This window comes from Helianthus annuus, chromosome 13 (assembly GCF_002127325.2).
Source record: "Helianthus annuus cultivar XRQ/B chromosome 13, HanXRQr2.0-SUNRISE, whole genome shotgun sequence".
NCBI classification, from domain to species: domain Eukaryota; kingdom Viridiplantae; phylum Streptophyta; class Magnoliopsida; order Asterales; family Asteraceae; genus Helianthus; species Helianthus annuus.
In genome coordinates this window covers 31,662,582-31,734,670 of record NC_035445.2, presented here as the reverse complement: position 1 = coordinate 31,734,670, position 72,089 = coordinate 31,662,582, and the positions used below count along the sequence as shown (strand labels likewise).

Sequence of the window (72,089 nt, the reverse complement as noted above, 5' to 3'; positions counted from 1 at the left end):
TCAATCATTCCATCAGTGAAGGCAGCCTCTCTTCTCTTTAGAAGCTCTCTCTCTCTCTCTCTCGTTCTAAGCACCTTCATTTGCTCTAAATCTCTCGGTTAGTATGATCAACACTATTTTGATTGATGTTTCTTCATTGTTTATCACTAGTTTATTGATATTGGTGTTTATAGGGTTATGTTTATGCTCTAGGTTTGCTAGAAGTCATGATCTGATATTGTTTTGATTTCATGAATGATGTATGATAACTAGGTTGTGTGTTAACAAGGTTTTTGATGACTTGCTGGTGATAACAAACTGATTACATAATCTGGAAGTTGTTTATGTTGATGAATCAATAACTAGGGTTTTGTATGGTTAAAGGATGTCGATGATTCTTTGTGATGATTTGGATTACTGGATCTGATTGTATGATATTCATGATGTGTATTGATGAACTTGATAAACTAGTGTTGCATGATATGGTGTTTTGACGATTTCACGTGATATAGTATTCATAGATCTGTTTTGGATGTTGTTAATGATTAGTTAATGATTTAAGAGTTCATATGAATAAATGTTAAGTTTTGTGAATTCTGAATATGTGGTATTGATGCAACACATGGGGATTAGGGTTTTGATCGTGTAAACGTGGGTGGTTATGGGTTTGAACAGAAAGACAGCACCGTAGGCTACGGTTGGGAAACCATAGCTTACGGCGGGGTCTAACTGGCACACCGCACACCCACAGGTCGCACACGCTTGTGCCGCACACTCTTGTACCATACACCCATCTGCTGCACATTGTATACCCTTACACTGCACACCGCACACTCGTGTGCCATGCTGACCCGCACACCCCTAAATGGTACACCACTTGTTGCACAAAGTACAACCATTTATGCATGGTCGCACACTAGGTTATGGCCGCACACTCAGACTAGACCACACACCTGAGTTGGGCCGCACACTCACACTCACACCTTTGGGCTTTTTATTATGGATCCATGTATGACCTTGCATGATATACGTGCTACGTGATAACTTTGCTTGCATGCAACCTGTTAGATACGTGTAGAGAATATGTCAATTATTTGTTTACACAGTTCTAATAATAATGGTAACCATAATAGGACGTGGTTGACCATACTAGCTCGAGTAATTTAATATGCCGAGCTAAGCAAAGGTGAGTTCACACATTTACTAAAATCATGTTTTCCCGGTGGTTGGGAACCTCACTTTCCCTGGTTTGGGATTGCCTAGTATTCCTGGTTTGGAATACTGTTAAATGCTATTTATATTGCATGTCTTTAGTTGGCTAAACGAACTCTATCTGAAAGTCCCCACACATTATACCGATTAATCATTGGGCCCTGGCGAACGGGGCATTAGTTGATAGCGCTATTAAGTTTGACAAAGCTCACACTGTGCCGAGGAGGACGGACATGAAATTTTGCTTGGGCAACTGGTCAATGATGATAGACATTGACATGGGGCACAAACAACTTAAACAGTCAATTTTAGGTACCACACAGTTTAGTAGCTTAACGATGGGGTAGCTCCCCATGACATGTTTTATAAACTAAGTAATTTAACAACCTGTTTTTGAAACAACATTGAAAACCATGAACTTGCCAACTTTATGTTGACACACTTGTGCATGCTTTACAGGTCATTAGGTACAGCGCAGGAGCTTGCTTTGGGGGAGTGTCGTTGTTGCGAAGAACTGTTATTGGGTTTTTATGAAACAATTATGGTTTTAAACTATTGTTTGGAATTTAAACATTTTGCTTCCGCTGATAAGCTTAGACATTGTTTTTGAACTTTGGAATACTTGGTCACTGATCATATTGATGGTGATATGTTTTCTTTATTTTAATTAATTGTTCAATATGATTGGTGGCATGATCCTGGTCAGTCACACGGCTCGCGGTAATACTCCGCACGTGGATTTGAGGGTGTGACATGTTTAGTCAAACATGTTTCAACAACAGTAAAACCAATACATGTATCTAATGTCAAACACGAGTTCATTCAAATACATGTATTCACTTAACATTATCTAACAGATTATCTAAAACTAAAAATATTCAAATGATTAAAACTAATACATGTTCATTCAAATGACTAAAACCATAAACTGTCAAATACTAGTTCACCCAATAGAAATAGGTTATCTGAACAAACAGATTTCCAAACGAAAACTTACAATTCAAGCTCAAACATCATTCTCAAAAACATGTATTCACTTAAATGCACAGATAAGTTATCTAGGAGATTACCCTAGATCAAACGTCATTCTCAAATATGTCATTCATCATCATTTATAAATATCATAAGTCATACAACATTCATACATATAAACCACATGGATTACCCTTGATCATGAACAACTAAAACCCAAAACTTGACCACCCCAAGTAACCCAACTAACTGTTGTAACTAACACTGATCATCGACGACTAAAACCCAAAAATGACCAGACCAAACAAACCAAAAACAACAGTTACGGTTAACCTATTAAGTATGCGTCATATATGTATAGGAAAGGACCTTGAAGCCTTCACAGGCGATGGGCAAAACAGAGCTCAACCCGTGACACACTCGCTTAGAGGCGGAAGCGCGAAGTGTGATCGTAATTGATTCTCATTGCATACGAGTTAGAAAACATTGTATATTATTAAAATAAACTCCAATGCCATTCATAAATTTCAAACATCAACAAGAGTTAACCAGAGTGTTTACATCACTTCATAATAAAATAAGTTTTAAAAGTCTACATTATAAATCAAGTTCTTAAAAGATAAAGGATTTGTTCCTTATGTCCCCACAAGGAGGCGGGATATGATGAACAATCCAATAAAAGAGGCTTGAAGTTAGGACTCTTGACATCTTGAAGTAAAATCCCGCAAAGCTTTTCACTAATTTCCTGAAATACATGTAAGTTCGAAAAATCGTCAACAAAGTTGGTGTGAGTTCGTGCAGTTGTTTTGTAATAAGTCGTGCACTTGTAAAACGTAAGATGTATTTCTATAAAAAATGGTATGTAGCTTGTAAAAATAAGATAAGATGTAAATAAGATGTAATACGTAAGGAAATCGAGATCGCTAATGTTTTGCAAGAACATTAACATGTGTGACGACATAGGAAGCATCCATATCTAGGTGATTTTTACGTCGATTTCCCTTCGACTGTGACACAAAAGCACTCTTCCGTGTGGATCAATGTGGACCAAGAGTGAGGCTGCCAATACCCGATAGATCTAACCTTTTGTTCCTTGGTCTAAACTTAGATTAATGGTGCTTACGTATCCCCTATTCGCACATGATCTATTGTATCATTCCTTAGTTTAACATACCATTTGTACATGTATTTTCCCCAAAGTTTAGAGACTGGAAAACGTTTAAAAGTGGGGACATGAACTCACTATTTTGTGTCTTCGTGCGTCCTAACTTCACCGATGATCACCTTGGGTCGCAACGTAACCTATCAGTGTTCTAAATATGTTAATCACCTAAACTTGTGATTTACTATGTACAAGTTATCCATCTTGTTTTATGTATTCGTTTTGTTTTAGATGTATATTTTTTTGAGTTGTTAATATATATTTTACAAAATATATATATATATATATATATATATATAATTTTGTATACTTGTGAGTTGTGTTAACGGATCTAGTTCTTATTGCGGCTTCGTGCCTCGCACGAGTAAGGTGTGCATGTCCGAGACATGTGTGGGTCGTGCCCATTATTGTCGGGTCTCACCCGTTCGTCACGTTATCGTTAATTTAAATTGTATTTTCTATTTGTAATTATATATATTTTTATTCTCAAAAAATATATATGTATATAGGATTTAAAAGCGATATGTGTCAAAAATAATTTATTTTTAACTTAACCTCGTATATGTATACTTGTATTATTTCCCAAATAAATATAAGTGAATTGTTAAATAATATTCCCAATATTATTTTTAGTATAAGTATACTTATATGGTTATTTGTATAACTTGTCATTTTTACCAAGTGTATACTTAGGCAAGTATACATGTTTTTGCGTATAAATACTCATGTATTTTGTATTAAATGTCAAAAATCATTTCCTATGATTTTTATACTTTTAGGAATTATATTTCTTAAAAATAATATATTTTTAAGGCTTGTTTGTTATATATTTTTCAGGCTTGTTTGTTATATATATATATATATATATATATATATATATATATATATATATAGTAGGGTTCCTACGGAAAGTGTGTTTTTCCTAGAAAGTCTAGGAAGCAATAAGAACGCGACATGTGGCAGTGAAAGATTTTAACTAAAAGGGCAATTGTGTAATTTGAATATTATTTTAATTATGGATTATTTTATTAGGATAACTAACTAACCAGAAAATTATGGAAACTAAATATTCCATTTAAATTAAATTGACAGTTTCAATTTACATCATACAAGACGCTATGTTTTAACAGCAAGCAGATTTCTTGACGATGTGTTTTAACATCAAGCAGATTCCTTGACGCTGTGTTTTTAACAGCAAGCGTATTTCTTGACTTTGTGTTTTAACAGCAAGCAGATTGCTGGAGGATTCTTGACACTGTGTTTTAACAGCAAGCAGATTGCTGGAGGATCCTTGACACTGTGTTTTAACAGCAAGCATATTTCCTTGACACTGTGTTTTAACAACAAGCATATTTCCTTGACACTGTGTTTTAACAGCAAGCAGTTTGCTGGATGATTCTTGACACTGTGTTTTAACAGCAAGCAGATTTCTTGACCTTGTGTTTTAACAGCAAGCAGATTTCCTTGACACTGTGTTTTAACAGCAAGCAGATTTCTTGACGCTGTGTTTTAACATCAAGCAAATTGCTGGAGGATTCTTGACACTGTGTTTTAACAGCAAGCAGATTACTGGAGGATTCTTGACACTGTGTTTTAACAGCAAGCATATTTCTTGACATTGTGTTTTAACAGCAAGCAGATTGCTGGACACACTGTCAGTGTCTTCGTCTTCAACACAACCCAGTGTCTTCGTCTTCAACACACTGTCATCATCAACATTAAAATGGTAAACTACATAAACCTTAAAACACACTGTGTAGCATGAAATCAAATATCTAGATCTAGAATCAATTCGTAGCATTAAATTGAATTAATTGAAATGAGATCACGGTTACCAAGTGATGTAAAATAGAGTCGATGTATAGGAGAAAAACGACTTACCCCGGCTTAATTGAAATGAGATCACAGTTACCAAGTGATGAAGCTTTAACCATTTGTAGCATGAAATCGAATATCTAGATCCAGAATCAATCCGTAGTTAAGGAGGTTGATGAGTGGTGAGGCAACGGCTGCATTAAGAACTATGGCTGGTTCTTCTTTGGTTGCGGTTAGGGAGAGAGAGAAAGAGGGGAAATCACATGATTTTAGGGATTGGTTATTGATATGGCAGTTTCTTGATTGATTTAAAACACTTCCAATTACCAAAATACCCTCACTATATTAAAAGACTCTAATTATATAACTCAGATATTACGAAAATGCCATCCATTTGATCTAAGCCATTAAAAACACCAATCGGATGGCCCAGATCGCTTCCTAGACTTTCTAGGAAAAATACACTTTCCGCAGAACTCCTACTATATATATATATATATATATATATATATATATATATATATATATATATATATATATATATATATATATATATATATATATATATATATATATATATATATATATATATCATGTTTGTTAAATATATATATTTTATCATTTGTCCGATTTTTATATAATTTCCATCAATTGTAGTAATTATATATATTTTGCTCTAAATATTTATATTTGTCCATATCCTTAGTCCATTGTCCAAAGTCCATAAATTTAATCGGGAATATATATATATAAATATATATTTTGGTATTTTTGTCCATGCACCCATGTATGGGTGATTACGTGTATATTTTTCTTGAATATTTCCTTTTGTATTTTTAATTGTGTTTGGTGTTTATACTCCTTGAGAGTATTTAGTGTATTCTAAATCCATACATGTACACTAATATATATTTACACATAATATACACATAGAACATAATTTTGGTGACAACTAAATATATATGTTTTTCCTAAATATATATATATATATATATATATATATATACTTGTTTTAATCTTTTAAGAAAACTCTATTTCTTGGCTTAAATTTTTGTATGAAAATTACGGGAAAACCATGTTTAACTTCCTTAAACATTTTAGTAGAAAAAGTCTTGCAAAAGTTATATTTTTCTAAGTGTCAAAATTTTTATAAAAATTTTGACATAGTTTCCCCTAAAATTAGTGATTTTCCCATGTTTAAAAACATGTGTTTATTTTCTTTTAAGCTCATAACTCAATCATCAACAAATTTGCAAGTAACAACCATCAAATTCATCCATCCTTTTCATGTAATAAACTTGAAGTTTCACATAAACTTGTAGTAATTTAGATCTACACTTTAAACATGTAGATCTACTTAAAACAAGCTTATTTGTTAATTTTTACAAACTCTGTTGAAACTTTAATTTGTAAACTTGTTCATCGTCTTAGTTAGTAGGTTTATAAACATGGTCATTTCATTTTTAACAAGCATTACAAGTTCATTTTCAAGATCTTCAAGTTTACTAGCATGTTTATCATGGATCTTTCATGATCCATGCTTACACTTGTTAGATCTATGCTTCTAACAAGCATGCATGTGATGGATCATAACAAAATCACAAAACAAACAACAACAACTTCATCACATACTTCATATAACACTAGAAACACTTTATTTTCTTTAGATTATGTTGTTTCTTTAAGTGTTCATCTTTTAAAGTTAAGTCTTCTTGATGGTTTAAATTGTACACATATAACATACTACTTATAAGCATCAAAATGAAGATTATAAGACTTACTACTAGCTCTTGTGGCTAGGGAAGTTGCAAGAGAAACAAGAAGATGAAGATAATGAGAAGATGGTGGATAAAAGCTTCCTAGAGAGGTCCTTGAGCTTCCAAGGCTCGAAACCTTCTTAGATGGCCTTGAATCACACTTGTGTATGCTTGAAATGGTTAAAAAGAACTTGAAAATGGTGGCCTTTGGGAGACCCCTTGTGGCCGTGAGCAAGGAGAAAGAAGAAGGGTGTTTGGGTTTGAATTTTGGTGTTGGGAAAATGAGGACCATGTTGGGGGATAAGATGGTTATATAATCTTTGTAATAATTCTTTTCATCAAATAAACCTTTTACCCATAAAATCATCACTCAACATTGTTAGATAACATGAGGGCATGTGGGGCCCTCATGTTGACCGTCCAAGAATGGGGGGGGGGGTTAAATGGACTTGTTTGATAGTTTAGGGGTTAAGGATGTAACTTGGTGGTTTAATTATGTATTAAATCAGTTTAAGTGTTTTTAAGTATTAGATGGTGTTATATGACCCTAACTAGTTCTGCATACTAGCTCATATTTGGTGTTTTGGTAGTGTTCAGATAATTGTTCGGTTGTCGGTTAGTTAAGATGCTAACTTGAGTAATTTATATGGTATGATGTGCTTTTATGTCTTGATAATATTCTTAACACTTTTCAAGTTATTCTGGATGTTTAATATTATTTCTGAATCTAGTATAAATAATCAAATGCTGAATTTTGCTGAAATTGTTATTTATAGTCCGTTTCGAACAGTTTTTAGTGCTTGTATAATTTCCGGAAAGTGTTAACTAATATACATGTTTTCCCACTTGGGATTTGATATATTTTTTATGTCAGACCTACATCTAAGTCCTAAATCTACCATTTAGCAGAGCAATGAGGCTGTGCTGACACAGCATGTCCAACCAGTGAGTTTACTAATTGTTTTGACGCAACGCTTAAATTGTTTCACAATGCGATAAATGAAATGTATAACATGCATGATTTAAATGTATGACATGTAAGCATATATTGTTGACGTTAAAACACATATTTTCTGACAATAAATAATTATTAAATGGTACGGAAGTTATCGGATTTGTGTCGTTTGTCACAACCCGAAACCCCCTACCGGATCTCATCAGAACCCGGTACTGGATCCTAATGTTCTGCCTTGTGACCTGTACCCTAATTCCCATAAGAAATCCAAGAAAAACAAGCCGTATTACAGCTACTATTCAAGAATACAGGATTCTAACCATGAAATGAAATTTCAAATACAAAATTCAGACAATGCAATACCAATAACGTGGAATGTGATCAGAACAATGACGTATTGTCTCATATTTATGATGATTGGAGTTGTGTGTCACCGGAAGGAGGGGTTGTTGAGCGAGAGAGGGTTTTGGGGAGGAAGGATTGGATTGTGGCTTATCATGTAAGTTAGGGGATTAAAAAGGTTGGCAATTTTTAGATTTAACTAAAATGACCATTCTGCCCTCCCTACGGTTGTTAGTGATAGGGACTTGATTGCGGGCAATTGACAACCATACGGACTAGACCTGTTCAATTTTTTTCAAATGAGGGTTGAAAATGTGATTGGGAGTAAACCCTAGGGACTGAAATTGTACTTTACTGTTGGATCGTCGTGTGACCCTAAACAGTCAATTTGAGTAGTTCATCATCAAATACAAAGGCGGAATCAATGTAAATGATGTCAAACAGCTTGTTTTTCCTTTAATTTTCTTCTTAAATTGATTTCCTGAGCTTTTACAATTCAGATAACAATCCGGCAGCACCTCGGCTCTCAAACACTAATTCCGTACGAAATGACACGAGCACACAGGTATTTATAGACGGTTAATTCCGCGTGAAGACGACTCAAACGAAATCATAGGTTCATGCGGAATTACTAATTCCGTGCGGAATTAAGTAATTCCGTGTGAAGACTTTAATTCCGTTTGAAACAACATGTTGCACCATTCAAGCGGAATTACCTACAAATCCTGTTTCCTCGATTTTCATTCCCTAATCTAATACATACAATACAATACAAGACTCTATAAAGACGAAGTTAACAGACATCAGTGCACCAACAGACTCCCCCTTGGATGTTGACGAAGTCTTTAGCATCTTGTCTTCAGTCTTTAGTCTTGATCTTTCGTTCTCTGCCTTGAATTAACTTGTCATTGAAAAAGCATCCTTCGATCTTCTATCTTTAAAATTTAACCTTCAATCTCCCCTTTATATGTTGATCCAGAATTCTGACTCCCCCTTTCGCAGACTCCCCCTCTCGATAAGTTGGGACTTGAATTCTGGTTCAAACTTTAACATTTTCGTTGCCATGGGGATTTTGATTCCTGTTACTCAAGCATATAACATTGTAATCTACACAATCTTAAACTTCTCTTTGACTGTTCATCAGTTTTAGAAATCCACTTAAGTATTCAGGTCCAAATTAATGACCCTGATTACTCAATTAATCTACCAAGTCCAACTTAATGACCTTGGTTGATCTGAGACAAAAACAAACTGATTTTTGTTCAATCATTTTCAAACAATTTCTGAAAATTACAAGTTTCAAGTTAATGAATTTGTTTTGACTTTCCAATTTCTCAATTATCATATTAAGCTCCCAACTCATCATCCAGCTTAGAATCTTTCTGCATCTGCTCTAACCTTCTGAATCTGAAGATCAACTTTCCACTTTGGTTTGTCGGAAAATAAAGCAGAAATGAAAAATCTTTTTGGATTTTTAACAAAGTTTCTAAACTAGAAAATGAATTACTGGAATTAAAATGCAATGAAAGTAAACTATTTACAAACATATTTTTGGTGAGCATGTTAGGGAATCATATCAGCTAATGACAAGTTACTAGTACCGTTAAGCTTGATAACATTCTAAGTCTTAAACAATTCACTTAGATTGTCGATATATTGATCCTCTTAAATTCACATACAAACTTCAATCTGTTCAGGATACGATTAGGTGAATTAATGACTTAAACTTATATGTGTGTCCCACCTCTTGTGTCACACCCCTTTCTGTGGCGGAAGCACGAGGTGTGATCATGAAAGGTTCTCATTGCATACGAAAGGTAAACATACTACATGCTCGTAAAAATAACTTCAAATACCAAACATTTCATATTTTGAAAACATAAGTTAGCGTTTACATCGCGAGATAGCATAAAACATTGTCTTAAAAAGTTTACAACTTTATTTAAAGATAAACACAAGCGACATCCACAAGCATGAGTAAAGCCGCGTGCACATCCACTTCTAGTTACCTGAAATACATGTGAGTTTTGAAAAACATCAACATAATGTTGGTGTGAATTCATGCAGTGATTGTTTTGAATGTTTAAATACTTGAATGAAAACATAGTATGAAACTTGTAGAATGTATGAATGTTTGAATGTAACTTGTAAATCGTATCTGTAACTGAGTACTATGATTGTTTGAATGTGTGAGATTGCTAGTGGTTTGCAAGGCCACTAACATATGTCACGACATAGGAAGTCACCAAACCTAGGCATTTTTGTCAACTTTGACTGAGACACAGAAGCACTCATTGGTAGAAGTAGGCCAAGAGTGGGGTTGTCTGAAACCCATTAGATCTAACCTTTTATTCCGCAGTCTGAATGTATACGTTGATTAATGGTGCTTATGGTACCCTATTCGAGACATGATCTAGAATGTTTCACTTGAATGTTTTTGTACTCCATCATACCATTTGTAAACAATATAACATTTGTAACATGTATTTCACCCCCGAAGTTATAAAACCAAATACAGTTAAAGAAAAGGGGGAGCATGAACTCACAATTTTGTGTTCCTAGCGTCGTAAACTTCACCGGATTTTGCTTATAATGCGTCATGACCTAAACGTGTTTTATTGTCGTTAGTCACTAGACTTGTATCGCACAAGCACAAGTCACTATTTTTGTATATGTATTCTTGTGTTAAAAATAATTTTTATATTTTTAACTAAGTGTCTTACTTATATTATTTTCTCAACAATTAATATAAGTATCTTGTATTTTGCACTTTGCACCCGAATTATGTGTCTTTGTTCAAAACTTTATTTCATGTTCATAACTTGCCCAAGTTATTTATTCTATCAAATAATATATTCTCATAAATATATTTAGTTGTATTTGCCTAAGCATGTTGTATATGTATTTTTGTATTTTCACTTCTTACGGGTGTTTAGTGTATTTTCAAGTCCTAATACACTATCACGTATAATACATACTACATACACTTAGCACAAAATTTGGTGATCAAATAATATATATATTTTTCTCAAAAATATACATACTTAATGTTAATTTTTATCCTTGAAGAAATCATCATTTCTTAACTCAAAAATTAGGGAAACCTTGGTAAATACCTTGGTATACATTCTTAGGGAATAAGTTTCTCAGAACTTGTATATTTTTCTAAGTGTCAAAATTTATAAAAATTTTGACAGAGTTTCCCCTAAAAATGGAGGTTTCCCATGTTTTCAAAACATGAGTTTATTTTCTTTTAAAAATCATCATCAATCAATCTCAACAACAATCATCAACAACATATATTAATTTATCTATTTCATGAACTTGAAAATTTATAAAAATGTGTAGTAACTTACTAGGGTATTTAGTAAGTCCTGTTACCCCTTTAAAGTGTGGTTGCTTCTTTAAAAACTTCATTTTTAAAGAATATGATTCTTTACAACTTATGTTCATGTTTTCTAAAAATACTACTTCTTGTATTTTTCTTGTTACACATGTGTATCTTTACTTTATTAACCACCAAAAATTGGGTTTATTTGTTTAAGAACCAAGATTAAGTAAAACTTGTATTTTTAACTTGGTTCTTTTGAAAACCCACTCATGGATATTTAGATCTACATGTTTATCATCTTACTTTGATCTTTATTTTTAGGAAAACATAGTGTTCTTTCAAGTTCATGATCTTTTTGTGGATGATTCATAATCTTTAATATGTTCATCCCCTTATCTTGCTAGATTATGTTTTTAATCATGATCTAGCAAGATTGTATGATGATCTACATTATTTTTACCAACAAACAATAACCAACATTCATAACAACTCATGTACATCAAGTTTTCTTCATATATATGTTAGATCTTCTCATTTTTAACATTAGAAGTTAAGTTATTTAGATGGTGAAACTTATACATAACATAAACATGACATAAATTAGTGATCAAGAAGCTTACTACTAGCTCTAATGGCTAGGGAAGTGGCACAAGATTGAAGAAGATGAACAAGGAAGAAAGTGAGTGGTTAAAAGCACTAGAGGAAGGTCCTTCCAATTCCGTTGCTTACAACCTTCCTAGTTAGGCTCCATACACCTTAGAACATGCTTGGATTGAAAATGAAAGTGTAGAGAGGGGGTGCTTGGGCCGTAGCTTGAAGGGAGGAGAAGGGAAGGAAGGAGGTGATGGTGTTTGTGAAGTAAGAGAATGGTGATCCTATGGTTACTTATAATAGCTTTCCAACATTTCTTTATCCTATGTATATTATGTTATTAATCTTTCCAACATGATCTTATAAAATAATGAAATAAAATCAAGGGTGTGGGACCCTTGTCTAGAACCGGTCATGGGGGGGGGGTCCTAGTTCCATCTCAATGGTTAGTTACACAACTTAGTTGGCTATCAAGTGTTATGTTTAGGGATTTATGTGTTATAGTGTGTTTGGGTGTATTATGGTGTTTGGTGACCACAACTAGCTCAGAAATATTAAAACAATGCTTCCAATAATAATTTTGGTGTTCCGGGTAATGCCCGGTTGTTCGGTTAAATACCGGTTCATTAAAGTGCTAAATTGCACCGCTTAGTGTCTTTTAAGTATTCTTTTGTAACACTTTCAATTTCTGACACTAAGGGAAATATTCTGGATAATAAAACGTAAATTCTGCATGATATTCATGTGTTAAAAGCTTTTATTGCTGATTTGTGTAAAATTCTGAACTTAAAGTGCGTTTCGGGTGCTTTTTAGTGCTTACTTTAGCTTCTGGAATGTCTATATGTTAACCCTTGTATGTACTCTTGGGTTTTAATGTATTCTTGTCGTTGGACCTACACCTAGGCCCTAATTCTAATGTCTGACTGCTTTCTGCAGTTCTGTTGACACTTTGTGTCTTACCGGTGAGTTTACTAGTATTTCTGACGCAACGCTCTTGTCAATGCATAAAGCAATATTTAGTAGTATAAAACGTGCATGAATTCACTTGTATAGTATGCTATCAGATAATGTTGACGTTAAAGCACATAATCATAGTCATTAACTAATATTTAGAATGTACGGAAATTGTCGGTTTGGTGCCAGTTGTCACAGTCTCCCCCCGTTAAAAGAATTTCGTCCCGAAATTCAGGCTGAACTAACTCTTGCAGGAGTCATCTTGAACAGGTGGGGATACTTTTCTTTGAACTGGTCTTCACGTTCCCACGTGTACTCGGGTCCGTGCTTAGAGTTCCAACGTACTTTGACAAGCTTGACACTGCTCCTCCTGGTCTTGTTGACTTTCCAGTCGGTAACCTCGACGGGTTGTTCTGTAAATTGGAGGGCATCATCAATATGCACTTCATCCGCAGGGATGATCACGTTTTCTTGTGTTGGACTCTTCTTGAGGTTGGATACATGAAACGTATCATGTACTCCATTAAGTTCTTCTGATAATTCCAACTTTTATGCTACGGTACTAATTCTCTCTAAGATCTTGAATGGTCTGATGTATCATGGATTCAGCTTTCCACGCTTACCAAATCTGACTATGCCCTTCCAAGGTGAGACCTTTAACAACACTTTGTCTCCCACCTCGAATTCTAATGGTTTTCATCTTCGATCAGCGTAGCTCTTTTGTCGATCTCGAGCCGCCTTAATGCGCTCTCGGATCTGCGTGATCTTGTCGATTGTCTCTTGTACAAGTTCAGAACCAACCATACGATTATCTCCAGCGTCTGCCCGACATAAGGGCGAGCGGCACTTGCGACCATACAGAGCTTCGAACGGTGCGGCTTTTATGCTTGTATGATAACTGTTATTGTAGGAAAACTCAACTAAGGGTAGATGAGTATCCCAGCTGCCGCCTAAGTCCATGACACATGCGCAAAGCATATCTTCTAGCGTTTGTATAGTCCGTTCGCTCTGGCCGTCTGTTTGTGGATGGAAGGCCGTGCTTAGATCTAATTGAGATCCAAAGGCTTCCTAAAATGATTACCAGATTCTTGAGACAAAGCGTCCATCTCTGTCTGAAATGATTGAGATAGGCACTCCATGACGTGCCATAATTTCTTTTAAGTATATCTCAGCAAGCTTCCTAGTGTTGTCTTTTTCTCGGATCGGTAGGAAATGCGCAGATTTCATCAATCGATCAACTATCACCCATATCATATCATGCCCTCTAGGGGTCTTGGGTAATTTTGTTATGAAGTCCATCGAGATTTGTTCCCACTTCCACACGGGTATCTCTGGTTGTTGTAGTAGGCCAGATGGTTTTTGATATTCGGCCTTAACCTTAGCATAGGTTAGGCACTTTCCAACATACACAGCAACATCGCTTTTAAGTCTTGGCCACCAATAGTATTCTTTTAAGTCTTGATACATCTTGTCCGATCCTGGATGGATCGAGTATCTCGATTTATGTGCTTCTTCAAGGATGATTTCTCGAATACCTCCATAGAGCGGAACCCAAATACGTTTCTTAAAGTATAAGGTTCCCTCTTCATTTGGCACCATGTACTTCAACATACCCCGGAGGTATTCCTCTTTACGGTTTTCTATTTTAAGGGCTTCTTGTTGTGCGTCACGAATACGTGAGGTGAGGTTCGTTCGAATAGTCATTTCCAGTGCTCGAACCCTTAGGGTCTTAACCCCTTTCTTTTCGACTTAAAGCGTCCGCTACAACATTTGCCTTTCCAGGATGGTACTTAATCTCACAGTCGTAATCATTTAGCAGCTCGACCCAATGTCGCTGGCGCATGTTTAATTCCTTCTGATCAAATATGTGTTGTAGGCTTTTGTGATCTATGAAGATTGTACATCGAGTACCATATAAATAGTGTCGCCAAATCTTCAAGGCAAATACCACCGCGCCGAGTTCCAAGTCGTGTGTGGTATAATTCTTTTCATGTACCTTTAATTGTCTTGAAGCGTATGCGATGACTTTCTGGCGTTGCATAAGCACGCAACCCAAACCTTGTCGTGAAGCATCGCAGTATACCACGAAGTCTTCAGTGCCTTCAGGTAAGGCTAGTATCGGTGCATCGCATAGCTTATTCTTGAGTAGTTGGAAGGCTTCCTCCTGTTTAACACCCCAGTCGTACTTCTTGTCTTTCTGCGTAAGGGCCGTTAGCGATTGAGCTATTTTTGAGAAATTCTCAATAAACCGTCGATAATAGCCCGCTAGACCCAAAAATTGTCGAACTTCAGTTGGGGTTTTGGGGGCTTCCCAATTCTTTATGGCTTCTATCTTGGATGGGTCTACATGAATGCCCTTCTCATTCACGACATGACCAAGAAATTGAACTTCGCGAATCCAGAATTTACACTTTGAGAACTTCGCATAAAGTTTCTCTTTCTTTAGTAGTTCCAAAATGGTTCTGAGATGTTGCTCGTGCTCTTCTTTCGTTCGCGAGTAGATCAGGATATCATCGATAAATACAATCACGAATTTATCGAGATATGGTTTGCATACGCGGTTCATCAGATCCATAAATACCGCGGGCGCGTTCGTCAGTCCAAATGGCAACACAAGAAACTCGTAATGCCCATAGCGTGTTCTGAATGCAGTCTTTGGTACGCTTTCCTCTTGTATCCTTAGCTGCTGGTATCCAGATCGAAGATCGATCTTGGAATAGTAGCTTGATCCTTGCAACTGATCAAATAAGTCATCAATCCTCGGTAGTGGGTACCGATTCTTGATAGTGAGCTTGTTCAGTTCTCTGTAATCGATACACATCCGCAAAGTTCCATCCTTTTTCTTCACGAACAATACTGGAGCTCCCCAGGGCGAGAAGCTTGGCCTTATAAATCCTTTATCCAACAACTCCTGAAGTTGTGTAGATAATTCTTGCATTTCAGATGGCGCAAGCCGATAGGGTGCCTTGGCTACAAGAGCGGCTCCTGGAACCAAGTCTATACAGAATTCGACTTGTCGTTGCGGAGGTAGTCCTGGCAGATTTTCGGGAAAAACATCAGGGAATTCTCTCACCACAGGAATGTCTTCGATTTTCGGCTCCACAGCCTTCTTATCTACAACGTGCGCTAGGAAAGCGACACATCCTTTCCTTAAGCACTTCTGTGCCTTCATACAACTGATGATTCGCAGAGGCGCGTCTCATTTTTCTCCATGTATGATGAGAGTTTCATCATTCGCCAAAGGGATGCGAATGATTTTCTCATGACAAATAACTTCAGCTTTGTTCTTGGACAACCAATCCATTCCGACCACTACATCGAAGCTACCCAATTGAATAGGTAAGAGATCGATGTTGAATCTTCGTTCACCAAGTTCTAGTGTGCATCCTCTAACAATTTCGCCCGATTCAACAAGTTTACCATTGGCTAGCTCTATAGAATAAGGAATATCTAATCTACGATATTCTATTCCAAGCATGCGTTTAAATTCCACAGACATGAAGCTATAGTCGGCACCAGTGTCAAATAATATGGATGCAAAGTGATTGTTAATGAGAAACGTACCGGTGACCACATTAGGGTCCTCGAGCGCGTTCCTTGCTCCAATCACAAATGCTCGAGCCTGAGCATTGTTTCTCTTTGGGCCGTCTTTCATGAAATGCTCATTGCTTCCACAGCTGAAGCATCCTTGGTTTCGCCCAGCTTCATTTCCAACCCGGTTATCATTGCCATTGCCATTTCCATTTCCACCATCGTTCCCATTACCAGCACCGCTACGGTTTCCATTCCCGTTATTACCATTACCATTGTGGCCTCCGATACCTTTACCCCAACAATCCTCGGTACGGTGGCCTGACTTTCCACAGTTCTCGCACTTCCTAACGCGACAATTTCCCACATGGTGAAAGCCACAGCGGTTACACTTGGGCAGAGTGCCCTGATATTTCTTAGCTCCAGACTCATTTGAAGCTGCGAAGGTTTTTGCCTCCCTAGGTGGGTTAGTGTCACGCTTCTTTTTGTTCAAACCCTTGTTGTTGCTGCGGGTTGCTTGGTTCAGATTTGAATGCTTCCTCTTCCTGTCACCAGAAGACTCAGCATGCGTCTCTGTCTTTTCAGTTGGGTTTATTGATAACTTCTTCATGCGAACACAATCTTCAGTAAGGCTGACAGCCAGAGTTACAGCCTCAGTGATTGTTTGGTGTTTGGCTGAATTTACCATGTCGCGAAACTCTGGGGCCAGTCCCCAAATGTAGCGTTCAACGCGCTTAAATTCGGGAGTCACCATGTAGGGAATCACCCTAGACAAATCATGGAACCTTCGAGTATACCTAGTGATGTCAGCACCTACCATAGTCAAGTGCCAGAACTCCGTCTCCAACCTTTGGAGTTCGGCACGAGAGAAGTACTTCTCTCTCATTTTCTCTTTCAGTTCATCCAAGTCATGCCATACGCGGCATCATCACCCAAAGTTTGAACTTGCAAGTTCCACCAAGTTAGATCTTCATCGATAAACAACCCAGTAGCAAAAGTGACTTGTTGATCCGCGACACACTTGCTCATGCGGATAGTGGCTTCAGTCTTTTCCGTCCAGCGTACAAACGCCACTGCTCCTCCAGTGCCATCGTAGTTTAGGGGTTTGCAGTCGAGGAACTGCTTGAAGGTGCAGCCTGTAATTGATCCAACCAATTCACTTGTGAGCAATCGAAGAAATAATGAAACAAGGACTGTTCATAAATTTCTCCATGCTTAGCAAATTGTCTTAAGGTTACCTTGAGCTGCGTTTCCTCCAGACGAATCTCCATGTCCGTTACGCCTATCATTGCTTGGTCCTCCACTATCTTCGGTGCGGTTCGCCTCGTACTGGGCGATAACTGCGGAGATCCTTTCTTCCAGTAGAGCGTTCAGCTCTTCAGCAGTCTTTGGCAGTGGGGGAGGAGGAGGTTGATCACGAGCGTTCACAGCTCTTCTGGGTGCCATGTTCTGACAGAACATAACACAATAGGGTTAGACATTTGTTTGATATCGTCTTACGAGACAGTAGTAGTATATATATACAAGCATATACCACATAAGTGACATCAAACAATTATTACTCTAGCAGAGCATTTAGTAGGCTGGGTGAGGGGTATTCATGTTTGACCTTTTCTTGCACTGAGGGAAGCTATACGTAACAAGACTTGCTGTGATTTCCGTGCACTGAATTCCATAATTATGTATACATCCATAATTACGTAACACCTTGCACAGTCCGCACAGTTCGTTCCATCCTCGTATCACTTCCTTCAGATAGGCCATTGTTTTCAGGTAAAGTCACGTATACTTGTAACATTCTACTTTTAGTATATGCAAATATCAATTATTACACATAATTGCAAGTAATTCTTAATCACAGACAAGTGCTACCCCAGTGCACCCTAAGTCTCGTAGTGTCTTTTCTAGACTCTTGTGAACAGTTTCAGGTAGTGGATGTCGCGGGACGTTTTATGCAATGAAAACTTTTTGAAAAATTGTTTTCGTGATAGGATCCTAGAGATTGTAGACTAGACTCGAGAAGGAATCTTGGTTCACTACAATCGCAGCTCTGATACCAATCTGTCACACCCCTTTCTGCAGCGGAAGCACGAGGTGTGATCATGAAAAGTTCTCATTGCATACGAAAGGTAAACATACTACATGCTCGTAAAAATAACTTCAAATACCAAACATTTCATATTTTGAAAACATAAGTTAGCGTTTACATCGCGAGATAGCATAAAACATTGTCTTAAAAAGTTTACAACTTTATTTAAAGATAAACACAAGCGACATCCACAAGCATGAGTAAAGCCGCGCGCACATCCACTTCTAGTTACCTAAAATACATGTGAGTTTTGAAAAACATCAACATAATGTTGGTGTGAATTCATGCAGTGATTGTTTTGAATGTTTAAATACTTGAATGAAAACATAGTATGAAACTTGTAGAATGTATGAATGTTTGAATGTAACTTGTAAAACGTATCTTTAACTGAGTACTATAACTGTTTGAATGTGTGAGATCGCTAGTGGTTTGCAAGGCCACTAACATATGTCACGACATAGGAAGTCACCAAACCTAGGCATTTTTTTCAACTTTGACAGAGACACAGAAGCACTCATTGGTAGAAGTAGGCCAAGAGTGGGGTTGCCTGAAACCCATTAGATCTAACCTTTTGTTCCGCGGTCTGAATGTATACGTTGATTAATGGTGCTTATGGTACCCTATTCGAGACATGATCTAGAATGTTTCACTTGAATGTTTTTGTACTCCATCATACCATTTGTAAACAATATAACATTTGTAACATGTATTTCACCCCCGAAGTTATAAAACCAAAAACAGTTAAAGAAAAGGGGGAGCATGAACTCACAACTTTGTGTTCCTTACGTCGTAAACTTCACCGGATTTTGCTTATAATGCGTCGTGACCTAAACGTGTTTTATTGTCGTTAGTCACTAGACTTGTATCGCACAAGCACAAGTCACTATTTTTGTATATGTATTCTTGTGTTAAAAATAATTTTTATATTTTTAACTAAGTGTCTTACTTATATTATTTTCTCAACAATTAATATAAGTATCTTGTATTTTGCACTTTGCACCCGAATTATGTGTCTTTGTTCAAAACTTTATTTCATGTTCATAACTTGTCCAAGTTATTTATTCTATCAAATAATATATTCTCATAAATATATTTTCTTGTATTTGCCTAAGCATGTTGTATATGTATTTTGTATTTTCACTTCTTATGGGTCTTTAGTGTATTTTCAAGTCCTAATACACTATCACGTATAATACATACTACATACACTTAGCACAAAATTTGGTGATCAAATAATATATATATTTTTCTCAAAAATATACATACTTAATGTCAATTTTTATCCTTGAAGAAATCATCATTTCTTAACTCAAAAATTAGGGAAACCTTGGTAAATACCTTGGTATACATTTTTAGGGAATAAGTTTCTCAGAACTTATATATTTTTCTAAGTGTCAAAATTTATAAAAATTTTGACAGAGTTTCCCCTAAAAATGGAGGTTTCCCATGTTTTAAAAACATGAGTTTATTTTCTTTTAAAAATCATCATCAATCAATCTCAACAACAATCATCAACAACATATACTAATTTCTCTATTTCATGAACTTGAAAATTTATAAAAATGTGTAGTAACTTACTAAGGTATTTAGTAAGTCTTGTTACCCTTTAAAGTGGTTGCTTCTTTAGAAACTTCATTTTTAAAGAATATGATTCTTTACAACTTATGATCATGTTTTCTAAAAATACTACTTCTTGTATTTTTCTTGTTACACATGTGTATCTTTGCTTTATTAACCACCAAAAATAGGGTTTATTTGTTTAAGAACCAAGATTAAGTAAAACTTGTATTTTTAACTTGGTTCTTTTGAAACCCCACTCATGGATATTTAGATCTACATGTTTATCATCTTACTTTGATCTTTATTTTTAGGAAAACATAGTGTTCTTTCAAGTTCATGATCTTTTTGTGGATGATTCATAATCTTTAATATGTTCATCTCCTTATCTTGCTAGATTATGTTTTTAATCATGATCTAGCAAGATTGTATGATGATCTACATTATTTTTACCAACAAACAATAACCAACAATCATAACAACTCATGTACATCAAGTTTTCTTCATATATGTGTTAGATCTTCTCATTTTTAACATTAGAAGTTAAGTTATTTAGATGGTGAAACTTATACATAACATAAACATGACATAAATTAGTGATCAAGAAGCTTACTACTAGCTCTAATGGCTAGGGAAGTGGCACAAGATTGAAGAAGATGAACAAGGAAGAAAGTGAGTGGTTAAAAGCACTAGAGGAAGGTCCTTCCAATTCCGTTGCTTACAACCTTCCTAGTTAGGCTCCATACACCTTAGAACATGCTTGGATTGAATGGTGATGGATTGAAGATGAAAGTGTAGAGAGGGGGTGCTTGGGCCGTAGCTTGAAGGGAGGAGAAGGGAAGGAAGGAGGTGATGGTGTTTGTGAAGTAAGAGAATGGTGATCCTATGGTTACTTATAATAGCTTTCCAACATTTCTTTATCCTATGTATATTATGTTATTAATCTTTCCAACATGATCTTATAAAATAATGAAGTAAAATCAAGGGTGTGGGACCCTTGTCTAGAACCGGTCATGGGGGGGGGGGGGGGTCCTAGTTCCATCTCAATGGTTAGTTACACAACTTAGTTGGCTATCAAGTGTTATGTTTAGGGATTTATGTGTTATAGTGTGTTTGGGTGTATTATGGTGTTTGGTGACCACAACTAGCTCAGAAATATTAAAACAATGCTTCCAGTAATAATTTTGGTGTTCCGGGTAATGCCCGGTTGTTCGGTTAAATACCGGTTCATTAAAGTGCTAAATTGCACCGCTTAGTGTCTTTTAAGTATTCTTTTGTAACACTTTCAATTCCTGACACTAAGGGTAATATTCTAGATAATAAAACGTAAATTCTGCATGATATTCATGTGTTAAAAGCTGATTTATTGCTGATTTGTGTAAAATTCTGCACTTAAAGTGCGTTTCGGGTGCTTTTTAGTGCTTACTTTAGCTTCCGGAATGTCTATATGTTAACCCTTGTATGTACTCTTGGGTTTTAATGTATTCTTGTCGTTGGACCTACACCTAGGCCCTAATTCTAATGTCGGACTGCTTTCTGCAGTTCTGTTGACACATTGTGTCTTACCGGTGAGTTTACTAGTATTTCTGACGCAACGCTCTTGTCAATGCATAAAGCAATATTTAGTAGTATAAAACGTGCATGAATTCACTTGTATAGTATGCTATCAGATAATGTTGACGTTAAAGCACATAATTACAGTCATTAAATAATATTTAGAATGTACGGAAATTACCGGTTTGGTGCCAGTTGTCACATCTTGAATATACTCCCGTATCCAGATCCCAATATTCAGTCTTACAGGTGAGTATACCACAAATGATATCTGTAAAAGGGTTAGATGCGAAACCGTGAGAGCTCAGGTCAGAACTTCCGTTCAGCAAAGAGATGACGGTTCGACTTAAGGTGTGTTCCCTTTAGAGAATCTTTTCTTCAACAGCACATAATTAACACTTTGTAATGTGTCATCACTTTTTATGCTGAGGGTGAGCTTAAAAAGCATGCAGAAAGTATTATACGGGGACTAGGCCATTGCTTCCGCAAAATCTGAAGTCCCGGAATAATACCCCAGATATCACTGAGTATAAAGACCTAGTATCTCAGAAAGAGGGACCTTTCAAACAAGATTTCAGGGGTTACCTATATATCTAAGATTTGTTTCCCACAAAATAAGCAAGTTTGAAATTTAGGTTTATATCCCAAACAAGATTTACTAAATGTATAAAAACCTATCGACACATCATTAGCGAGACTGTTTAAAACTTTAAAACTTTACATATCTTTAGCGTACCGTAACTGTCAAGCCGATGTACTATCATTTTCCCTTTTTACACAAGCTCTTTTTTAGGTTTCTATTGTTTTTGGATTATGAAATTTTCTCATGTTTTTGGATTTTTGAATTTTTTACTGTTTTTGTATTTTCTGAAAATATAATACTCCCCCTAAATACCAAAACAAGTAAAAAATCGACAAACCATTGCAGATTGTTTCTCAACATCATCATCTACAATGTTATCCTCATCGACGCCAATAATTCCATCCGACACCGATAGAAGCTTCATACCGTTTAGTTTTAAAAGATATTTAAAATGAGTTTTGTCAAAAGCTTTGGTATGTAAATCAACTTTCTGTTCGTCAGTGTGGATTTTCTCAATTCGTATCAACTTCTTCTCGAATCAATCTCGGATGAAGTGATGACGAATTTCGATATGTTTTGTTTTAGCGTGATGAACAGGATTTTTCGTAATGCTTATTACGGCCTCATTATCAACATAGATAGGGGTGTTAAGAAATTGCAAACCGTAGTCGCGCATCTGTTGCTGGATCCACAAGATCTGAGAGCAGCAACTGCTAGCAGATACATACTCAGCTTAACATGTGGATAAAGCCACAAAGGTTTGCTTCTTACATTGCCAGGTGACCAAACGAGGTCCGAAAAACTGACAACCCGATGTTGTTGATTTTGCGTTAACTTTGCAGCTTCCGTAGTTGGAATCAGAATACCCTTCGAGCATGAAATCGCCTGTTTTTGGATACCACAACCCCAATGATGGAGTTCCTTTCAGGTAGCGTAATATCCTTTTCACAATCACCATATGCGAAGCTCTGGGGCTTGACTGAAACCGTGCTGCGAGGCACGTTGGATACATGATATCGGGTCTTGAAGCAGTTAAGTACATCAACGATCTGATCATGGAGTGATACATCGTTTCATCTACCCTGTCTCCGGTGAGATCTGGGTTTATCCCATGATTCGTCGCTAAAGGGGTTGACGCTGGAGTAGATCCTGACATCCCAAATTTCTCTAAGACATCATGAACATACTTCGTCTGGTGTATGAAAATTCCCTCAGGTAGTTGATCAACTTGAAGTCCCAAGAAGAATTTCATCTCCCCCATCGATGACATTTCAAACTTTTGCTTCATAACTGATTCAAAATCTTTGCACAAATTTTCATTCGTTGACCCAAATATGATATCGTCCACGTATATCTGAACTATCAGAAGATGCCCGTCGACTTCTTTGGTGAAGAGAGTGGCATCCACTTTTCCACGGATGAAGCTGTTGGCTAGCAGGTGTTGAGACAATGTCTCGTACCAAGCTCTCGGGGCCTGGTGTAAACCATACAACGCTTTATCCAGCAAGTAAACCTTGTCTTTGTGGATTGGGTCGGTGAAGCCCGGTGGCTGTCCGACATATACCTCCTCTTTAACCTTCCCGTAGAGAAACGCCGATTTCATATCTAACTGAAACACTTTAAATCCCTTCCATGATGCAAACGCTAGAAAGATTCTAATCGCTTCTAGTCGAGCCACAGGAGCATATACTTCAGTGAAATCTATACCCTCCTGCTGACTAAAGCCCTGGACTATGAGTCGAGCTTTGTTTTGAACAACAACCCCTCGGTCATCTCTCTTGCATTTAAACACCCATTTTGTGTTAATTTTCCTGTGACCATCAGGCAAATCTACTAACTTCCACACTCCTAACTTCTCGAATTGACTCAACTCTTCTTGCATAGCATTGACCCAAGAATCTTCAGTTGGCGCCTCTTTGTAAGTTCGCGGTTCGATCTGCGAAATAAAACAACTTAGTGAAAACTCAGTTTGCAAAGGTGCTACTATAGAATAAAAACAAGTAAGGCCTTGGTCAATTTGTCATCTAGTGCGAACGCCTGACTGCAATTCTCCAATAATCAACTCCTCTGGATGGTATGAAAGTGTTCATGGCATTACCTCGCCTGGAACATCTACCTCGCCTTCCAGATTAGTGATATTCTGGTTTACATCGTGTTCACCAACTGGATTTGTTTGACTTGAAATCTGGATCTGCTCCCCTCAGAATCTGAATCACCACGATCAAATACTGGCCCGAAATCAGATTCTAAATTCTCATTGACTGCCGTCTGATTATCAGGAGCTTGTTCTGAAGATTGTTGAAAATCATCATGTTCACCAGCATTGCTTGGACAGGCTTCATCATCATTTGAAGTTTGCTGTGGTCTTCTAGAATGTTCAGCTGGAAACCTTTCTCCTATTGACTCATAATCTCTCAGAATATCCAACTCATCAAAGAACTCTGTTTCTTCCTCTGTTTCTTCTTCCATGTCAAACGAATCCCACAAAGTATCGTAATTAAAACGCCATGAATCGCCTGGATTCTGTGGTGGCATAGAGTAACCATGACACTCAACATTTGATGCTTCGATGATCCGCTTTAAGCATGGAACAAAGACACGTCTTAGTGGACTTGAATAACCTATAAAAATCCCTTCAATGCTCTTTGGACCAAATTTCCCAAAAGGCTCTAGAACAGTACAGGGAGACCCAAACGGTTCTAAATACTTCAGGTTCGGCTTGCGGTTATTGATCAGCTCGAAACACGTCTTGTTGAATTTCTTTACAGTGAGAACCCGGTTGAGCGTATAGCATGCGGCTGACACTGCTTCTGCCCAAAAATTGATTGGTAGCTTTGAATCAGCAAGCATCGTCCTGGCCGTTTCAATTAGAGTCCTGTTCTTTCGTTCTGCTACTCCATTTTGCTGCGGAGTGTAAGGAGCACTAAATTCATGCAATATACCCCTCTCATCACAGTATTCTTCCATTCTGTTATTCTTAAACTCAGTACCATTGTCACTTCTGATTCTTCTGATTCGTGCTTGGTACAAGTTTTCAATCTTTCTAAACAATGCCATCAAACTTTCAAACGTCTCATCTTTCGACTTTAGAAAAGATACCCACGAAAATCTGGAATAATCATTAGTAACTACAAGACAGTAGAGATCACCAGTTATACTTTTGACATTCACTGGACCAAACAAGTCCATATGAAGTCTCTCTAAAGGTCTTGAGACTGAATTGACTTTCTTTTGAGGGTGTGATTTCTTCTTCTGCTTGCCTTTGACGCAGCTAATGCACTCCCCTTCCAGATGGAAACTTTTCAAATGAACACCAGTTACTAAATCATTGTGCACCAGGTGATTCATTTTTCGCAAATGTATATGACCCATCTTTCGGTGCCACAACGTCGATTCTTTCTATGTTGCTCTAGACATAAAACAATGAGCCTGACCCGTGGTAGTAGTAGCTACGCTCATGTCCAACACGTACAGATCATTGACTCTAGGTGCTCTCATGATAATCCATTCTTTGGGAACAACAAATCATGGTTTCAAGATCAAACACTCTTTGTCAGTGAAGTGCGTTGTATACATCCTATCACAGATTTGAGAAATACTCAGAAGATTATTCTCCAGCTCAGCAATGTAGTTAACTCTTTTAAACGTGACAATGCCATTGGATAACGTTCCTTCTCCAATAATTCTACCTCCTTGATTTCCTGCAAAACCTACATAACCTCCATTAAACCCTCTAACATCGTATAGCAGGGTCTTCTTCCCCGTCATGTGCCGAGAAGCTCCACTATCCATAATCCATCGCGAAACGGATCTCGGAAGCTCCTGCACATTTCAAAAACACTTAGTTAGATTTTGGTGCTACCCAAGCCTTTATCGACTCAGGTAACTGGACATCAAGGACAGTTCTTTTGGTGATCAATGGTGGAAAATTCTTATCATTGATCTTCAAGCTTTCTTCAGACCCAACCTCAACCTTTTTGTATAAGAAAAACTCATCTTTCTGAGGTTGACCAGATGGTTGGTCTTTCTTTTGAACATCTTTCTTCTCAGATTTTTGCATTTCTTTCTCAAGTTTCACATAGTAATCCAAAGGAACATTCATCTTTACTGGTGTAGTAGAAGATGATTGTTTCTCTGACTCTGAAACCTTTGGTTTTGGAGAACTTGTTTTCTTTTCAACAACTTTTGGCTTCCATGTTTGTTGAGATGATGCAACCCGTTTGTAAAACTTATCATTTTTAATTACCACATTTTTAACAGGTTCAGTTTTGATTTTGGTGTTATCATTTTCCAAAACCTTTTTCTCAACCACCAATGGAGCTTTTCCTTTTTCAACAGCTTTCTTCTTCTGAATCTCAACAACTTCAGTCTTAGGCTTCAAGTTTGTACACTTTCGTGCAATATGTCCAACTTGATTGCATTTGAAGCATGTTCGGGTGTCAACTACCCGGCTTGTGCCTTCAGACTGAGGCTGTGAGGCCTTCTTCTCAAAGAACTCTTTGTTTGATTTTGAAAAGATTTCAGATTCTTCATCAAACAGTGAACTTGAACTTTTCACAAACACTTTCTTCTCAACGATTTTTTTATTCTGAAAATTCTTTCTTTGATAATTCTTACCACCCTGATAACCACCCGACCATCTGTTTTGATTGTTGTTATAAAAACGTGGTGGAACAACAGGTTTTTTATAGTAAGATTTGTCTTTTTCAAAATTCATTTGCCTTTTTGTCTGATTTAAACTTTTTATTTCAGACCGATCAATTTCAACCAGTTTGAACACATTTGTCAATTTAGCAACATTAACATTCTCCAGGGGAAAATCAGAATCCGAATACAACTTATCCGATCCCAACATCTTGTACATGACAAGATTAGGTTCTTCATTTAAGTTGTTTTTGGACTTTGATTTCGGAATGTATTCGTCCAAGAAACATTCATCTTCCTCAGTAGTGTCACTTTCAGATTTTAAAACATTATCAACCATACTTTTCACAACTTCAGTTTGGACACTATCCTCATCGGAAGATGAAGTGAATGTGACATCAATTGTGTCTGGAAGTTTCACTTCATTATCATCTTCATCATTAACCAACCCTGATTTTTTCTTCGAATAATTGTTTAGAACTGGTGGTGGAACTTGATGATAACCCACCCCTGTTCCATCAGAAAAGACATCTTCACCTGCTTTGTTTTTTCCAATGGGTTTGGGAACAATGTGTTGCAAAACAAAGCTTGCAGAGTTGTAACTTTTTAGTTTCAACTGAATGCGTTCATTTTCAATTGCAGCTTCTTGAAACTGAAGCTTCAACTTAGCAATTTCATCCAGTTGCTGGTTGATTAACTCTTCTTTCACCCTAAGAACTCCCGACAGATGAAGATTTTCTTTAGTTGTCTTACCGTTTCTTTCATCAGAATCTTTAACCGTTCGTTTTAGCTTCTCAAATTTTTCTGAAATCTGACGATTTTCAAGAACTAACTCTTCGTTTTCTTTCCTAACTCTTTCTTTGTCAATTTTATCATTTTCAATTTTGTCAGTTAATTCTTTTAATCTGTCGTTCGAAGCTTTCAACAGTTTATCACGGTTAAGGATCTGATCTTCAACACTTCTAACTCTACCAGTCAGATCTTCAACTTTTTTACCACTTAGGTAAGTGATTGTACTACAAACTTTGCACTCTTTCATGCAATTTTTGCAGTTGTTCTCAGATTTATCTTTCTTACCTGACTCGTGTGCATCATTTGAACTGACCTTATCTTTGGACTCAGTTCCAGAACTAGAATCTACCTCAAGTTCTTTTGCAGCAAGAACTTTGTCAGCCATCTTCTTAAAGTTTTCAGCGGTAAGTTCTTGTGAAGTATTAATGATCCCATCATCAATCTTCTTTGGCTGCTGCTCTTTTTCTTTCTCTTTTTCTTCGACTTTCTCTTCTCCACCTCCCCACCATAATCTTTGCCAACCCTCTTCTTCTTCAGCAATTTGTTGAATCATGGTATCAAGATTGAGGGTCTTTGGGTCAACTGCAATGTTTCCTATGGAGTCAATATAACATTCTCTGTCTGCATCCCATCTCTTCGCCCTTTTAGCTTCAGTGAATATAGAAGATATTCTGATCATTCTGGTTTGAGCTTTCATCTTTCTGTTGACATACTTCTCTTTTTCATTTCTGCTGTCTTTAAAAGGAACAGGCTCAACAGACTTTGCCATGAACGCATATCCAACCGCATCCTCCTCTGGTAACAATTCGCTCCAGTCAAAACCTTCATCGTCATGAATCACAGCGAGAGCTCTGGATTTCTCTTTGGAGTTATCCTCAAGCTGCTTCATTCTAGGCGGTTCTGATTTGTTCTGATGATAGATAGCTCTTTTGTAGTAATCTTCTCTGAACAGATTTTCAGAATCATCAGCATAAGCATTTCGGCACTCTCTTTTAAAATGACCTTTCTGTTTACACTTGAAACATGTCACTTTTGACTTGTCAAATCCTAGCTTGGTAGAAGGTCCACCAATAGACTTTCTTCCAGTAATCTCCATGAAACGTTGCGCTCTTCTCACTGCACTGGCCATGCACCACCTTATATCGATCAACTCCATCTCTTCCGGATCGATCTGATCGTAGTCTTCCTTTGTTAGGTTGGTGTGCCTATCTTTCCTGCTACAAGGCTCTCATACGACTCTAGCACAGAAGCTAAGAACACCATCTGCTGTTTTGCTGATTCCTCGCTGAAGTTTTGAGCGTTCTTTAAATCCACCGCAATGTTGCATTGAAATAAGTTCTTTGATGCAGATTGGCTTGAAGTTGATGAAGAACCACTGTGAAAACCACTGCTTGAACTCTCTTTACTTGATGTGTTGGAATTTTCAGCAGAAAAAACTGTCTTCGGAGACACATTCTTGGGAATCATACTTTTTGGATAGTACAGCTCCAAATTCTGCTGATATGAAGAATGATTGACTTTGTGTGATTTCTTTATCTCCAGCTCGTGACTCTCCAGTCTTTCAATCAACAAATCAACCATAAGCTTCTCTGACTCGATCGTATTCTTCAACATCAACGCAAAGTATTGCCAATCCATCTCATCTGGCAATGAGTCAAACAATTTGTCTACTAATTCTTCTCGAGAATATATAATTCCATGTCTCGCCAGCTCCAACTTCAAGTGCCCGAACCTCTCAATCATCTTAGAAACAGATTCATTTTTAAACAACCGAATAAATCAAACTCTTTTCTTAACAATTTCTTTTTGTTTTTTACTATTTCAGCACTTCCCAAGCATTTCACTTTTAACTTTTCCCAAAGATCTGTAGCATTTTTGTACTCAATCAGAGATATTATGTCTTCTCTGACAGACTGATACAGCAATGCGATGCACTTTTGCTCAGCAACAAAATTCTCTATATCTTCAATTTGTGTTAGATTTTCACCATGTTGTCCTCCATCATGGTATCCATTCTTTAGACTTTTCCAGCTGGGATACGCAAATGCCTTTAACCACTCTTCAAATTTCTTGGCCCACCGACTGTACTCTTCAATCGCCATCAACTTTGGAGGTTTGTTATATGTGCCGTATGCACTCTCCACACTTAAGGCGTCCGATAAAGTTTTCATCGTATTCGGAGTGTTCTCATTGGTATTGCTTGAATTATCATCTCCGGTGTTTCCAGCAAAGGCAAACATATCACTTAAAGGATTCATGAATTCGTCCATCTTTCAAGTTCCTGAAAATTCAACAAACACTTAGAAAAATTCTTGGAATTTTGAAAAATGCACTTTCAAACGAAATTACTTTGAGTGGAATATCTTCAAACGAAATTACCCACTCAGTCCTTTCACACGGAATTACTGACTTCAAACGAAATTACCAATCAGATCTAATTCCGTGCGGAATTAGGTCACTTTCAAACGAAATTAATATCTTTGAAGCGGAATTAGATATTCCGTTTGAACTCTCAAACGAAATTAAGTTCCGTGTGAACTGATCCAAGCTTTTCAAACGGAATTAATCCAAATGTTTAATTCCGTGCGGAATTATAGTGAACTTTTTAAACGGGATTAAGATGACATCAGCAAATTCAAACAACTTTTCAAGTGAAATTAAGATTTTTGTCCTATTTTGATCGATTTTAAGTCCAAATCTTTCAAGGATTAGTTAACACACTGTTTTACGTGATATATGTGAATTTTAAGCCATTTCAACTGTTAAATTTTGTTCAAATCAGAAAAGAAGGTGTAGAAGAGAGAGAATCCGATGAAATCAAGCTGAATTGGTATGAACTCCTCGTCCTGAGCTCTGATACCACTTGTTGGATCGTCGTGTGACCCTAAACAGTCAATTTGAGTAGTTCATCATCAAATACAAAGGCGGAATCAATGTAAATGATGTCAAACAGCTTGGTTTTCCTTTAATTTTCTTCTTATATTGATTTCCTAAGCTTTTACAATTCAGATAACAATCCGGCAGCACCTCGGCTCTCAAACACTAATTCCGTACGAAATGACACGAGCACACAGGTATTTATAGACGGTTAATTCCGCGTGAAGACGACTCAAACGAAATCATAGGTTCATGCGGAATTACTAATTCCGTGCGGAATTAAGTAATTCCGTGTGAAGACTTTAATTCCGTTTGAAACAACATGTTGCACCATTCAAGCGGAATTACCTACAAATCCTGTTTCCTAGATTTCCGTGCCCTGATCTAATACATACAATACAATACAATACAATACAAGACTCTATAAAGACGAAGTTAACAGACATCAGTGCACCAACATTTACTCTACTTTATTTACAATTCAACCAAGGGATGCTCAAAACTAGATATATGAAAATTCAGAAATCCGAATTTCGGACGATCGAATATCCGAATTTCCAATTTTTATTTTTTTCTATTTATTCAAAACTAGATATTTTCAGATATCCGAATATAAATTTTCGGATATTCAGGTATCCGATAACAAATAAAAAAGATAACATCCAGATCCGAATCCGAAAATTCGGATATTCGAAATCCCAGATATCTGAATTTTCGGATAGTTCGGATTTGGATACTTTTTAACACCCCTAGTTCAACCCCTCAAATTTAGCTATCGTAGTTGAAATTAGGATCGTTTATTATTCTAATCACATTTGAAAACCCGAAGTTGGACTTGATGAGTTGGTTTCATTCGATAGAATTTCGGATTTTGAATTTCTCATTTCACAATTACGAACCGGATGCTAAGCTAACCAAATTCGAATTCAGTTTTTGAATCAAATTGACTCTTCCAACCTTCCATATAATTGACTAGATTTGTAATAATACAGATCGTTCGGGAATCCTAGTATCTTGGAAACACAAGAAACACTTGTTAACTCTTCATTATCCATACTCTCTAACTTGATCTATTCAACACCCACAACATATCTATGAACATTAGCATCATCAACATGAACATCACATACTTGATCTTCAATAACAACCACATTATCAACGTTAATAACATGTTGATTCTAAGAAGTAAGAAGAACCTTGAGACTTTCTTTAGTTAAACCTATCTAGAGCCACAATTTTAGACTTCCTCAATTCTTCGTCTATTTTTTCTCTTTTTACATTTTTAACCACCAAATACTTGTTTAAAAGGCATAATTTCTATAAATCATATAACAATAACCTTATAACCGATAGCAATGTAAAACAATTGGGTTAAATAATACCTGAAACCAATAATAATGGTAGCTTGCTTCTCATATTTACAACCACAATAACAGTTACTATTAATATTTCATCTTAGTACAAACTCAACTATTTTTTTTATTATTTTTTTTTTTTTTTGGAACGGCCAACAAATCAATCCCGAACACTCTCGGGGCACCCACTGAACAAACGGAGTACTCCAAAAGTAATCCGAGTCGTCCACCACCAATTCCGGGGAAAACCCAGTAACCCACCCGCCCCTAAGAACGATGGTAAATTACCAGTAAAATCCGTTTGGCTCAAGGATCGAACACATGTTTCCCTGGATCTCCTATCACTGTCCACCAATGCCTCACTCTTTTTTGCACCAAATGGGAATTGAACTTCAAGTCCTACCACTTGAGCTAGAGTTTATTGGCACAAACTCAACTATTTATGTGTTACTTTTCAAACACAAGTCAAAACTCAAGGTTTTAATTTATAACGAAACCAACATTAAAACACTAGGCACAATCTTTGTGGGTTCAACACCCTCTATTGGCAAGCTAGTAAACAAAATTACATACTGAACAAGTATGTTCTTTCATAAAACAAATAACATGTACAACTTACACATTTTTTTTTAAATATCCAAAACAATGAACTACATTTGTGAAAAAGAAAAATGGGCATGTTTTGTTGTCTTGTATAACCGTCGCAACAATGAGAAACAAAAAAAAAAGCTCGTAAACAGGCCATAAACCCGAGTTTTGAAAAACAAACAGTTTCTTTTTTTTTTTGTCTTCTTGTTTTTTACTTTTATTTTGCATACATGTTCAAGGGCTGCATAGGTTCTTGAGATCCTCTTCTTGAGCATACCAACTCGGAATTATTTTCCCCAAATGAGGATAAAGATCCTTGTACGAGTTTCTGATCGTACCTTCTGCAACTCCAGTTGCAAGTGCCACATCTGCACGCATATTTCCCATTACATAAATTATAAAAACGTGAAGAAAAAGATACAGAAAAGAGAAATGACAAAATATTTACCTTTGAGGGGTTTCTTATCATCAGAAAGTTGAGTTACTATGTAAATAACAGCTGCAGCAATAGAGATTGGACTTCTCCTGAAATAAGTCATGCAAACGGTTTAAATTCTATACAAAAAGTCAAACAGTAAAATGAATATATTATGTTAATTTGAATTGTAAATATATTGATGCCATTTATATGTTTTAAATTAACTGACAACAAAGATGGAAATGACTGAGCAAGAAACACCACATGCGACATAGAATTACTCCAAATACAAATAAAAAGCATATAAATACTAAATAGTAATCATTTTTATCTTAATACTATGATCAACCACTTAATCAGAAGGATATAAACTTCAATCACTAAACATGTAGAAACTGAGAAGGCAAGTGTTTAAACGCTAAAACAGGTCAAGCGGGTATACAACAACCACTGAACCCAGTAAGGGTATGTTTGGCATGGATCTTTTAGGAGCTTCTAGCTTTAAGTTTTTAAGAAAAAACTCCTACTCAATAAAAAGTCTTGTTTGGTTGAAGGAGCTTAAAACTTTTAGGTTAGGAGCTTGAAGCTTTTGGTTGAACGCTCCTACTAGTAACATTTAGAAGGAGCTACAAACTTTTAGAGAAAAAATGACTATTTTAACCTCTAAAGATAATGAACTTTTAATGCACCAACTTTTTAAATATTTTTCTAAAGATAACAAAAAATCAAATTCTTAGTTATCTTTTAAACAAATTCTTTGATTATATATACACGATCTTCATATGTTGTTCCCATACGTTCTCCGATCGTCCCCTTCATCACCGATTTTCTGGTACCTTGATGTGCTTTAACTTATACATATTTTTATATAGATTACACTTTTGAATAGTTTTATGGTTGTTTTTATTAAGTTTTACTCATAATAGGTTCATATATTTAAATTGGAGGGTTTAAGTGAAAATGAGTAGACGATTGCGTCATATTAAAAAAAAAGTGTAAATGTGAATTTTATAATTTGGGAAATTAAGTAACAATTAAAAATGGTTCATTTTAAACAAAGTTAATCTACGTGTGATGCAACAAAGTGCATATTAAAGTCATTAATGAACGTTGATATGGAATGTACGACATTAATGATTTAATAGTATTATATTATGTTCTCGACTGTTTGTCAGTAGCTATGTTTTATTTAATTGAAAATGACCATGTTTTATTTATTTGAGAAAGAACTTATATGTGTGTGTATGTGTGTGTTATTACGTTTCGTATCATGTTTTTTTAGTTATATCCATTTTGGTCATTTATACATTTTATTAAAAGCTCCAGCTACTCTTGCAAACACCTAATTATATCTAAAAAGCTACAGCTACTGGCTACCAGCTACTTTTGCCAAACATACCCTAAATCCCACAAGTAGCAAAGCTATTGTTAGGGTCTGGGGAGGGTGAGATGTAGACAAACCTTACCTCTATCTCAGGGATAGAGAGGCTGCTTCCAGAGAGACACTCGGCTCAAATCAAACACACAGATTTATAAAGCATGAAGTATACATGTATATAGAAAACTACCGCTAATAACATAGGTGGTGAAAGAGTACATGGTTAAATATAGGCAAATATAACATCAGAAGACAACCTATAAGCCAATATATGGTTAAAAATAGGCAAATATAACATCAGAGCCAACCTATAAGCATATATACAAGAAACAATCCCATGTAAAGCGGGTATAATTTATTTATAATAATTTAACTAAAAGAAAAAGAGTCGAACTGGTCGGAAGTTGTGAGAAATGCGCTCCTAATGCTTTAAAACTCCTATATTACTTTTAGAAGATTATATAATTACACATATAACAGAATCGTCATAATCATAATGTATAAAAATCTTACTGGTTACCAAAAAAAATAAGCGTTCAGGGTGAACCCATTACCCAACTCGACATGTTTGATGTTTCATGCTTTACCCAACCTAATTTTGCAACCACTATCCAAAAGCTCAATCACATATAAATATATTTTTGCTAATTACCTTGATAGTTTATTAACTTATTTAACCAAAAGGGAAACATGCCAGAAGTTGCAAAAACGGTATTTTTAATGTGCCTTAAACCTTCTATCTTACGTTATTTAAGTAAATGAGATTATTACAAAAATAGTAGAATCGTCAATCTGTCATAATCATGTTGTCAACCTAATAAATAACTGGTTCTTAGCCCAAGATTCTTTTTCCGCTTCTTTTATTTCACCCCTTCATATTCTGTTTCTTATTTTTGAAAGTAAATTACAGCTCAGTTACTCCACGTGTCAAAATTCTATGAGCCTTCTGCTTCTCTTATCTCACCCCTTCATATTCTATTTCTTAATTTAAAAAGGTTAATTACACTTTTCTATTCTTACCGATATATAGAGTTATATAATTCCTAAATCTCAATTGTCAACTATTTAATATCTCTTTTATTCAACTCACGTAATACACGGGTTTCTAACCTAGTTGTTTATATACCAACACAACATGATGTTTCACGCTTAACCCAACTTGTCCCACCATCCCATTTTGCCACCACTATCCAAAGATCAATCACCAAAGTACATATTTGCTAACTACGTTATAGTTAATAATTTTTTAACTAAAAGGAAACGGATCGGAGTTGCAGAAAGTGTATGTCTAATGCCTTAAACCACCTATATTACTTTATAAAGATAATGGAATCGTCATAATCATGTTAGACAATCTAACTGTTCAGGGTCAACCCATCCTGACATGTTTTAACGCTTTAGCTGACCAGCCCATTTTTCCACCACTACTCAAAAAAAAAAAAAAAAAAAAAAAAAAAAAAAAAAAAAAAAAACTTTTTTTCTAATTACCTTATATCAAACTCTTCCGACTTTTGAACAGATTCTTGAGCAGCTTTAACCGTCTGATTAGTCATACCAAGATTGGAACAAAAACGCCTCTGATGATTTCAGATTGGTGAAAAAAAACACATTAGAAGTCAGAAACTTCAACAAATCAGCAAAAGATTAAAATGTCATTTTCGTCCCTGAGGTATGGCCAGTTTTGCGACTTTCGTCCAAAGGTTTGTTTTTCAGCATCTAGATCCAAAAGGTTTGAAAGCTTGTCAGTTTCATCCAGCTCGTTAACTCCATCCATTTTTCTTCGTCAAGTCAGGGATATTTTCTTCTTTTTTGTTAACTTAAAGGGCAATTCGATCTTTTCTTTTTCACTTTGTGTACAAGCATTTAAAATACTCCTGACCGAATCTGTTAAGACTGAATGGCCCTTGAAGTTAACAAAAAAGACGGAAATACCCCTGGCGTAATGGAGAAAAATGGATGGAGTTAACAAGCCAGATGAAAATGGCAAGTTTTCAAACTTTTTGGATCCAAATGCGAAAAAACAAACCTTTGGACGAAAGTCGCACAACTGGCCAAACCTCAGGGACGAAAATGGCATTTTACTCTTAGCAAAGTTACAAATTACAAAAATAGATATATAAACAAACTTGCCATAAAATCACCAGCATGGATAGTACCCATCTCTACTGACTGGCCCATTTCAAGCTCTAGTTGTTTGACAATGTATTCTTTTGCCCGCCCGATTTCCTTCTTTGTTGCTCCATTGGCAACCGAACAGATTTCTATTTTAACAAATGTTCATAAGATCTCATCTATATAAAGATTTCTATTTGAACAGTTGTTATAGAAAGGTTTTTATAATACCCTTTACGGTTCTTGGTTTGTCTTCTTGACGACAAGCAATGTAGAGGCAAGCGGCCAGTATGGCATCCTGATTTCTCCCTCTACTTGATTTTTGATCTTCGACTTTCTTAAATATCTCATTAGCACGATCCTGTTTATTTAACCAAAAAAATAAAGAAATAAAAACATTATATTTAGACAAGAAATCCTTATTATGGGAAGAAAAAACTGTATAACTATATAAAAAAATACTAGAACGTTGATAGCATATATGGTACAAAATAAAATACAAAAGTAGAACACTTAAAAATATTTAAACTTCTGCAAAACGGATCAAAACTCAAAAAACGATAATTTATATATTTCAAGCGTAATTTAAAAAAAAAGAGTAAAACATCATTTTTGTCCCCAAAGTTTGGCCACAAAATCCGAAGGTTTGTTTTTCCGCATCAAAATCCAAAAGGTTTAAAATTTTGCCTTTTATCCGACTCGTTAACTCCATCCATTTTTATCCGTTAAATGAGGGGTATTTCCGTCTTTCAGACATTTTTATAATACAAAACACTATAAGAAATAAAAATCCACCTCTGTTGACTTTCTCCCCACCCAAATCCTTTAATCATCACAAAATATGTCTAAAAAGACGAAAATATTCCTTACTTAACATTAAAAAATGGGTGGAGTAACGAGTTGGATGAAAATGGCAAAATTTCAAACCTTTTGGATCTAAATGCGGAAAAACAAACCTTTAGACGAAAATCGCAAAACTGGCCAAACCTCAAAGACGAAAATGGCAATTAACTTGTAATTAAAAAAAAAATAAAAGAACTCTTTTTGTAGCCAATTGGCTATACATATTGGTGACGGTGTGGTGAGATACCTTAATAGTTGCAACAAGACCCAACCTGCATAAAAAATCAAATGCATCAGATACAAACTCAGGTTACAAAAAAAATTTATGCCAGTTTATCCAATAATGTTGAAATGCAATCAAGAGACTTTACAGCAATCATGTAATTGTTAGCTTCATGATTTAAGGTTAGTTAGATAATCACTTAATCAGAGTAACTTTTGTATTTTCTAATTAAAGACCCTACATTGCAAGAAGTAATTAACACATCTATGTCATGTCCATGTTATCTATATGGGACGCATTCAATGCAAAACCAACTTATGTAGTGCTGGTCGGATATAGTGAGACAGAAAAAGACAAGCGGTATGCGATTCCATAACCGTCTTATGCATCAGAATTAAACGACTACGCACAGCAACGATATAACTAATTAACTATGTAGTGATCATATTAGGAAAAAAGTCTAAAGCCATAACTGGTTTGCCCCTATATATAAAGGATAACAAAGGATACATGGTATGCTTTATTTTAAAGTGGCCAGAGGTCGAATAGAGTGTCCAAACCAAATACTAAATAGCGTTTAAAATGGCTAATTTCAAACTTATTATCCAATAAGTTGATCATCTGTTTCTGCTTAATCCCCAAACGCCCATCTGAAACACATGCACTGATGCAATGTTATACGCTTCAGTAACCCTCACCATCATTACATTTGTTCAGCTCAAACTTATGAAATCCTATTAAACAGATATCAGATCAATGAAATTACCATCAATTTCCACCAATCATAGTTACAAACCCCTTCTAACACAGATCAAAAACAAAACTTAAGCATCAAATCCAAACTTTCACAACAACAAACCCTAGCATATCTAGATCCCCAATTACAACCATTGTAGTGCTGGTCATATATAATCAGCCGATTATGCAGTTACATAGCCTCATTATCTATCACAGATAAAGCACTACGTACAACTGTTTAAATGGTCACACAATTCTTATAAACAGCCCTCTTATCTACATAGTAGTCATATTAAGAAATAGTAAAAAATGTACCATAATCATAAGGTTCACCTCACCTCTATACATAAAAGATTACAAATAAAAGATGTTACGCTTTAGTTTATTAATGACAAAGTGTCGAATCGAGCGTTTTGATAAAAACGAGCTATAATTCCCTGCTTATTTCAGTGTACAAATTAGTAGCACTGGTTTGTAAATAGCAGGTTAAGATTGCTAATTTCAAACTAATTATTCCCAATGTTGTAAAAATCAGGATTAATCGCCCACCTAGTCGGCAGTCAAAATCGGACAAAATCTTTGAAGTGTTTGAAAATGTATACTTATTAATCCAATCCAATTAATAGGTTTGAAAAAAATACAAATAGAATTTAAAAGAACTGCGTGTGTGTAAATATAAATATAAGTTCAAAAAATACATTCCAATCCGATTAATCCCAAAAACTTCCTATTTATAACTAATTGCTAGTCAGTAGTAGCGCCCCACCGCCCAACACCATTTTACAAGCATGATTATTCCTAGCAACATCAACTGCTCATATGTTTCTGCTTATTATCTCCAAACACACCCGCCTAAAACGGATGCAATGTTCGAAGCTTAGATAACTCTCATCACACCATTTACTTCAAACTTAAAAAAAAATCCTTCTAAACACATATCATATCAATAATTCCACCATCAATTTCCACAAATCAAAATCACAGATTCAAACCCTAACATATCCAGATCCCCAATTTCAACACTCTAACAACCAAACCAAACCAAACAGACAATCGAACACCAATCTCACCTATCCGACATGGTAGCAATGGTTTTAAACGCCATAATCAACGACCGATCCGGATTGGAGCCGCGATTCTGCCAGCGTCCTAACGAACTAGACAAAAAATCACTGGTAACACCGTTCGGTTTGGAAATAACCGTGGATAATCCACCATCATTGAGCAAAACATTGGTGGGACCACCAACACGGACCGGATCGTTATCCCCTGACTCGTTGGCGAACGTACGCCACTCGGAGGTCTCATCGATTGAATGCGATTCGAGAACGAGGCCGCACTCCGAGCAGACTGTGTCTCCGGCGGAGTGATCGAAGACCACCTCGGTGCTTTTCCGGCAGTCGGAGCAGTAGGCGTCCATGTTGGTTAGGGTTAGGGTTAGGGTTTGAAATTGGATTTGGCGTTTGGAGGGTGGGGTTAAATTGGGGAGGAGAACGGGAGCCGCCGAAGATGAATGATGAAGTAGTTAATAACCGAGAGAACTGGAAAAGGAAGGAAAGGCTAGTGGGGATAATAAATAATAAATAAATAAATAAAATAATAATAATAATTATATAATAATAATAATAATAATAATAATAATTTGTTATAAATATATTTCATTACGTGGTTATCAACTAATTAGGGGTGCAAATGAGCCGAGCTACTCGCGAGCTACTCGAGCTCGGTTCGAAAAAAAGCTCGAACGAGCCGAGCTTTAACAAGCCCGAGCCTAAAAAACAAGCTCGTTAAGTAAACGAGCCCGAGCCCGAGCTTCGCTTATCGAGCTCGAGCCGGCTCGCGAGCCAAAACGAGCTTTCTGTTTATATATTTTTTATTAATATATTAAACATATATTTATATAATAATAATTACCATTTATATAAATATAAAAATTAACTTAATTATTTGTATAATAATAATTATAATTAATATAAAATAATTAATAAATACTAAATGAGTCGAGCCCGAGCCAAGCTCGAGCTTGAAAAATTACCTTCGAGCCGAGCTCGAGCTCGAGCTTTCATATGTTAAACGAGCTTGAGCCTGGTCGAGCTCGGGCTCGGCTCGTTTGCACCCCTACAACTAATAGATTGGTTTCTTCTCCAATACTTTCTCTCCTATATATGTTCATTGTATTCATTTGTAAAATACATATCTCAATCAATAATATACCTCTTTGTACTTGTTATTATCTCATATTCTTTTGCTATTAGGCTAGTTTCACAACACGTTATCAACACGACATTGCTCTTTTGAAAACCCTAACCCCAACCTTGTTACTCGTCATACCCAAAACCCTTCTTGAGTTTGTGAGATACGTGGAGAGTTCTGGCGAAAGTTTTGTTTCCACCAATCATGGAAAGAAAAAGATATTGGTTGGTTGCTGCTCCGATGATGTTGGTCATTCGGATGATATTTAAGGTATGTAAATAGGTTTTCAAAATATTTATTATTTCTACTTGTTAGCAAATTAAACATATGATTGGTATTGACCGGGTTGCTAGTGGGATTATGATGGTTAAACTATCCTGAAGTTTTATTTTGTAATATTGTATTTTTGTATTTTAATTAGAACGCTCGATATTTCCATAACTAATTATCGGACATTAAGATATCGCGTCATCATAAAAATTTTTGAATAACTTTTAATTGTTTAGTTTATTTTTTAATTAATTAATTAACATATATTAGAAGTGACTGCGTTTGATATAAAGAATGTAAAATTATGATTTGTGTTGTGGGTTTCTTATTATCACCATAAATATTTTGTTTCGATCTATCTAAAACATGTTTCAAAATTTTCTTTCGGTTTTAGATTTGTGCATGTTGACAATAGTGTTTTAACTAATAACACTTAATGATTCTTTTACAAAGATATTCTAAAATCCAACTTATAATTTGTTTTCATATAAATAATTAGTTAACTTTTATATAGAAAAAATAGTTATAATATATTCTTGCTTATTCAAGAAAATATGATCTTGAAATCGTATTTATATTCAGATGTTTTACAAATTACCCTTATTCTTAAAATGAAAGGTCGGTGCAAAAGAGGACAAACCATCTTATCATGTACACCTCCACGTGACCACTCCACCTTATTTCTAACCTTGAACATCTTTCTCTTTCTCTGGGGTGAGAATCTCACTCCACCGCTCCAACCCTTCACCGCCCCACCCCTACCACTGTCACCACCACCGTCACTACCATCACAGATTCTTTGTATTTTCCGGAGGTAACTAGGGTTCCGACGGCAACATGAGTGGATGATCTGGTTTGTGATGGAGAGAGATGATTGCAGCGCCACAGTCGCGCTCAATTAAACGATCAGTGATTTGGGGGTTTTCGTGATCAGGAGTGAAGTGAAGTAGGGTCAGTTCTAGGGTTTCAAGGTTGAAGTTCACGACGGTGCTCGGTGGCACCTTCCTTTCCAATGAAACCCTAAATCGATCCTTGCCTTTTGCCCATATCATTATTTCGGCGAGTCGAAGTAGGTAAAAAATAAAAACGTTTATTTCATTAAGAACCTTTTCCTTTGTCAATCGAAACTGAATTTTGAGTTAAGGATTAGAAATGGAGTGCACGGCATTTGAAATGCTAAATCTAATCGGGGAAGATGAACAGTAACCTGGGGGCTAAATCCTTGGGCTCTTCTCTGTTTATAGTTGTTTAGTTTGATAAGTGGTGACTTCTTTGTACCTATACACACAATCAATGTCACTTAAAATTTGTTTACTTTTTGTTTTATGGTAATAAACAGTTATGTAGTTGATTTATTAGCTTTTATTTGATTGTTATAAAGGATTATCATTCATGGTGGTTGAAACACCATGTATACAGTTTGGTGTAAAGCTCAATGTCATATAAGTAAAAGAATTTGAGTTATACTTGCAACCACAGTAAGCCATAATCTGTTTAATATTTTTGTTTACTAATGGCCCAATAGTTAACTTACCCAAACTGTCTAAAGAGTCTTTTATAATTAACTAATGGCCAGGATATATATAGTTTGTCGGTCTCGATCCAGTCTACCTGTTAGACAAAAACACATTGGTCTAGAATGGAACCCATTGCCTACCAAATTCAAGAACTTGATGCGTAATCTTTTTAGTAAATAGTTAATTTTAGGCACTTATATAAGGGTTTTTTGTGTATGGATGGTATGTTTATGTTGTTTGTGGTAATACTTTTTTTTTAAGATAATCCTCACCCTGATGAGAAATAAAGCTTGGCGCTTGGAAAGAAGCCGAATTTGGCAACCAAGCATGTCAAATGAAGATAATAATACTTGGTTTATAACTTATATACATTGAATTTCATTTGATCCTAACTATAAGAACATATTAACAGACAAACATAAACAATATCTTACCTGTAAAGTAGAGTCTAGGGATGCTGAGACCTAAGCAGTCAATAGCGGTTCTATAGCGGTGCTATAGCGGTTAGCGGACCTCAGGGTGTGTAGCGGTCCAAATAGCGGTGGCCTATAGCGGTTCCGCTATTAGCGGCGCTAAATACCGCTATAGCGGTGCTATAGCGGTATTATAGCGGTGCTATAGAGGTGGCATATAGCGGTTATAGCAGTAACGGTGTTTGATTGTGTTAATTCTTAAATTGAATACTTCAAAGTTACTATTAGTATTTGATTTGCAATAGGTTTTTGATAATGGAATGATATTACTATGAATTTTGATATTACTATTAATATTTTTCAAATATATATATATATAAATACATAAATTATGCATGGTATAAAAATTATCGCTATATCACCGCTATACCACTGCTATAACCTATATATCATATAGCGGACCTTGACCGCTATTCGATTTTGGACCGCTTTAACTGCATAGGCTGAGACAGAGATTGGTCCAGACATAAATGGAGCGGCATGAAAATGCGATTTCGAAGCAAGAAAACGTCAACTTACGGATTGAAAGAAGTCATCCGCTCTAGTATGCAACAATTGCGGGGCGCAGGTAAAACACGTTTCTAATGAATTTTGTACAAATCATTATAGCAAGTTTTGGACTTGCATGTTTTATATATTAATTTGAAGTTTAGGTTTTTTGTTTTATGGAGTTAACTGGTGAAGTGAAAATAGTGACTAATATGCTTGATGAAAGCAGAAATAGGTAAGCATTATTGCTTTACCAGGTTTTTTTAAACATTGCAAGGCGTTCATATTCATTCACTAAAATTGTACAAATTCATCATTAGATGAAACAGAAGCTGCTTTGTTGATTACTTTTATGAGTCATCAAATCTGATCTTTTATGCCAAAGCTGAATGCACCATTAGTCTTCTTAAAATATTTAAAAAAATACTTTAATATCTATAAAAAATACTTTAATATCTATAAAAATCATCCATTTGGGATCAAAGATTTCATGCTATGATGGTTTCATTTCCTTTTATATTTTTGTCCTGAATCCTAAATCCATTTCTTTATGTTTAGGTAACTTATTATACATGTTTTGCTACTTACTTCTTTATTGTTTTTCATTATACATTTGTAGAAGAAAAGTTTACGGAGGTTAGGAAATGAAAATAAGATTAACGGGTTGAAGTTGGAGTTCGGGTCGCACATCGAGTCGTCGTCTGAACTTACCAAAAACCGAGTTCTAGAATGCCGGTTTCCATGGGTGTGGTGGTGTTGCCGCAAACGAACCAGAGGTCGTCCGGGAATAAAGATTATTGGTATGTCATTTACTTTTTTGCAAACATTTACTTTGTGTGGACGAGTTTGTGAATTATGTATGTCATTAACTCTTGATGTTTACAAATGCCATAATAATCATGATTTTGTCAATTAGCTCAGCATTTTCAATTTATGTGTATGCATGTTTGTCATTTAAGTTTGAAGAATAAATTCATGTTTTCAATTTAATCTTTGTATGCTTAGCGATCGATTATGTTCCTTTTGTATTGCATATACCAAAACACATGATTTCATATGGTTAAGATATTATATAACGTACCGTTAGCTAAACAACTAAGGCGTCGCCGCTGCAACGCGCGGCTTATCGCAACAATCTAGTACTATATAAATTACAAAAGACAGTTAACATAATATAGCTTTACTTTAAATTTGAAAATTTATTCCTAATTATTACGTGACATTTATAAGATTTAAATATTGGTTTTTCCGTTGTAATGCATCAAGTATTTTTGTCATAGTTTTGTGAGTGTATACACTTATGTGGCCTACGTTTAAGTTGAGTTATTTTATATATAAATATATAATCTTATATAAATAAAATCTCACAACCATTATTTTCAGTTTGCTACCTGTCACACCCCAACCGATGGTGGAAACATCGGAGTGAGACAAAAACAAGATTGTTCATTACTCATAACACTAAATTGCGGCAAGTATTTAAATAATGTATTTCATTTCATTGCTAAAAGGATCAATTACATTGTTTGAAATCAAATACAACAACTTGAAATAAAAGAATTACATTACACAAGTATATAAAGTCTAAGGGGCTGTTTGGCAACATCTGAACCAATAAGTGCTTAATGAATAAAAGGTCTGAATGGGTAAGAGGCTCTGAACCAGTAAGTGCTGAACCAGTAAAGTGTTGTTTGGTTGCACCTCTGAATGACTATGTAAAATAACATTTTTACCTATCTGAACAAAACTAAATACCTACCTTCTTTACCTTAAGACATGTTGAAGCACCTCCTAAAAAACTTATAACTAGTAAAAGGCATCCATATTCCCTATGATCTAATCAAAGATGCAAATTTCGATCTACCCATATTTGGACAAAGTTCTATACTACACTTCACTCAATAACCTTCAACCATGGAACAAGGCTATTCCAGCTTGAAACTATCCATCCACAACAAACCTGATTGCACTCCGGGTACGAAGATATATCAAGCGCCAAACAAGATTCCATTTTTGTTTGTAACAACAATAAACCAAATCACAACTAAGAAGAAGAAGAATATGTGGTCATGAAGGTGCAGCGGCGGTGCTAGCAGCGTTGGCGACGGCGGAACGGTGGGAATAGGCCAACGGTGGACGGTGGCAGTGTGGAGGAGTATGCACACAAAGAAGAGGAGGAGGAGGCAGAGGCCGGCGGTGGACGGCGACGCTGTGGAGGAGAAGAGGAGGCGGAGGCTGACAGGTGAAGTGGTGACCGGTGGGTGGAGCACAAATGTTTGATGGAGCTGCTGTAAATAATTAGGGCAAATGTGAAGGGATAAGGGTATTGAAGTCTATTGTTTCATTCAGCGATGTTTTGAGCTTAATAGTTCAGAGGTGTACTGAATCATTAAGAGGCGTATTTTAATCAACCAAACAACTCAGCCTCTGACCGATTCAGAGGTAAGCTCTGAATGGCTTCATTTAGATGTAAACAAACAGCCCCTCAATGTGTTTGTAGGCATCCTACTAAGTTCCATGCATCATCAACATCACCATAAACCTGCAACGTGTTTTAAAAGCATAGTTCAATATAAAAGTATTGGCGAGTACACAAGTTTTAGATACATAGCATAAGTATAAAAGAATTTCTCGAATCCAACATGGCAATTTGGTATACGAGGTTGAACTAGCATGCATAAGTAAAAGTCAAACCCGAGTGTCCACAAGAATAATGAGCATCCCCCGCCACCGAAATGAATGAGGCCGTTATTTATAATAATGTGCATCCCTCGATACCGAAGTAATCGAGACCGTAAAGTATGTAACTTAACAATACCCCGTCAGGTGGTGTGCTACTCCTATAGTGCTATAATTGTTAAGGTGGGCTAGCTAAGGTAATGACAGGTAGCATGTATATATTCTAGAAACATAAGCATAACAAATAGCATGTATGGCGGATTGAGTAAATAAATATGTTTGGGTGAATTGTGTATTTTGATAAGTTTAACATGTTACACCCAAAGTGTGTTAAAGCGAAAAAAAAGGGTCAAATATACTCACAATATTGCACATGCTTTCTGATTACCCGTGATTGACGAGTTGTTTGTGAATAAGGATTCAATGATAAGGTTACATGACGTTTAGGAAGTGGTAGGATTCGGGATTTAGAATTTAAAGTATCAAAAGTATGTCTATCAAAGTAATATCTAGTTCTAACCACTCGTTTATGACACTATGTTATGTGGTTTAGTGGGTCCCAAATTGCCCATTATAATCAATAACAAGTGACTTAGAACTTAGATATAATAACCTAAGTTCATGACGAATAATCATGACTTGATTACTATCACAAAATCAACCATGTTCTTATGTATATATAGTTATAATATCAACCTAAAACTAAGTCCAATCATAGATAACATGTGGTATCATGTAAGTCAAGCATGGAGGTTGAAACCTCATTGTATGATTCACCACTACACAAACCATCATGAAGATGGTTCGAAGGGTTATGAATAACAAGAAAATAGACCTATCTAACATAAGCTCAAGTGACCAAGTACACTACAACCCAGGTGTGCCAACACATCATGGAAAGAATGAACTACGTGAGGAGGGCTAGACGGGGCTAAGGTACTTTGATTCTAGTAAGTCACTAGAGTGTTCATACACAAGGTTCAAATGAAGGAGTGAAACTTAGTTTGGAAAGCCAAAGCTTCCATTTGTTCACAATTCACAAGTCACAAGTTCATCACATGGAAGATGATGACTTGTGCTTGTTTTCATCATTGGTTTTACCATGTATAAACAGAAATAAAATGAGTGTTTGAACTCATAACTTGGATGGTAATCACCTCAACACAAACCCACAACCATAGACTTGGTTGTGAGCTTGGTGGGTACAAGATTCCACCAAGTTATTAACAAGAACATGAATATACAAGAATATGAAATCAAAACAGAAAGCTTAGAGGTGTTTGCACCTCTTAAACTTCATACGAATCAACTCCTAACAAGTCTCATAATCTTAGATTGGTTCAAGAACAAGTAGGCACAAGATACAATCAAGAAAACATAGTTTTATAAAAGTTTAACAAGTATTCTTCCAAAACAGAAAGTTTGGACCTCAAAATGGTGATGTTTCACCTTAGATTACCATGGTAATCCTGTGGAAACACTCCTAGAGGTGTTCCAAGCTTCGTAGAAGAAGAAATGGTGGAGAAAGTTGAAGAAAAGTGCTCACTTTGGTACTTAGAATAATCTGCCAAAACTAGTGTTTCCAGCTGAATTGAGAGCATTTTGAGAGTGTAAATGAGTTGGAAAAGTGAAAATGTGTGCTAGGAGGCTTGTTTATATAGTGGAGGATTAGGGTTTGGTGTTAAATGAAGATTAGAAGTGATTGGGTGAGAAATATGGTTGAGAGTTGGCCAATCTCGTGACCAGAACTAACTTTCTGTGGATTCAGGGGCTAGACGCCCCGCAGAGGTGAAGGGGGGGGGGGGGGGGGGTACACGTAGTGTCGCGCCCCTTTCCAGTCAACTTTCGTCTTTTGTCACTTTTAGTCCCTTAAGTTTGGTTCTTAGGGTATTTTGGGGTATTTCTTGTATATTTAACACATAATTAAGTATATAATACATATAAAAGGATTGATTATGTATTGTAAATATAAAATTAAGAATTTGAATGTATTAAATGTATAAAATACATATTTATGATCGTTTACGTGTAAAATAAGCATGTGTTTACGAGGGTGACGAACGTGTATCAAGTATGTATATGAATTGAATGTATAAACAAGTATGAATATTCAATGTATAATTCTTTTAAGAATGATCAAGTTTTATTACGATCAAGGTCTCAGAAATATGATTACAAGAGATACGGGTTTCCCGAAATAGATTATAAGACAACTTTCTAAATAAGGAAAGTTCTAAAAGCAAGGCGTTACACTACCTATCTCAAGTTACGTTTTATCTCCAACTTAATTGATTTTATTATTAGTTTCCTTATTTATGATAATATTTGTGGATTTTGTCATACCTATTATATAATTTTAAGTCATTAAAGTTTATGAGTCGTATAAAATTTGAATGTATGAATATGTGTGACAAAAGATAGTTTTGCTAATTTTGCAAATTGACTAGACACTTCTCAAAATGATTTATATGTTGTTAATAATATTATGGGAACTTGATAGAGATAATTTATTTATGCTAAATATTTGTGATTGGTTATGATATATATATATATATATATATATATATATATATATATATATATATATATATATATATATATATCCGCTAGAAATTGATGAAAAAGATCATCTTATTCATATTGTTTTTATGAGTAGGGATCCTGTGCAAAATGTGTTTTTCCTACAAAGTGTAGGAAGCGATCTGGAGCATTCGATGGGTGTGTTTAATGGTTGAGATGAAGTCAATGGCAATCTTGTAATATATGTTTTTCTTTAATTAATTGTTTTAGTAGGATAGGGGCAATTTGGTCATTCAACGTCTTTTAAATCAATCAATATCCGTCAGAAATTACACACCTCCCTATTTTCACGCGATTTTCCCTCTCTCTCTAAACACAAATTCGAAACACACATTCATACCAAAAATACCGAGAATCATGGATGAAAATAACATATTTGGTTTGAAATATATGCGTACGAAGCAATCGAAGTTGTTTTATGTGTTTTACAACTTAGGTAAACTTGATTGGTGTTTTTATTTAACACATTTTCTTGGGTACAAGCAAGAGATTCAAAAACACTGTCATTCCGGAGGTTATGGAAACTACATTCAAAAGAGAAGGAAACCCTAAGAAGCGGTTGGTAGTCCCCGGTATGTGTTTTAACATAAACAATTCGTTAGGGTTTAATAACATGCGATTTAATGAGTTTTTGAAGGTGTTTTTGTTATATGTTTTACGATCATGATGATCTCTGGTGTGTCGGAATATATAAAGTAAGGTTTTTTAACCCTGAGTTTTATTTTAGTTGTGTTTTAATAAACAAATGGCAGATGAAGCTTTGTGCTGATGCTGGTAGTGATTTGATGCCCGACGTTTGTAGGTAGTTATGTTTTACACAATGGAACTATAAAAAGTTATTATAACCCTATAACTTTTTAAACCCATGAAAAGGCTTATGTGTGTTTTAGTATTTAATATAAGGATGTTGTAAAAATTGTTAAAAGTTACAAAAAAAAATGTTTTGCAGTAAGGAGGAAGAGTAAACGATTACGGGGAAAATTTGTTTCCAAAAATCCCAGCAACAAACTTGATAACCCAGTTGTGTTGGACAATTTAGAAACAGGCGAATCATTACCTACCGAAGGTGTGGTTACATGTGGGGGGTATTGTTTGTATATTTATATATCTGACCATTTTGTGTTATAAACAACTATGGTTGGTGTAAAACATGATGTTGTTGTTACTAATAATAACAAAGGAGGAGGTAAGTATTGTGTATTAAAGTTTTGAATCATTGATTGATGAATGAATGCTAACATCAGAGTATATCGCCTGTTTTCAGTTGCTGATAAAACAAATGTTATAGAAGACAGTGTTCTGAAACTGCACAACCGCCGCCTGCTAACTCCATTATGACTCATCTCGTGAATCTTTTCTCATCGATAATGGAGAAAGATGTTGATGGCTTAAATGCTGAAACTGCATCCCCACCATCCAAATAACAAAATATTAACAGACGCCATGAAGCGGAAACCATTCAACCTGATGGATTGGCTATAGGTATGTTGGAATTACACTCGGACTTACCATATGTTTGTTAGGTTAAAAACATTGCGATGCTAACATCAACTTTCATGTATTTATGTTTTTTTAGTAGTTAAACCAAACATAAGAAGCCTGCTGAGAAACCGAAGGATAAGAAGCCTACTAAATTGAAAAATATCCCACCTGTTGTAGTGGCAAACGGTACATTGGAATGACACACTGATTAGTTAACATATGTGTTATAATAAGTTTGTGTTGCTAACCACGTCTTTTATATGTTGGTGTGTTGTTAGTTGCCAACACACAAGATGAGCAACCAGACTCTGATGACGACTTTGTCAACCTGCCACCTAAAAAAGCGAAGACGGATCCTAAACAGACCGTATGTGAAAAAATTACACGACCCCAAGTTGGTCGAGCAAGCGACTCAGAAAAACACGCAGAAGGTCAACAATAGTCAAACCTTACCTCCCACTGGTAGATGGGAAACTCACATTGCGAACCGCTTTGCGCCACATTGGGGAACTGATGGACAGTTTGAACAAAGATCAATGAAATTCAGTTAAAAACATTGGGTTTGGAGCGATTCTAGGGTTTAAAATGGGTCAAATCTCAATGCATTGGGCTGGTGGTTGGTCAAGAACTACAACCATAAAACACGTGTGTTGAACTGTGGTAGTCACCAGATACCAATTACTAAGGAATTGGTGCATGAGATTTTTGGCGTACCAAGGGGACGATAGAAATACAAGAGGTTGAGAAAGCAAGAGCCGACTTCAGTAAAGAGGTTGTGGAATGGAAAAGCCAGTTTGAAAACGCTCCTAAAAGATTCACACTTGTTCAATTCAAGGCGTACATGCAAACACAACATGTGTAAGACCCATTCTAATTTAACATTATTATATCATTAAAGTAACCATTTTATATGAAAAATGCCACTTAACAAAACTATTCATCATAAGTATTCAGACATGTTTAAAACATCAAAAAAACATAGTTAAAAGTGTTACATAATTCACTTTTTATAAAACAAAACAAGATCAAATGCGGAAGCTTCATTTAGACATGTGTTTGGTTCTTATTCATCGCTTGATCTTCATCCGGAGGCCTATAACATTCACCTAGAATCAAAACCAACATAAACGTTAGTTTTGATAGCTTTATAACAAGTTACAACAAGTCCCTTGAGTCAAACAAACAAAATAACAAAAATTAGCAGGTTCTACACCCGTCGCGTGCCGCGACGAGTTTGGTGTTCCTTTGTCACGTGCCTCGACAGGTGTTGCATGCCGCGACGGTAATACCCCCCACCAGTTCCGCGACGTGAGGACACAACTTCGACAGAAAGTTTATTTTTTGTTGCTGTAATTGCTCAGCTATGTGTTTAATCCAACTTCCAACTTAAATTTAGCATAACTTTCAATTTACACATCCGTTTTACACGATTCTTGTTTCTACACGTCCGTAATATAATTACGGTTACGCTTATCACCTCAGTTCGCAATTAAATCTGATTTATAAGCTATTGGCTTATAAATCCTTTATGTGATTATTCGACCCGTTTCATTTTAACATCACACTACATGTCATATACCAATGGTCATTTCTTGTTATTTTCACCCATCTCAGGCTTGTCAAATATTAGCGTTTTCGCTCCCATTACATGGTTTGCGCACACATTTACGTCATGCTTGTTATCTACAATTCAAGCATACACTTTTATCAATATTCAATGAAATCAAGTTTTTCTAAGATTTGACCCAAATCCAAGGGTTCATCAATCAAATTTTGGCGTGTCCGTTTCAAGGCTTACGCACTTATTCTACCGTTTTATTGCGTGACATTCGAGTCACTTTAAATCGCAATTGTTGTAACTATCTATTTTGACCCACTTAATTGTCGAGCGAGTTCCATCACTTCAATGACATACCAAACACATACATTTCGCTATAACAAAATTAAACATAATCTAACTATCTATTTTGACCCGTTTGGTTGTCGAGTGATTTCCATCACTTCATTGACTTACCAAACATATCTATTTTTCGCTATATCAACATAAAACATATCTACAACTAAGCTTGTCTACATAAATGTAACGAGACGACAAGTCACGTACCTTTCAAAGCTTATCCTTCAAGCGCGCGTCCGCTCAGACTTTACCGCTTGAAGATTTAACCACCTTGCCTATAGAGTTCAATCAACATCATGTTTAGAACTCGTATCATTTAATATTACTCGTAATTCGATATATTATTCAATTATGCGTTTCATTTGAAATTTTTGACATATTAGCATTCGTTTAGGCATTTTAACAAACACCTTGCGGGCATGATTTTTACTCTTTTTCTATCTAGTTCATTACTAACTTTTAACCAAGTTTATATTATCAAAATCAAGCTCTTGGTCTAGTATTCATGAACAATATCACTATCTTGCATCATAACATCCGTTTTCTCACAATCTAACATACAAGATCATATGTTCATCACAATGATATAAAACCCACTTTTCATAGTTTTCATCACCGAATCATCAAACTTTCAACTAGGGTTTGCTCCTAGACATGGATTCAACATAACATCACTCATACATTCAACATTCAAGCATGAATTTCAATTATGATTGTTTATCAAAATTTCAAGATATCACCAAATGATGAAATTTGACATACCTTGTGATCTCCCAACTTAGGTGATCACGATTTTAGTTAAAGCCCCAATTTCTTATCTTGATTCTCCTTTGATATGAATCAAATTGTGAGTTTAGGGGGTTCAAGTGGGAGAACCCCCTTCCTGTCCTTGTGAACGCGTCGACCAAAACACACACCAAGTGTGTGTTTTGAGTCCACTTTTCCTTTTTGTTATTTCACTTTCAAAGTTGACCATTTTAGTCCCTCTAATTCCAAATTTATAAAAGAAGGTTAACTAAATCAAGCTTCTTTATTATCTACAACCTTTTAAATTAACTAGGTGAATTATTCCTAGTTACATTACCGTTGGTTATGACCAACTTACGTCTTTATGTATTCATATTTATAAACTAATATTTTTGGGGTGTTACAAGTCCACCCCCCTTAAAGAGGGTTTCATCCTCGAAACCGAAAGAGGTACCAAATAGAGAAGGGTAGGGCCATCTCATCTCATCTTCAGACTCCCGAGTAGTGTCCGATTCCTTCCGATGTTCCCATTTGACCTTCACTTGGTCAATTTCTTTGTTTCGCAAGCTTTTGATCTTCCAGTCAAGAATCACAATTAGTTTCACCATGTAATTGAGTTTATCATCCATTTCAATGTCATCATAGTAGATGTAAGCCGTTTCATCGGACAAACACTTTCGGAGGTGCAAAGCGTGAAATGTATTGTGTATATTGCTCAATTCCTCCGGTGGTTCCAAACGGTGTGCTACTTTACCCACTCGTTCAATAATTTTAAACGGCCCAATAAACCTTGGGCTCAATTTTCCCCCTTTTCTGAACCGGATAATCCCCTTCCACTGAGATACTTTGAGCATAACTCTATCACCAATTTGAAATTCAATCGGTCTCCGTCTTTTATCCGCATACGATTTCTGTCGATCTTGAGCCGCTTTTAAATGAGCTCGAACCATATCAATTTTTTCGTTAGTGGTTCGAACTATATCTTTGTGGGCAAGTTCACGTGGACCCACTACACCCCAACACACTAGGGTTCGACATTTCCTGTCATAAAGCATCTCATACGGGGTTATCCCGATGCTAGAATGATAGTTATTATTATATGAGAATTCGACCAAAGGTGGATAGACATCCCAGCTACCTCCAAAATCAATGATACATGCCCGTAGCATGTCTTCTAACGTTTGAATCGTTCTTTCGCTCTGCCCATCCATATGAGGATGGTACGCGGTACTAATGAACAATTCAGTACCTATCTGTTCTTGAAAATCACGCCAAAAATTTGAAGTAAACCGAATATCCCTATCGGATACGATGGATACCAGTACTCTATGGCATGCCACAATCTCGTTCATATATACCTCAGACATCTTTTCAGATGTATAAGTCTCACGAATTGGAATGAAGTGAGCGCTTTTCGCCAGTCGATCTACAACTACCCAAATGGCGTCGAATCCACGAGTTGTCCTCGGTAGTTTGGTTAGCAGATCCATGGTGACTTGTTCCCATTTCCACACCAGAATGCCTAACGGTTGAAGTTTACCGTAAGGCTTTTGGTGCTCCGCTTTTTTACTTGTAGACAAGTGATGTGCACAAAATGCAATATATAAATTTCATCAAATGAGGCATAAAACTAACCCTTTTTTAGTACTAATGTTGGAAAAAGTGTGTTTTTTTCTTCCTTTTGTATTTTCAGGATTAACTAAGTTCAAATGAACAAAAGAAGCAAAAAGGCAGCTAAATCTAACATAAATACAAGAAAAGGAACAAACGTGGCATGCCCGACCCCCCGACAGCATCTTCCCAAGCAAAAACAAGTAAACAAAAGGCTGAACACGCCCCTTGCTCAATGAGCACGGGGGCGTGCCCAAGTGTCAGCAGAAAAGACAAAGTTGTAGAAGCTTCTATCACCCACCACGGGGGCATGCCCACTGGACACGGGGCCGTGGTCAACTCTAAGATTCGCATAATCTGAGGAAATCTTGATAGTACAGATACGCTTCTGCACTCGGGGTCGTGCTCAACGAACACGGGGGCGTGGTCAACTAATGCAAACAAACTGTGTCACACCCTGGCTTTTGCGGAAGCGTGGGTTTATTTGGTGTGACTTCTTAATACCATACCACAATCGTAACAATGCTATATGAATTAAAACACATGATAGTCATCCATTCATAAAGTTTTAAAAGTTACCACGACAACATTGTTTTAAAAGTCGACACATGAAACAAAATACAATCATGACATAATAAAAACATGTTCATACGACATGACAAAAGACTTGACTAGAAATACGGTTTAAGACTTGTAACTCGTCCAAGCAAGGGTCACACCTCCTAAACCTGGATGACATCATTATTCCCTACGCAGCTTGACGTGATTGCATACCTTGCCAGATCCACTAATTTCCTGAAATACATGTAGTTTGAAAAATCAACATAAAGTTGAGCGAGTTCATGTAAAAGTGAGTATGTATAAACCTTTCATGTATGAATAAAAGTCCCTGGTATGTAGCAATAAGGAAAAAGAGATCACCAATGGGTTGCAAAGCCACTGGTATGTGTGAGAAAGTGCAGGAAAACTCAAACCTGGCAAATTTGTTACCGGGCTTTGGCTAGAAGACACAGTCACCTCTATGGGCCGCCCCGGCCTCACGGGTGTGGGCTCGCTACACCCAAATAGATCTATCACTCTTGTGTCCCTCAGTCCTAACAACGAGGATTAATGGCCTTAAGTGTTGTACCGACCCCTCACATGATCTAGTAGTATAAACCCTCCCTACGTTATCCATACCATTTAAGTAAAAGTTTGTAATATTTGTCGCATGTATTTCACCCCCGAAGTATAAAACTGAAAACAGTAAAGAGAAAAGGGGGACATGAACTCACAGAAGTGCGTATCCTGTAACGTCAAACTCAAACTCGATTTGCTGCGTGACGACCTACACGTACTAATGACTATTAGACGAATGGGTCGTGCCTTGGCTTAGGGTTTAGCGTTTTGAGTTGCGTTACTTCGATATTATACTTGTTAAAATAATATCAATTATTTTAACTTAACTTTTGTTTCAGGAAAATAGTTAGGAAACTATTTCGTATTCACACTTCTCAGGTATTTTATATGTGTATTTCCTTCCCAAGGATGGGGGTATTTATACATGTACACCTTATAATTCCGAAAAATATATATGTTAAGTCCCACTTAGAAAATATATATAATTTACTTGTTTAAAACATCTTAATTCCAAAATATACATATTTTCCCAAAAATATTATATTTTACTTCATAAACTTTCCAAAATAATATTTTACCAAAAATATACGTATAAGAGTATTTTTCCGAAATACTACGTAAGTCACGTTTTAGCGTTTCGTATTGCTTTAACAACTGCGTAACATAAATATTTATTTCGTGAGGGTTTTGAGTATTATTTTGGAGTCGTAATTTCATGGTATACATAAGTTATATTATTTTACCCTAAAAATAATATAACTAGTTCTCAAAATAAACAAATAGTCACACAAGTGTTTTAGTATGAAATATATATTCTAAACATATATTTATCAAATTTTATCACGAAAACCATCCTCTGGCACTTAGTATTTTTGGCAGTAAGAATTATGGCGAAGTTTATTTTGAAAACAAGGTTAAAAATATATTTGTAAGCACTTGCTAGAAAAATATTTTCTAAGTCTTGAGATTTTTAGAAAATTTCGCCAGAGTTTCCCCTAAAAACAGAGGTGTCCATGCTTTTAAGCATATCATTTTCTTTTGAAATCAATCAACAATCACCAATAACCAATTCTTACTTTACCAAGAGCAAAAAAATATATGTCTTTTATTCTAGTCATGAACTTGATATATTTCGAAAACGCGTAGTAACTTGGTAAGACTTTTAGTGGACCTAGTTACCTTCCGAAACGTATTTACTTCTTTAAAAATCATTCTCTTAAAATAATTTAGTGTTTACAACTTGTAAGTAATTTTTACGAAAATTCAACTCTTGAACTCTTCTTGTAAATAAAAGCTTTTTACACTTATTTTACTTACAAAAATTATGTAAGAGTATGTAAAAGTCATAAGCTTTTAGAGATCGGTTCTTGAACTCGGTTTGTTTATAAAAACCTTTTGTAAAACTTGGATTCACATGCTCATCAACTTACTACTTAGTTTATATTTTGTGAAGAACCATTTTTATCAAGTTCATGTCTAGTTAGAAAGTGGTTATTTTTCATAACACATAACCATTTTCTTTTCTTGTTAAATCATGTTTCCCAACATTATTTAACAAGATCATATGGTGATTATTATCACAAAACCAAAAAAATCATCATAAAACTAACAACATACTCATGACTACATCAACTAGTATCATTTATCATCTTCAAGTTAAACTTTCATGTAGAGCTTTATGTTCATCATTCTTGTTCTTGTAATTTAGTGTTCTAGTTCTTGTGTGCTTTAAATATAATCATCATCTACACATTTTAACTAAGAAACAAGATGAACAAGGGTGTACAAGTAACTTACTACTAGCACAAGGCTAGGGTAGAAACTAGTGATGAAGATGATGAGAAAAAGATGAGGAACAATCAAGAACAAAGCTCCCTTGATGCTCCACAAGTAGCAAGCCTTCTTAGAATCACCTTACAAGCTTGAATGAGACTTGAAAATGGAGGATGATGGTGGTTGTATGGTGGTGATGGTGGCGGTTTGGGTTGGAGCCGAAAGAGAGGGGAAAAGAGTGAAGTGAGGGAGTGTTAAATGAGGTATGGTTGTGATCTTGTGCTCCTTACTTATAAAGATACTTCCACATATCTTGTTCATGCTTACAAGCAATAATCCATTAAATAACTTAAATATAATCTTACAAGATATGGGAGACATGGTGAAGATGATATGGTGGGTCCACTTGGGATCGATTTCGGCTAGAGGGGGGGGGGGTAAAGGGGAACATTTTGTAACTAAAGTGAAATGGATAGTTAGTTTTCAAGTAATGTGTTTACATATGTTAGTTAGTGGCTTTTTAGTGGGTGTTAGGGTGTTCGGGGATCACGACAAGCCAAGAAATAGTGAAACAATGTGTTTGGAAAAAATTTAGTGTTCCGGGTAATGTCCGGTTATCCAGTTAGATATTGTCCCGTTAAAGTGTTTAATTATTCTTTATAGTGTCTTTTATATATATTTTTGCAACACAATTAATCCCCGACACTTAGGAAAGTATACAGGACTATTCTGACATATTTTTGCACTTTACTAGTATTTTAAAATGCTGAATTTTATTAATGAGTGCAGAATTCTGTATTTAAAGTGTGTTTTAGGCACTTCCCGGCACTGTAACTATCACCTAGTGACGCAGTTTTATGGTCCTCATTTCCCTACACTCGATACTAGTGTAACATTCTATCTCTGGCTCATTCTGGCCTCAAAAACATTGTCTGTCTAGGTGCTGGCATTGTCAGCATGTTTTCTGGGTTATCCGCTCAGTGTGCTAACTGTGCTTTGTGCATCAAGTTTGTCACTAATGTTTGTATGAAATAAATGAAGTGACAGTGTGAAATATGATGCATATGTATGTATGTAACAGAAAACAGAAAGCAGTTTAATCACAGTTGAATTCAAGCACGGTCATTAAGCACAAATTTAGTATTAATTAAGTGTACTGATACCTGTAAATGTGAGGGTTGTCACATTCTCCCCCCGTTAAGAAAATTTCGTCCCGAAATTTTAGGCTCTGCTTCTAGTTGCAGGGGTCTTGGGAAATAAATGGGGGTATTTCTCCTCATACGATCTTCACGTTCCCACGTGAATTCTGGACCATGTCTTGCATTCCATCAAACTTTGACGAGCTTGACACTACTCCTGCGTGTTTTGTTCACCTTCCAATCAGTGACCTCTACTAGTTCTTCGACAAAGTGGAGCGTGTCGTCGATATGAACTTCGTCAGCAGGAATGACAATTGTCTCTTGTGTTGGACTCTTCTTCAGGTTTGATACATGGAATGTATCATGAACACCATTAAGTTCAGCAGGTAAGTCCAATTTGTATGCTACAAGCCCGATCCTTTGCAGGATTCTGAATGGGCCAATGTAGCGCGCATTCAACTTCCCACGCTTTCCAAAGCGTGCCACACCCTTCCAGGGTGAAACCTTCAATAAAACCATATCTCCAACCTCAAATTCCAGAGGTTTCCTTCTTTGGTCCGCATAACACTTTTGTCGATCGCGAGCCTCTTTGATGCGTTCTCGAATCTGTGCAATCTTGTCTGTTGTCTCTGGGACCAATTCCGGACCAACTAGTTGTCTATCACCTGCATCAGCCCAGCAAATCGGTGATCGACATTTGCGTCCATAAAGAGATTCGAACGGTGCGGCTTGAATACTGGCGTGATAACTGTTATTGTATGAAAATTCGACCAATGGTAGGTGAGTTCCCAACTTCCACCTAAATCCATTACGCAAGCTCGCAGCATATCTTCTAAAGTCTGAATCGTTCGTTCACTCTGTCCATCAGTTTGCGGGTGAAATGTTGTACTTAGGTTCAACTGAGAACCGAATGCTTCTTGAAAGGATTGCCAAATCCTTGACACGAATCTTCCGTCTCTATCAGAGATGTTTGAGAGAGGCACTCCATGTCGTGCAACGATCTCTCTCATGTACATCTCAGCTAGTTTGCTCGTGTTGTCTTTTTCCCTGATTGGCAAGAAGTGCGCAGATTTCGTTAAACGGTCTACTATTACCCAAATAGTATCATGGCCTTTGGGCGTTCTTGGCAATTTCGTTACGAAATCCATTGAAATCTGTTCCCATTTCCATTTGGGTATTTCAGGTTGCTGCAGAAGACCTGAAGGCTTTTGGTCCTCGGCTTTTACCTTGGCGCAAGTTAAACATTTGCTAACATATACGGCAACATCACCTTTCATCCTTGGCCACCAATAGAGATCCTTAAGATCTTGGTACATCTTATCCGCTCCAGGATGAATCGAGTACCGTGACTTGTGAGCTTCATTGAAAATGACCTTTCTCAATCCACCAAACAGAGGAACCCAAATTCGTTTCATGAAGCATAAAGTTCCTTCCTCGTTTGGTACCATCTGCTTCTCCATCCCACGGAGATACTCGTCCTCAAGTAGGGCTGTAAACGAACCGAACGTTCAGCAAACAGTTTATGAATTGTTCGGCGGGAAGTTCGTTTATGTTCGTTTGATTAGCTTAAAGAAAGAACACGAACAAAAAATTTTGTTCGGTTAGCTTAGCGAACGAACACGAACACATGTCTTGTTCGTTCGACTGCGTTCGTGAACGTTCGGTAATATGTTCGGTTACGTTCGTTCGTGTTCGTTTGATTATATTAAAAAAATAATAAGTAATAAACCTTTTATTTAAACATACTAAAACTTAAAACTCTATTTTTTTTCTAAGTTAGCTAAGATTTGGACATTCTAAGACATTTTTGAGAATAATTATGTCTAAGTTAGTTGAACTTGATTCATCGTTTGGTGGTGTGGTAGATTTCTTGTGTTTTGATTTATCATTTGAAGGTTGTATTTAACTACTTATATTCAATGTTTAAGGATAACAATGTTTTTATTTTTTTATTTTTCTAGTTAAGGGTTTGCGTTCATTATTATTTGCTTGCATTCGTTTGTGTTCGAGACCAGTGTTCATGAATTGTTCGTGAACAACTGAATTTCCTTAACGAACGAACATGAACATAAACTTATGTTCGGTATGTGTTCGTGAACCGTTCGCGAACATGTTAATTTCCTTAACGAACGAACATGAACATGGCCTTGTTCGTGTTCGTTCGGTTCGTTTACAACCCTATCCTCAATATTCCTTTCCTTCAGAGCTTCTCTCTGCGCGGCACGAATGCGCAATGAGAGGTCTGTCTGGACGATCATTTCCAAAGCCCTAACCCTTATGGGCTTGATCCTTTCTTTTCGACTTAGGGCATCGGCGACCACATTCGCCTTCCCTGGATGATACTTGATCTCACAGTCGTAGTCATTCAACAGTTCCACCCATCGTCTTTGTCTCATCTTAAGCTCCTCTTGGTCGAATATGTGCTGTAAGTTCTTATGATCAGTGAAGATTGTACATCGCGTACCATACAAATAATGTCGCCAGATCTTCAACGCAAATATCACCGCGCCTAATTCTAAGTCGTGCGTGGTATAGTTTTTCTCATGAACTTTCAACTGGCATGATGCGTATGTTATAACTTTCTGTCATTGCATCAATACGCAACCCAATCCTTGACGCGAGGCGTCACAATATACCACGAAGTCTTCTGTTCCTTCGGGTAGCGATAAGATCGGTGCATTACAAAGCTTGTTCTTCAACAACTGAAACGCTTCTTCTTGTTTATCTCCCCAATCAAACTTCTTGTCTTTCTGGGTTAGGGAAGTCAAAAGTTGAGCGATTTTTGAAAAATCCTCGATGAACCTTCGATAATAACCAACCAAACATAAGAACTGTCGAATCTCGGTTGGCGTCTTTGGAGTTTCCCAATTCCTTATTGCTTCAATCATGGTGGGATCCACATGGATTCCATTTCCATTAACCACATGTCCAAGAAATTGGACTTCGTGTAACCAAAACTCGCACTTCGAGAACTTGGCGTACAACTTCTCCTTTTTAAGTAGTTCCAGAATAGCTCTTAGATGCTGCTCGTGCTCATCCTTCGTCTTCGAGTAGATCAAGATATCATCGATGAACACAATCACGAACTTGTCAAGGTACGACTTACAAACTCTGTTCATTAAATCCATAAAAACAGCTGGCGCGTTTGTCAACCCAAACGGCATCACCAGAAACTCGTAATGTCCATATCGAGTTCTAAAAGCAGTATTGGGAATACTTTCCTCTTGAATTCTCAACTGATGATATCCTGATCGCAAATCGATCTTTGAGTAGTAGCTTGAACCTTGAAGTTGATCGAACAGGTCATCAATTCTCGGTAGAGGATATCTATTCTTGATAGTCAACTTGTTCAGTTCTCGGTAGTCGATACACATACGAAAACTACCATCCTTTTTCTTGACAAACAAAACTGGAGCTCCCCAACGTGAGAAGCTTGGTCTGATGAATCCTTTGTCTAACAGCTCTTGGAGTTGCGTTGACAACTCCTGCATCTCCGAAGGCGCAAGTCGGTAGGGTGCCTTAGCCACAGGCGCGGCGCCCGGGACTAAGTCAATGTGGAATTCGACTTGTCTTTGTGGCGGTAATCCTGGAAAGTCTTCTGGAAAGACTTCAGGATATTCCTTTACAACTGGGATGTCTTCTGTAGGATCGTGTTTCGGACCCAATTGAGTCTATCAGAAGAACTATTCCTGATTTGAACGGCGGAAACAGACAAATCAGGTTCAATTCAGCAAGTATTCACTTTAAATGTTGATTCTATTGATTCTGATGACGTTTACAATCCTGACGACACTTTGGCAGCACTTCGTGGCTCACCGGAAGACAATGACTCAGACAACTAACTTAATTTCGCTCTAAATGACAACCTATATATAGTTGAACTGATTTCGCTCGAACATGCATGAATAACAGGAGCGAAATCAGCACGACAATTTGGAGCGAAATCATACTTAACATATTATGAGCGAAATTAGACCTTTAACCTATTTCGGGCGGAATCAGAATTCTAAGGGGTTTCGCTCCTAATGACAAAATGTCATTTGGAGCGAAAACAACTTTTACATAATTTCTTGATTCTCGTGCCCTGATCTAACCTATTCTACTCTAGACTCGATACAAGACGAAGTCGACAGATGCATGCACCAACAGACTCCCCCTCAGATGTTGACGAGTCGCACGTGTCGAGTCTTTGACAGTGTCATGATTTTGCATCTTCAGACTTGATCAGTCTTCTGAGCTTCTCTTTGAAATGTTTGACATTGAAAGCATCCTCAATCTCTATCTTCTCTTTTCAATCTCTATTGAGCAATTGCAGTTCCAGTGTCAGCACTGGCTCTCACTGCTTCTTCAGCTTTATCTTCAACAAACTCTTTCCCTCAGATGTTGACATCTTTAAATTCATCAGCACCAAATATACACTCCTCCTCAAATGTTGATTCTTGAATTTTTCTTAGGATCGACAAACCCAGCTCTAATTCAACCTGCATAAAACTCTACCACAAACATAAGTTTTATGGTAAACATTTAAGCATCCAGACAACACTTGTAGATCCTATCACACCCTGATCTATCAATTCATTTCTGATGAACCACTTGCAAAATTTTAATTTTAAATCTTTCACATTCAACACTCCCAAACCAGATGTCATCATGTTTAGCACTTGGGATTTTGAAAATCAGCTTTTCAATATCAGTCGTCGAAAATCTTTTTGTATTTTTCAAAATTTATGCTAAAACACACTAAAAATCTTTTTGGAATTTTGAAAGAAAGTAAATGCAATAAAGAGACTATTTACAGACATTATTTTTGTGAGTTTGTGTAAGAGGATCATATCAGTTTATGAGACAAATCACTAACACCGTTAAGCTTCATTTCATTTTAAGTTTTAAACGATTCACTTAGATTGTCAGTATACTGATCCACTTAAATTTTCACACAAAGTTCAACTGTTTCGAGATACGAAATTAGTGTTTTAGAGACTTAAACTTATTCGCGTGTCCCACCTCAGAATATACTCCCGTATCCAGATCCCAATATTCAGTCTTACAGGTGAGTATACCTAGATGATATCTGTAAGGGGTTAATATGCGAGGGCCGTGAGAGCTCAGGTCGATACTTCCGTATACGCAAAGAGATGACGGCTTTGACTTCTAGTGGGTCCCCTTTAGAGGATCTTTTCTTACAACAGCAATGACTATCAATTTTATTGTTTCATCAATTTGCTGAGGGCGGTGTTGTATTTCAAGCATTTGCAGAAAGTATTATACGGGGACTGGGTCAGTATTTCTATACAGCAGAAGTCCCGAGATAATACCCCAGATATCACTAACCATAAAGACCTAGTATCTCAGAAAGAGGGACCTTTCAAACAAGATTTCGGGGGTTACCCATATATCCAAGAAGTTGTTCCCACGAACTAAGCAAGTTTGAATTTTAGGTTTATATCTCGTCACAATCTACTAAATGTGCAAAAACCTACTGGCATATCCGCAGTGAGATTGTTTATCACATTTTAACTTTCCAATTCTTTAGCATGTTGTGACAGTCCACTAATATACTATCATTTCCTCTTTTATACAACAAAACTCATTTTTGTTTTTATCATGTTTTTGGCTTTTTCAAATTTTCTAATGTTTTTGGATTTTCTGAAATTTTCTACTCCCCCTAAAATGCAAACACATTAAAGAAAATTGAAAACAAACTGTACAGAAATATGACAACCGATATCAAATCACCTCAAATCGCCATCCATTTGGCATAAACAATCCGAACTCCCCCTATCAACAAACTATTTTCCCATTTAGATTTCAAAACATTTAAGTTTGTTTTAATCAAAATGGTTTTTCCGAAAAATAAGTTTGGTTGATTTTACCACTTGTAGGTATACTATGGGAATGTTCGGGGATGTGGTTCATCATATTGTCTTTCAACCACTAGTAGGAGAATGCAAGTACAAATTAATGTCCTTGATTTACAATATGCAATAATGCACAATCAAATATTCTTACCACCTGTAAGTAAAACACAAACAAACCTTTTTACCTCTTGTACGATGACATTACCGAATAAAACTTCTCAAGAAAGATGCCGATTCATGATCCATGATTACAAACTTGGGATCTCCGGCAAGTCAGGTTTTTCTATTCAAAGAAAATATCCACCCAGGCCTGACCAGCCTTGGGTGTCACCGAGTCACCATCACTCGGTTTCTTACCTCCTCTCTTCTTTTCATAAAACTCTTTAACCCCTTTGACTTTTCGGTCAATCATCTTACCAAAGATATGCTTTACCTTGGGGTTAAAGACTTTCTCAGCATCAAAATCCTGTTTATCAGAATAAAATTGGTTAGAAATTTCAACTTTACCAATTTTCTTCTTATAATTTTTAGCCCGAAGTGATGGAAAATCCTCATCATTCACAATCGGAACTGATTTTTCATCTTTTAAAATAGCTTCACTTTTTGAAACAACCTGTGGCTCATCTGACTTTGTGGAGTCAGATTCATCGCAGAAGATAGCTCCTCTGATTTTGACCTATCAGAATCATCGCTAGAACTTCCACTAGACTTCTTAACAACCCATTTCTGGTTATCAGATTTAGCTTTCTTCTGATAAAACTTGTTCGAACATTCACCAATTTCAAAAGTAGAATATTTAAACAGTTTAGTTCTATCAATCGGTGGTTCAAACTCAACTACTTTCTCTTTCAGTTTACGAGAAACTCCCTGTTTTGATTGTATTGCCTTAGAACACTCCCTGGCAATATGTCCAACTTTGTTGCATTGGAAACAGGTTCTCGTATCTTTCTTCTGCTCCGTCATCTTCTTCATTTCATCTTGCTTCTTTGCAAGAAACTCATTGTTTGACTGCCTCCAGAATTCTTTCTTTTCTTCTTCATCAGCTGACGTTCCTGAAACAAATGTCATATTTGATTTAAAATCACGAACATATTTTTCATTTTTCTGTTGGAATAAATCCCAATCCTTTCTTTTTGAAATTACAGTTAGGATTTGGTTTCTTGTGAAAACCTGAACCAGAACTGTAACCTTTTTTCTTGTTTAGTCTTTGTTGTACTCTTGAGGTGTATTTTTTAGGTTATTCATTAAGATGTAAATCTTTTATTTCAGAAATATTAATTTCTGTTAGTTTGAAAACCTTTTTAATCATTTCAGTTTTGACACCTCTTATTGGAAATTCCTCATCAGAATATAATTTGTCAAAATCATTCAAAGTGTAAGCAACTTTAAACGGTTCATCATTCAAATTAGATTTTGATAACATGAATTCTTTGTCATAAACTATTTTGCCCTGTTTTTCTGTTTGACCCGAAGTGCTTGACTCAGACTTTGACTCTAAACTAGACTCCGAGTTTGACTGTTCTGTCTCATCATTATCTAACACATGATCCACTACTTTCTTCATCAATTGAGATTGTTGATCAGTGTCAGACGATGTAAACACGACATCAATACTATCTGGCAAGTTTACTGACGACTCCGACTCCCACTGCAAATTTTTTGCCTTTTTGACTATTTCATCATTTGGATTTCTAGCCAAATATCCATTTTCCAGCGGGGGTGGACACTTGTTGTAACTGACACTTTGTTTCTTACTAGAATCTTTCTTGTCAGTCTTTTTCTTTGTGTCACTCTTCTTTTCAACTTTCTTCTCAGGAGCCTTTCCTTCAGCATCTTTTCCAGCATCTTTTTCTTCAGTTACTTCATCTTCTTCCCATGCCCTCATACCTTCAACAGTGGGATATATCATGTCAATGACATAAGAAGTACATGAGTAACTTTTCAATAAATGGTTAACTCTTTCAGTTTCGATTCTTTGAAGTTCCAGTTTCTGTTCAAGAGCAGCACACTTCTCGATGCAGTTGTTTATAACTTTCTGCTTGATCATGAAAGCTCCCTGAAGTATCTTCATTGCAGTTGCTTGCTCTTCACTAGTATTGTTGTACATGTTCATTGCTTTGTTAAGCACATCATATGACTCCTTCAACCTGTTCATATTGTGAATCAAAGAACTGTTTTGTTTCTTTACAGCTTCACAATTTTCACAAATCACTGGACTCTTCTTTGCAATGGCTTCTTCATTAATCTCGAACTTTGGAACTTCATTCACTTTTTATCGGACCACCGGAGCTTCATCATCACTGCTCACCGGTGTCTTTACCTTTTTCTTTTTCTTCTTTGCTTTCTCATCTTCACTATCGCTTTCAGCCATCATCTTCAGATGTTTTGCCATTCTTCATGCATAATACTTAGCTCCATCATCATCACTATCATCTTCAACTCTTGCAACAAAAGCTTTGTGAGCTGTATGGGCTGTGGCTTGATCTCGAATATAATCATCCCAAGTGAAATTCTCCCAGCTAAAACCCTCGGGTAGCTTTTCATCATCTTGATCGATCAAACAAGCTTTTCCATCAGCTGAGACATATTTATCCCAGTTGAATGGTTTCTTTTCATCTTGATTAACCACACAAGCTCTCTTTCCAGAATCTTCAATCACATTTCTTCCAAGTGCAGTTTGAGCTTGATGTTGATGTTGTTGAGATGGTTGTTGAGCAACTTGATGGTAGATGGCTTTTCGGTAGTAATCATTGTTATTGTTGAAAGGATTCTGAGCTCCACTTGTTTCGCGGTTGGTGCACTCCCTCTTGAAGTGACCTTTCTCCCTGCAACGAAAACAAGTGACTTTAGATTATCTCTCCCCGTGATCTGCTTGAATTTCTCAGCTCTCCTTAATACGCTGGCCAAACACCATTTTATGTCCATCAGCTCCATCTCTTCAGCATCTATCTGGTCGTAATCCTCCTTTGTTAGCATTGGATTCCCGATATGACCTTCAACAAAACAACTGTAAGATTCTAAAACCATTCCCAATAAAGACATTTGATTTTTAGCAACTTCGTCTGAATAATCTTGATCATTCTCAAGATTTAAAACAATATTGCATTGAAGTTTTCTTGCATTCTTTGTTGCTGAAATATTTGGATCAAATGATGGAAATGATGAGAAACTTGTGTTGCTGCTTGATCCTTTTGATGAACTTCCGGTTGAATTTTTGGCATTGTAAGCAGTTTCCACTTTTGGAGATAAATTTGTGGATTTCTCATTCACCCCTGATTTGTAGTACAATCCAATATCCTGTTCACCATCGAAATCTTTCATTCGAATAATCTTTCGTTGCTCCATCTCTTGAGCTTCCAGCTTCTCAATGAATTTACTCAATGTGAGCGTGTTGAATCCTTTCTTGTTTCTAAGCATCATCAGATATGTTCCCCAAGTCTCATGTGGTAACGCATCTGCAAGTTTTTCAATCAACTCTTCATTATCTTTTTCGATGCTCAATCTTCTCATGTTGGCTAAAAGATTGCAATATCTTTCAATAATTTGCTTTGTGCTTTCATTTTTCAACCCATGAAACAAATCAAACTCTTTCTTCAGAAGTGATTTCTTGTTCTTGACCATCTCCTGACTACCAACAAACTTTGAACGCAACGCTTTCCAAATTGAATAAGAACTTCCGTTGTGTTGCAACAAGATCATAATGTCTTTCTTTACAGCTTGTTGTAACGGATTCAGCATCATCTTCTCATCTTTGTATTTCTTTCTGTTTTCAGCACTCAGATCTTTAAGAGGAATAATTTCCTCATCATCATTTGTCGGTCTCACATACTTCGTCTCAACACACTCCCAAGCGTCTAGGTAATTAGCTTGTACCCAGTTTTCGAAACGACCTTCCCAACCTTTATATTCTTCAATGTTCATGAGTTTGGGCGGTTTTTGCATTGTTCCCGTTTCGTTTTCTAGCATTGTGTTCTGTGTAATAGTGATTGGGGTAACTGGAGTAGCGAATGCATTGTAGAATTCTTCGTCCATTTTTTCAGATTTCAGAATTTCACACAAACAGTCTTGTTTCGAGCGAAATCAGCAATATAAGTATGATCACTGATTGGAGCGAAATCAACAAGTACCACAGGAGCGAAATCACCAAGTGATTTGGAGCGAAATCACTAATTGATCAGGAGCGGAATTAACCAGTTCAATAGGAGCGAAATCAGAAATTATCCTGGAGCGAAATCAGAATAACTTTGGAGCGAAATTACGTTTTAGAGCGAAATCAAACTATAATTTCGAGCGAAATCATATATGACGCCATCCCTTCTCGAACACGTTTCAAGCGAAATCACAAATATTTCAAATTTAAATTCGAATTTGCTGATGAAACTTTCAAGGCTTTGTTAGATACTGATTCCGAGCAACATGTCCAAAAATCAGATCAATTCGACAACTTTATCCCGGTCAAATTGTAAAAGACAGTGTAGAAGGTGTAGAAAAACAGAAATTTCGGCTGAATTGGCAAGAGCTCTTCCTCCTTAGCTCTGATACCACATGTAGGATCGTGTTTCGGACCCAATTAAGTCTATCAGAAGAACTATTCCTGATTTGAACGGTGGAAATAGACAAATCAGGTTCAATTCAGCAAGTATTCACTTTAAATGTTGATTCTATTGATTCTGATGACGTTTACAGTCCTGACAACACTTCGGCAGCACTTCGTGGCTCACCGGAAGACAATGACTCAGACAACTAACTTAATTTCGCTCTAAATGACAACCTATATATAGTTGAACTGATTTCGCTCGAACATGCATGAATAACAGGAGCGAAATCAGCATGACAATTTGGAGCGAAATCAGACTTAACATATTATGAGCGAAATTAGACCTTTAACCTATTTCGGGCGGAATCAGAATTCTAAGGGGTTTCGCTCCTAATGACAAAATGTCATTTGGAGCGAAAACAACTTTTACATAATTTCCTGATTCTCGTGCCCTGATCTAACCTATTCTACTCTAGACTCGATACAAGACGAAGTCGACAGATGCATGCACCAACATCTTCAATCTTTGGCTCAGCAGCTTCTTTATCCACAATGTGTGCCAAGAAGGCAACACATCCCTTCTGTAAACACTTCCTAGCTTTCAGACAACTAATGATTCTCAGAGGCGTATCACGCTTTTCTCCATGAACTACGATCGTCTCTCCATCTTCCATTGGGATGCGGATGGTCTTTTCATGACAAACAATCTCAGCTTTGTTGCTTGATAACGAATCCATCCCTACTACCACGTCGAAACTTCCCAACTCGACCGGTAGTAGATCTAAAGTGAACTCGCGTTCTCCCAGCTCATTTACACATCCTCAGATGACTTCATTTGCTTCAACCAGCTTTCCATTAGCCAGTTCAATTGAGTATGGAACGTCTAACTTACTAGCAGTTAACCCAAGCATATTCTTAAATTCTAATGATATAGAACAGATGCAAAGCGTTGGTTTACAGGGAACGTACCAGTGACAACGTTTGGATCCTGGCGCGCTTCCCTTGCGCCGATGTTGAGTACTCTCCCACGGGCTTGATTCAGTTTTGGGCATTCCCTCTTAAAGTGCCCAACATCCCCACAATTGAAACATCCCGATCCTCGACCATTTCCATTTCCATTTCCACCTTGAGCGTTGTTTTGGTTGCGATTTCCATTCCCAGCTTGATTCGCAACATTTCCACAGTTTCCATTTCCGCCATTTCCTCCTTGTTGGCGGTTTCCATTACCATTCCCATAACCTCGATTACCACCACGCCCAGCACCAGTTCCGACCCAACTCGTATCCTTCGTGTGGCCGTTCCTTCCACATGACTCGTATTTCTTTAGTCTGCGTTGACCAGAATGATGGCGCTGGCACGTATCACACTTGGGCAGAGTGCCCATATAACCCTTTCCTTTGTTTTCGACACCGGTTGTGGCCCTGGCCGGTGTGCTCGACTCACTCTTCTTGTTCACATTACTGGTACCTTGCTTGAAGTTTGAAAATTTCTGTTTGTTTTCATCAGACGACTCCACATGAGTCTCTTTCTTCTTCGGTTCAGATGCTGAAAACTTGTTCAACCTAATAGCTTCCTCAGTAAGTGCCACACTGAGATCAATGGCTTCAGCGATCGTTGCAGGCTTGGACGTGGTAACCATGCTCATGATCTGAGGTGCCAATCCCCAGATAAAGCGCTCAACACGTTTAAACTCGGGCGTGACCATGTATGGCACTACATGGGACAAATCATTAAATCTTTGAACATACTCTGCAATCTTAGGGCCTTCCATTCTTAGGTGCCAGAACTCAGTCTCTAGCTTCTGAATTTCGGCACGCGAACAATACTTTCTTCTCATGAGTTCCTTCAGCTCGGCCTAGGTTAACGCATAAGCTGCCGCTTCTCCTAATGTTTGCACTTGCAGATTCCACCACGATAGGGCTCCATCCAGAAATAGCCCTGAGATGTAGGTCACTTGTTGCTCGGGAGTACACTTGTTTCATCCTTAGGACAGAATCTGTCTTTTCAGCCTACCTAACAAATGCAACAGCACCTCCTGTGCTGTCGAAATTCACGGGCTTACAGTCGAGAAATTGCTTGTAGGTGCATCCTGCACATATGTTAGAGTTTACAAATGGTATTAGCAGACGTGCTAGAAATATCCAAATGTATCGTAACATATTTCAAGAGGCTTAACATTACCATTGGGTGGATTGTTATTGCCATTGTTGTTGGTGTTGTTCGAAGTGTTCCTGCTTGTCTCTGCTTGGGAGGTCGCGTATTGCGTGATAGCTGCAGCGATTATCCCTTGGAGTTCCGCCTCATTAGTAGGCATGTGTATGTTCCGGCGTGGAGGCATCTTCTAAAAGGGTGATCAGGTCGGTCAGGTCATATTAAGTAAATAATATGCGTACGTAATAATAGTCATCAAGCACATAACATATCATGTTATAAAATTAAAACAAATAATCCAACAACGCATATAATGAGAATACCACGATTGAGCTATCATAAAATCAAGACCACAATACAATGTTTACAAGTTTTGTAACTGTATTGTACATCAAAAGTGACTAAGGGCCACATCGCCCTTGTCTGAACTATCTAGTCATCTACAACAACCAAAAACTAAATATCAAAAGTCATGACGTCAAAATGCGGTCTTCAAGATGCTGTGTAGTCAGCACAGTCGTGGTCTTCTCACCAAAAGTCTACCTGCATCAAACCAAAATATACCTATGCTGATGGCGGAGGAGGAGGAGGAGGAGGAGGAAAACGAGAGAAAAGCAGACGACGCATGAGCAACCAATCCTCCTATAAGGCACGACAGACGCGCAACAAATATGCAATCTGCTGCTCAGATGTCAAGAAACGAACGTCTGAATCAGGGGAAAGCGAATGAGGAGCGTGTGGTGCTGCAAAGGGGGTCTGACAATGACATGGAGGACGTGGAGCTCTCTCCAACTCCTGAATACGACGTGTCAATGCATCCTGCTGCATCATCAAGGATGTAAGTATGTCCTCCGTAGTGTACCCAACATGGTACGGGTGGTACGGATCTGATACTGGTATAACAGGGGGCGTAGTCCACAAAAATGGCTCGCTCGATGGTATAAAAGATGGTGCAGTAGGTGGTGCAACATGAGGAAACTGGGACGTGAACGAAAAAGATGATGACGGTACGGGTGGAACAGAAACAGGCGGCTGCCTTGATGACCCATCTCCAGGATGAGGTGGCGGTATGTCCTGGAGGAATATGATGGGGAGATCAGTACGATGAACATCAGTGGTGAGTGGGGGAAACAATGGAATATCAGTGGGTGCAGAAACAGGTGCTACGGGAGGAGTGACAAGTAGCACAAACGGTGGGTAATCGTCATCGTCCTCGATCCAC

General features: G+C 36.7%; 1 protein-coding gene and 2 long non-coding RNA genes across 3 annotated transcripts; 1 reads left to right on the top strand and 2 right to left on the bottom strand.

Annotated features, from left to right (window-relative positions):
• Positions 1-32,608: 32,608 nt before the first annotated feature.
• Positions 32,609-39,908, bottom strand: LOC110898026 (transcription initiation factor IIB-2). The gene is made up of 7 exons (XM_022144765.2): positions 39,423-39,908; positions 37,639-37,663; positions 36,780-36,909; positions 36,567-36,697; positions 35,925-36,013; positions 33,089-33,165; positions 32,609-33,008 (listed from the first exon to the last, which is right to left on the bottom strand). The coding sequence occupies exons 1-7, from the start codon at positions 39,770-39,772 to the stop codon at positions 32,875-32,877; spliced, it is 936 nt and encodes a 311-aa protein (XP_022000457.1). The 5' UTR covers positions 39,773-39,908; the 3' UTR covers positions 32,609-32,874.
• A 1,509-nt stretch (positions 39,909-41,417) lies between these two features.
• On the top strand, positions 41,418-44,209 carry LOC110898028. Its single transcript, XR_002569198.2, has 3 exons — positions 41,418-41,888; positions 43,248-43,373; positions 43,914-44,209. It is a non-coding gene; the product is annotated as an uncharacterized LOC110898028 (long non-coding RNA).
• A 6,798-nt stretch (positions 44,210-51,007) lies between these two features.
• On the bottom strand, positions 51,008-52,824 carry LOC110902749. Its single transcript, XR_002571392.2, has 3 exons — positions 52,695-52,824; positions 52,140-52,207; positions 51,008-51,141 (listed from the first exon to the last, which is right to left on the bottom strand). It is a non-coding gene; the product is annotated as an uncharacterized LOC110902749 (long non-coding RNA).
• Positions 52,825-72,089: the final 19,265 nt, after the last annotated feature.

What these genes read in the sequence shown, in the direction of transcription:
- LOC110898026 (XM_022144765.2), bottom strand. Translation starts at nt 39,772, where the DNA reads ATGGACGCCTACTGCTCCGACTGCCGGAAAAGCACCGAGGTGGTCTTC. An exon ending in TCGGAAGAGTTTGATATAAG is followed by an intron (nt 33,166 to 35,924) that starts GTAATTAGAAAA and finishes GACTTATTTCAG; the next exon opens with GAGAAGTCCAATCTCTATTG. An exon ending in TGATAAGAAACCCCTCAAAG is followed by an intron (nt 33,009 to 33,088) that starts GTAAATATTTTG and finishes ATATGCGTGCAG; the next exon opens with ATGTGGCACTTGCAACTGGA.